Here is a 60,948-nt window from a genome sequence, read left to right on the forward strand (position 1 = left end):
GCAAAATTACTATTTAGGACATGTTTGGATTATGTGTAAATATTTAGGGGAAATAAAGTCAAATTAATGAAATGAAACAAATAAAGATGCATTTGAAGTAGTCGAAATAGTTGTTAAGAAAGTGAAATGAATAAGAAATAAAAATAATGAAGGAAAAAGAAGATTATTTCCCCTATTATGAAGGTAATACATTCCTCCACCCTCCCATAAGATAAATATTTACCTTACAAAATTAAGAGTTCCTTTCATTTTTCATCATTTTGCAATTATTTTTTCTTACTTTGACTAATTTCTCATTTATCAACTTTATTTTCTTACTTTGACTTTGTTTTCACCCCCATAAACATTTACATCTAATCCAAGCATATCTTTATAGTAAATAATATACATACACAATTATTTACTATTTACGGTGTTTTTGTTAGAAGTGTTTAAAACAAATCCGATGATAGATATTTACCCAACTTTGGAACCGAGCACGACTTAATCCGACTTCAAATTTAATTCAAAAAAATGAAAATATCAATGTGGACTCAAGAATCATTTTGAACCGATCCGAAATATCTGGCTCAAAATTGACCCGAATAAACACCGCTAACTTTTGGTTCTGTATTATAACTGACTAAAGTAAAATTAAAAAAAATCAATTAAACTATGTGCACTCCTTATTGATGTAAACTGTAAAGTTGCACATGACATTTGCTACTAAAGATCAATCGAAAACAACCTATTTGTCAGTTTTATTATTAGTAAGGGTGAAATTGCATTTAATCGGTCCTCTTATATCCTATCCTAGGTAGGAGCCATTTAACATATTGAGGTCACTTAGGGGAATATAGAATGCTTTTGAATTTTCCCAACATGAGGAACAAAGAAAAATGTGGTGAGAGGCATACTAGTTGTTTAGTGGAGTAGCAGAGTAGAAACATGTAGCTGGTCACACATGGTAGTTGATAAGCTTCATCAATTTCTGTACTCTTTCAATTATTTCAGTGAACAAATGATTTCTGATCTTTTTCTTTTACCCACTAAATTTTGGGTTTCACTCTTAGCTTCTTCTAAATGTACTCCAAGTAGCTATGAGAATCTTTTAAATTGTGCACCACACTTTGGGACAAAGACTTGGAATGGCTCAAGTTAAAAGGACATTTTCATAAACACTTGAAATATGTAAATGATAATTGAACAAAGTGATATTAGCATTTTTATAAAAGAAATTTATGATAAAAAAAAGACCTAAAAAGAAATTGCGGCATTTTCATGGAACAAAGAGAGTAATATGTAAATTGATTGAGACGAGAGATTATTTTTTAAGTTTTTTGGATTATAAAATATTCAATAGAATACTCTTATATATCAATTATTAGCAATAGAGTACCTTGTATATTGCTCTCATCAGAAGTGTAAGTCGATTACTTGTTTTGTATTATTGTTTTGACATATGATTGCACAACAATCTTTCTTTTTTATGACTTTTTTCCTATGGAATTTTTTTATACAAAACTCTACTTATTTTTTTTTTAAATTATAGTCAATATTTTTAGTTTGAAGTTATCTAGTTAGTGGCTATTGATGAATTTAAATGATGAAAGATCATTTTGTCTTATATTTTGTGTTTGAATGATCATTATAGCTTAGAATGGAGAATACTTAAAATCATGTGCAAAGATTGATTAATGATTTCTTTTGGGATCTAAGTTAAGTCGATTTGAAATATTTTTGATAGAATGTCAATATTATTCAATATTATCTGATCATTGCGAAAAGGTCAATAGATATTAGCTTTTTAATAGAACCAATTTTGATTCTAGTTAAAATTAAATTAAATTGAACATTTAAGAATTTTGTTAGATCTTTGGATCGGACAATTTAGATGTGTTTGTAAAATTAATTTTTCTATTTTTTACTTCCAATCAAAATTATTTTGTTCAACTTTGTCGGTTTTAGTTCTGTTAGTGCTAAAATAAATGTTTGAAAGTAATAAGAACTGAGAAATACAAGAAAAAACAATAAAATTTTTATTAGAGTAAATGATAAAGTAAATAACATATTCAAGGACTTCAACTATCAGTTTTAGTTGAGTTGATCTCTTAACATGGTATCAAAAACCAAAGTGACGTTACTGTCACTGATTTAAATTTCATTCACCGCTCATTTTAAGTGTAATATTTAACACTAAAGTATGTGCATATAACGTATCTTAGTACTTCAACCATAAAGTCAAAAATTGAAAGGTGATGAATTCCAAAAACAATGTGCTCTTGAAGAATAGAACTTGTTAGTTTATTGTATCTCTCTTTTTTCTTTAAGGTTATCTTTCTGTACATGGAAATAGTATGACAAACAAGTATTTATAGTATTAAAATCTCACGAACAACTGATTATACAAGTGCTCGAACGAGGTATAGAGTGAGCGGCCAAAGTGAGCGGCCTTGTACTTGTTCAAGCACCTTGCATCAACTTCACACCACTCTTTCACACCTTTTCTTCCTTTCCATACTCCATCTCAGGTCACACAAAACCATTGACATGTCTATGTTTATAACTTATATGTTACATACACAAGTTCTATTCAATTGGAAATAAGTCCATAACGTATAAAAATATCATATTCAATTTTACATGAAAATTACATTAAATTGAAAGAAAATTTGTTTTACACAACAATGTGAAAGAAAATATACAAAGTGTTCGATATTATCTACAACTCTTTAGTCAATAAATTAATCGTAATTTAAAAAATTACCCCCAAAATACAAGGATAACTACACATGTTTATTGCTATCAAGATTGAAGGATAACTCCTTAGTCTTAATCAATTAGAAAGTGACATGCATGTTCAGAGCAGATAAACTTGTATTTGCTAAAAAACAACTAAAAGAAGCAATACACTGTTATTTCTAGTACAAGCAACATTTGTTATTTTGCTCAATTAGAATAAGATTTAGACAGTCACAAATTATATGATTACATGGATAATACACAATTAAATGAGAAAAATCCCAAACCCTATTAGGATATTGAAAGAGGGTATACCCCAATTTCAACTACAAACAGAAAAATTAATGAACCAACAACCAATAATCAAAACATTGGTATCACAGATGAGAATAAATTTATTAAACCTTTCCCAGCTCCTCACTGACTTTCACTGTCTAATAAAGTTAGCAAACCAACAATTAATGAAAATTGTTATCTCAACCACCTTCTAAGATCACTGGTTGAGGAAGGGGAAATCTCACCCCCGAGACTATCAGTACAGCAAGATGAATAGTTTGATTGTTGTTCCATCATTCCTAATTGAGCATTACTCACACTTTTGAAGCTTGGACTCCTTAGATTGTAACTCCCATATCCCCCCACCCCACTGTATGGATCAGGGTTGGGATACGATAACCTCTTCTTAGCCCCGGCTCCGGACCCGATCCCGGCTCTATCTCGCTCTGGCGTAGAGGGTCTTTGTCTCGGGGCGCTATGGGATCGGAGACGAGCCTTGGCGGACTCTGTAGCAGCCATGTAATTGGGTATGGACCCACCACTGCTAGATGTGGCACTAGGAGCTCTGTTATTTGGGTGGATGTTACCATTGTAGAAGTAATTAGACCTTAAACTTGGTGTTTGGGATACTTGACTATTGTAGCTCCTATCTTCTCTAATACACCGTGGGCTAGCGGACCGGACTTGGATAGGCCGGGCACGTGATGGAGAGGGTGTTGAGGGTGGTGGATGTTGATGTTGGTTGTAATGATGATGTGATTGGGATTGGGATTGGATGTGGTGAGCCCTACTGTGAAGCGGTGAGGATGGACGTTGGTTATGGTACTGAGCATGGTAGTGATTTGCTGATGTTGATGTTACTGATCTTCTGGAGTTAGGAGCTAAGTAAGAGTAAGGCTCAGAAGTGTCAATTTCAACAGTTTTGACAGAGTCTCTGTGATCAGTTGAAGCTCTAGCTCTAATGGCTGGTGAACCCGAAATAGTGGAATCCCATTGTTTAGATGCCATCCATCTATCTAACCACCTGGGTTTCTCCTCAAATTCTTCTTCTCCTACTGAACTCCTATCACTTCTCCACATCTTATATCCCAATCATGTCAATCACAAACACAAATTACACAAATCAGCTAAAAAAATACACCCAGAAAGGGCAAGAATAATAAGGGGGAGATTGGAGGAAGATGAATTACTTGCTGTGAAAATGCTTGAGAGAGGCTCTTTTCTCTCTTGAGAACAGCAATTTTTCTGCTCTGCAACATAGCTTTGACTTCTTCAATGGTGTGTGGCCTTTCATCCCAATCCTCTGCTATGCTGCTTTGTTCTCTTGAATGTGACTATTATATACAAATTTATGATTCAATCATTATTTTTATGTAATAGACCAAATAGTGAGAAGGAAAAAAGAGGAGGGAAATTGTAGCTTACAACTGATCTTCTTTCTGCTATGTCTTGAAGATAGCGGGATTCAACCAGACTATTAGTGTCACTGAAAGTCGATTTTCTGCTACCATCATGTGATAATCTCATTCTCTGATCAAGTACCCGGGATTGAACTCTAACCAGAGCTTGCATGCATTTCAATGTCATCTTGGCTTGTTTTCTCACATTATGTCCTCTTACCAAAGCTTGCAACTTTACCAGCCCTTTTAATGCTCTGAGCGCTCTTCTAGCCTTTTAAAACCAAACCCAGATGTTGATCAATATTCAATACATCATAATCTTTTTTTTTTTTTTGAGTATTTTGATGTAACAGGAAACAAACTCTTACCAAATATCCTCTAAAGGAAGTTTGAATTAGAATAGCTGCATAATGTTCTCTGGGATGGTTGGCATTATTGTTGGGTGTTGATCTGGTAAGTCTAGCCACCTCCATTGCAGCCTGCGCTGTGGCAACAGCAGCTTCTGCGGCAGCAGCCGTGGCAACTGCCACTGCAATTGCATGCCTCTGCTCAGACACATCGCTTCCTGTGGCTGCAGCAACAGGACCACCAATACTACTAGCCTTTACTCGAGGGCCCTGTTGTACAGCTGTAGTAGGTGATGATTCCTGCTGATTTGTGGTCTTCTTGAAAAGCCATCTCCTTTTCTCCTTCTTCTGTAACAGGAAAAAGAAAGCATTAGAATCCAATAATCAATTTGCCATCAAAAGCTGAAACTTCAACATCACATCAACTCTTCCAAAAAAACACCTTTTCATCATCTTGATCCTCTGATGGAAGGTCATGATGTTCTTCTTTCCTTCTGCAATTTCTACCCTTGTCATGATTCTCTTTAGTTGGAGATCTAAAAGCTCTTTTAACAGCAGTTAACCAAGAAGTACTCCCTTTTTTCCCCATGGATCATCACATTCAGATCTTAAAACCAGCCAAAAACTCGATATTTACCCACCAAAATACAGCATTTTCCATCAATATATGCTAGTAAAAGAATGTGGGAAGCTATATACCCCACCTATATCAGATCTTTCCTTTTTTTTTTTTGTAGCTAAGTTTGTTAATGAGATTTAAATATTATATGCAAATGAGAGAGAGGGAGAGGGAGAGGGAGAGGGAGAGGGAGAGGGAGAGAGAGAGAGAGGCTAAAGGAGGAATCCAGGAGCTACTCAAATAATCACAGTGGAGGGGGAGTTGAGAAGAGAAAGAGATTGAATACCAAAAAATAATTCACTGGGAAAGGTGAGAAGATTTTAGTGGGCATAAGCGTGGTGGGTGTCAGAAGATGCGTCATTTACTTGCAACTACTAAAATATTAATACAATTGCTTTAATTTCATAAATAATAAAATCTAGAGTACTACTAAAATCCTCAGCAATAATACATAAAAGTACTACTACAATCCTTTTCTAACTTATTTTGTTTTTCTTTCTTATTCTAGGGAAAAGGATAATGAGAATAAATAAAGGTAGACATGGAAGGTAGTGAATTATGGTGAGCTTGCAAGCTGAACTGACTGCTAAGATCGAGAAGTTGAAACCTTTGAGAGAGATAGAGAGAATAATAATAGACCAGAAAACAACTAGGAAGGGATGACATGCACAAGAATCAAGGGTAGTTGCAGTAATGGGAAAGCTATTTTTATGAATTTTCAACTTTAGATTAAATTTAGGAGTATAGTATAAGTGAAAAAATAATAATGAATGGGAAAAAAAAAGTTATAAAGTGTCTCTCCTAATCTGGTCACCCCTCTCATGGCATCACGTGTAGTGGAGCAGGGGATTTAGTAGGCAACATTTCCACCACAGAAGACTTAATTTTAAAAAAAAATGAAAAATGAAAAACATGGTTTTTCCATAAGGGAGGAGAGAGAATAAATTAGGCCAAGGAAGCACATAGGGTTGCGGGGTCATTGAAGAGCGTTGCATGTTGGTAAGCTGTCCCAAGTTTTGGTGGACTCTTTCTGATGACAGATGACTCTGGCTACAAGTATTCCTGTTCTATTAACTTAGAAGCAACTGTAGGGGGATGTATTGGCCTTTTCTCCACTCAAAAATAACAATATCATAAGTTCAAGAAATAAAACAACATCAAATAAGGAGTACTATTTTCTCCACAAGAATACATAAATGGGTGGCTTTCAATAGCAGAGCAAGAATGACTGGTCAAAAGTAATTAAAGATTCTCCAGGTTGGGTTCTGAGTTGCAGCATTTAACAATACAGAGAAATGACTTGGAGTAAACTCATGGTACATGGCAGATTTAAATTAATATCTTAAAGTATCCCCTCAGCAACCCACCTCAATTCTCACAAAAAATCATAGTTACCAAGATTGAGTTTAGTTAAGCCCAAAAAATTCAATATAATTTAATTAAATCAAGCTTTAAATATTTTTTAAGTTCTAATTCTCAAAATATTTGATTCTTTTTTATGCATTCTTATCACAAATATACATAATGATACATAACTAAAAGTTATACTTTGTATCAAAGCAATAGTTAAGGTCAATTTTATAGAAAATCATATTTTGTATTAATTCAGTATCTCCAAGTAAGGTCCTGCAGTCAATTCCCATTTAGTCCTCCCCTTACCTTAGTGGCACCTTTTAATAACAAAAAGGTAAATCTAATAAGATCCATCATTATCGATATATATAGAGAGAGACATGTATATTAATAATTTATAAGTTTATCCTTAAACTTTGTAGAAAATGTTGAAGGTTAGGAGCATTAAGAATCATAAGTACATCCTTGATTAAAATGACCAAGTTTTTTGGGGCTCCTTTTCAAGTTAAAGTAAACACCATTTTTCAGAAAAACAAACAAAAGTTTTTGATTCCGTTTAATCAAGGGTTTTGTGTACAAGCAATGAAAGAAATATAGCTAAATGCATCATAAACATATTTCAACTCCTCTCCCCTCTCCTTCCATTTTCCATTTTGACATAGTAGTAATAATATGCAAACAGTTGAACACTGATTTTTTGACCGGAAGGTACGGGCTCCCCATCCCACTATCTTCATCACGAATTACAAGAGTAGCAATTAAGAGTACTGACTAGAGAGCAATGACAGATAGTGTGTCATTTCTTGAGAATGGAAATAGGAGTATACAACTGGAAATACTAATTTTAGTTCTTTTGTTGATTAAGAGCATCTTTTATCTACATGCAAAGACCAATCATTTCTGGTCAATTGAAGTAAAACATGCCGTAAAAAATAGTAAATGGGCTAAATAATATTAAGTTTCCACGAAGATAAATATTACCTACAGCTTGTCCGCACATGGCTCTGCCTTCTAGTGCTTCCCCCTATAATTAAGACCCTCAAGGGCAATATCCAATCCATCAATCATGAACAATACAATTTCAAGATAGTATGATGCCACTAACAAAAGCAGTAAGTTTTAAATGCAAATCTTCAGGGGGTCACGTACAATAAATTTGAACAGTAAAATCTTTGGGTTTGAAATATTTATGGTGTACTAGTTCAATATAGTAAAATTCATTCAAAGAGAGGGGTGAAAAACAATTCATGAATTTAACCTTATGTCACTGTGCCATTATAATGCCAAGTTTCCTCAATTCTACTAACTGCAACAAAAAAATATGGACTTGAAAACTTCAATTGAAATCAAAAAGGCAAATGAATATTATTCTATTACTAAAGGGCAGAATGAATCGCTAAGGAAATTGTCCTTGACTCCATGTCCATGTGTCCTTATCTTTGAGCAACCATAATTGTATCTGCATCTTTAAGTTAGATAAATCATAACAGACCTGAGACACTAACCTAAATCAAAAACTCACTAGTCAGTACTCATATCAGAATACACATATACTTCCTCTGTCCCTTCAATTAACACCATGCGTTTTTTGAGTAAAAATTAGTAGAAAGGGAATTGTGTTGGAAAATAAAACAAAAAACAAGTGGATGATATAATTGAGTAGTTAAGATGATAAGAAACCAAAAGTTTGTGAACGAGATTAAAAGAAGGAAAGTGAGATTACCAAAAAAAGAAAGAGGACAAAATCAATGGGGTAAACTAAAATGAAAATAGTGCTAATTGAAAGAGTCAGAAACAGTATTATCATTCCTGATTACAAGGAGCTACGCTAGTATCATATGTCCTCTGCAAATTAATATTTGCACTGTTTACGCTTTTGCATTTACCAATACACAGATTGACATAAGTATGTATGATTATCTAACACTAAGTTTAGATAACATTTTTTTGAAGAGCAGAAAGGGAATAAGAGGGGAGATAGCTGTGTTTTCCTTCCAAATATTTTGAAAGTTGGATGGATATGTCATGTTTAAAAAGTGAAGAAGATTTTCCTACAACTTCCTCCCCTCTAGTTCCTTATAACTATCCAAATAAGGGAAATAAAATCCCTTTACTTCCCTCCTCCCCTTTACCCTTCATTTCCTCATATCATTGTGTAAAGTAAAAATTATACAAAATTGATATTATAGAAGTAAGTATCAGATAAATCTAATAAATCATAGATTAGAATTTAGACAGAGCTTGGATCGAGTCAGGCTAGAGATTGAGTCTAGATCCGAAAAACATTAACCTAGACTCAAACTCGATTACTTTTATCGGACGCAAAATTTGAACGAGATCCACAAAGTCTCAAAAATCATACTTAGACCCTTAAATTAGGAGTTTTGGGTGTGTGACAGAGCTATGAAGATAAACTCATGACTATGTTCAACTATAACTTGTCTATAAATATAACCTTTTGATCTTTATTAACGATAATACAAGCTAAGTTTTAAAAATTGTGCCAGGGCGCTTCTCTAACTTTAGAAAAATGAATTGTCTTAGTTAGGGTTTAGGGAAATACATAAGGTGTTCGCTTTGTGAGCTTTCATCAGCCTTGCACTTTATGTGCCTTGTGTTTTTGGTTTTCTTTGGACATAATCCCTTTTTTTCAATAATATATTATTAACCAGTTACACAAAAAAATAATTACTTCTTTTGAAGAGAAAAAGGAACTGTGAAAGACATTTTCTCTTATTTTCAAAGAGGGAGAAAGAAAAGAAAGGAGAAATAAGAATTTGGTAGGAGTTCTAAATGTAAGCAAACTTCTCAATGCCTCCACAAGTCCAGCACCACCACAAGGTGGCTTTCTTTTCAATTTTTCTTTCTTTTCTTCTTTCTATTGGATATCCTTTTTCTTTTCTTCCTTTGAATCCTTAAATTTTCTGGGTTCTTTTTTCCCTTCTTTTTATTTCCTTATCTTCGATTTTATTGTGTACTCTTTCTATTGGTTTCTTCTTTAAATTTTCCTCTTCTTTGATATTTTGGTATTCTTTTGTCTAGATTCTTCTTTAATAACAATTGGATACAGAACAAATAAACATAATGCTTAGGATGTGGTTTTAGGGATTCTCTTGTGTTATTTGTTAAAGCAAGTGCCAATAATCTTAGTGATGACGTTAACTTTAAACATATAGTCGAACATGCTTTGTCTTGTACCTTAGAGAGGGTCGATAAAGATGTGTCGAATATGGGTGGTTTAAGGTTTGGAACGGTTGATGAGAGTTGTTTGATCGAAGCAACAAGAAGAGGAACAGGCTGTGTGTGGCTCGACCAGCCGCTCGATCGAGTGAGGGCTCGCTCGACCGGTCGAGCGGGGGTGGCTCGGTCGAGCAACTTGTCGAGCAAGATGTGCAGATCAGGTCAGTAGCTTCTCTGGAAGCTCGCTCGACCGAGCGAGGTAGTGGCTCGGGTCGAGCGGAAGTTCAGAAGGCTACATAGGATTCTGATTTCGTCAGAATGTGAAATGGCTATGCAATTATGTGGTGCATTACTTCTATTGTTTATTGTAATGTTTATTGTCATAGTTAATTGGATGTTAATTGTGGTTTATGGTGATTTATGAGGGAATACTAAGGGTGATGAATGCCTTGCCTATAAATAGGATTCATCACCCATAGTAACATACACCAAAAACACACATATTGTTGAGAGGGCTATTGCATTGTTAGAAACTTGAGAGTGTTCTTACTTTGCTTTAGTATTTGTGGTCTTGAGAGATTGTTCTCAAGACAAGGGAGTTTATTATACTTGTAATTGTTGAATTCATTATAATAAACTACATTTGAGGGGGAGGTATTCAAGATACCTCATAAACACTTGTGTTCTCATTTTGCATTATATTTTCATTTGTTTTTCTTTGTTGAACCTCTTTGAGGCTTGCGCTTTCATTATTGATGAATGAGGTCTTTCATCCTTTTTCTCCGCCGTTTTGTGCTTGAATTCTAATTTATAGTGACACTATGGGGGACCATGTTCAACACTTGAACATTGTGACAGAATTAGTGAAACAACATCTGCTATATGCCAATGCTAAGGAGTGTGAGATAGGGCGTACTAAAGTGGCAGTTTTAGGGCAAATTGTTTCGGCGGTAGGAGTGGCGATTGACCCGGATAAAATTTAGGTTACGGTGGAATTGCCAAAGCCACGAAAATTAAAAGATTTGCGGGGGGTTTTAGGGATCACAAGCTATTATCGGAGATTCATCCACCAATTTGCGCACATTGTTGCCCCTCTCGCTAGCAGTTAAAGAAGGATAGCTTTGCTTATCACTTTTAAAGAGCTGAAGCAAAATATGCGAACATCCCCGGTTTTGGCCATGCCCAGCTTCACCATTCCTTTTGCAGTAGAGGCAGATGCATCGGGTAAAGGACTTGGTGTTGTCTAATACAAAGACAAGCACCCCGTTGCATTGGGCATACAAGGACAAGCCAAACCCATTTATGAGAAAGAGCTTATGGCAATTGTGACGGTTGTTCAAAAATGGTAGCATTATCTTGTTAGGAGGAAATTCATTGTTTGGACAGATCAACGAAGCTTAAAGTTCATCTTGGAACAGCACGTAATCGGGGTGAATTTAAAATGGGCAAGCAAATTATTAGGCTATAACTTCGAGATCAAATTTCGCCCAAGTAAAAGCAATGGTGCGGCTGACGCTTTATCTAGGCATCCACTATTATAGACGATGAATTGCACCACCATGGTTACTAGTGTGGGGTGGATTGGAGCTCATTATTAGCTGAAATCGCCTAGGGCACTACTCTCTGTAAACTTCGCGAAGAATTGGTTTTACTAGGAAGCACAACTGTTGGGTTTACATGGACTAATGCGAGACTATGGTACAAAGGACGTATGGTTATTCCTCGCATTTCATCAGTAATGGATAAGCTTTCGTATCACACCTCGGCACTAGGGGGTCACAATGGAGAATATAAAACTTATCTCTGATTAGCTGAGGATTGGTATTGAAAAGGGATGAGAAAGCAAGTCACCCAATGTGTTCATGAATGTTCCATATGTCAGCAACAAAAGGCCTCACACTCCAATATGTTGGCCTTCTCCAGCCTTTAGGCATCACAATCCAGGTTCGAGACGATATTACTTTGGATTTCGTGGAAGCCATGCCCAAATCCGGTGATTTTGACAGTGTTGGATGGTCGTGGACAGGCTGTCCAAATACGCTCATTTCTTGGGGTTAAAACATCCGTTCACAGCACATTCAATAGCAGCCCGATTTGTCAAAGAAGTTGTTCGTTTACATGATTTTCCCGCATCGATTGTGTCGGATCATGATAAAATTATTATGAGTAAGATCTGGATTGAATTGTTCCGTGTGCGAGGTACTTTTCTTCTCCTGTAGCACATCCTATCATCCTCAAACCGAACAGCAAACGGAGTTAGTTAATCAAGCCCTTGAAACATACCTACATTGTTTTATTAATGGACAACCGCAACATTGGGCTAAGTGGTTCCATTGGGCCGAATTTTGTTACAATACATATCCTCACAACTCTATCAATATGTCCTCTTTCAAAGCCCTTTATGGTCTTCGTCCCCTATTGGGCAGCAATAGTTCACCAGTATATATTGTTAACGGTGGTTACGAGAGAGATGCAATTTTGGATGATTTACGGTTCCATTTCATTCAAGCACAACACAAAATGAAAAATGGGCGGATAAAAAACGTCGTGACATGTCTTTTTTGGTGGGAGATTTGGTGTTTCTGAAATTACAGCCTTATAGGCAACAATCATTAGCTCGATGACCTTGTGATAAATTAGCAGCTCGTTACATATGGGCCTTTTGAAGTCATAGAGAAAATTGGCTTGGTTGCTTATAAGTTACTCCTTCCCACCCAAGAGCAAAATACATCCGGTGTTTCATGTCTCAACTTAAATGAGCTCAAGGAGCTGCCGTCAATCCAACCCCATGCCCGCCTAGTTATCACCATCCTTGGAGTTAGTTGTGGAGCTAGAGGAAGTGCTAGGGGTCCGAAGTGACCATCAATAGTCAGTTTCTGAAGTATTAATTAAGTGGCAGGTCCCAATTGCTGAAATAACTTGGGAGCATTATAAGAATATAGCTTTGCGTTTTCCTACCTTCTACATTGATGAAGGTGTTTGACAGGTATTGTCAAGGATACATGACGATACAAGCCCAATATTAAAGTCTATTCCAGAAGGGAGAAGAGAACAGTTACAAGGAAGTGACAAAATTTAGTAACAAATTACATTCAGTGCATTTTAATTTTTTTTTTACTGTAGACTATCTTTTCTGCTATTAAGAATGATGAGTTGTACTTTTCGGCATATTCCAGAGGCTAACATGCCTATATATTCTGTTTAGGGATTTAGTCTAGGGTATGCTTGTAGTACAATTGTGATGTGTATTCACTAGGGAGTAACTGAGTCATTCTAAGAACTCAAGGGAGTACACTGCTCTCTTTACCTAAATACAAGCATTATAATTATTCTATGTACATTCTTCTTGCTTTCTTCTTCTTCTATATATGTCTTCTTTCTTTCTTTCTTGTTGTTACAAACAATATATTTAGGCCTTTTCATAACAATCAAATCCCTTCCCTTCATTTGAGGGAAATGCAATCCCTTCGTTTCCCTCTCCTTCCTTTCCTTCCAATTCCTTCTATCCAAAATAATGTAAATGAAATTTGTCATATGATAATATACAAGATCTATAATAGGTGGACTTGAAGCAAAAACGTCCTAGGAAACTCTACAGGATGCTAATGAAGTGTCAAGATCACATTTATAAGAAAATAGTCCTCCAACATAACACAGGACAGAAAAAGAATTTGAGGTTATGTCAATGAATTTGACCCCTAAACACCATCATAGGTGGGAGCCATTTAATGACATAAGAGTAGTATAATGTTGTTGTCAAAGAAATTCAGGTAATGTTGAGAAAAGAGAGATAGGAAAAGAGCTTCCATAATGCTAAACGAATTAATAAAGAACAAAAGCAAACAACATTGCAATTTACCATTGTATTTCTTATATGACAGTCCATTAAGATACCAAAAACAAGAACATTAAACACACAAAACCTGATATTTTCAATGCAGCACATGATATAATGGTCCATCAGTTATCAATGCATTGGTATGTTATGTGTAAACCTCAAGTGAGATTTGAAGTAGCAAATTTAAGAATATTAAATAATAAGAGCCACTGTAAGCGATTATTAGTATGCATCTACACAAATAGATCATAGTTAAGTATCGTGATAACATGAGATAGGACATGACAGTGTCAACGTAATGACAATGTCAATCATAGTTCAATCAAAAGCAAAATCACATAAACAAATGAAACTGCTCTTGTTGATCAAACCATCATCACTTGGCCCCAACTTCTCCGGTTCATTTTCACGTAATTTCATTGGTTTACCGTTGTATTAAGTTTCACATTTCCCATTGTAAGGTCATTTAGATGAACATTCTAATTGTCATGCAGGTAATATTTATCCAATTTGCTTTACTCTATGATTATATAGTATCCAAAAGACACAGACTAACATTAGGGTTAACATTGAGAAATTACATGTCGAAAATATGAAAATCGAAGCTTTATGCAGAATTAAGACAAACTCTAGACGATTTAAACTTCAAAAAATGGCGGGAAAATTATCAACGAGTTTAATCCAATAGCTAAAAGAAATCTAAATCACAGTTTAAAAAGTTGGATAAAAAATAATAATAATCATTTAATATTAAAGAGGCGACGAATAATCTTGCAATATTATAACATAATAGATTCGAACATCAAGCATTAATTTATAATCAACATCAAAAGGTGAATCCAAAAGGAATTGGAAATGGAAGCAGAAGAAGAATTTTACCGAATTATGAGGGAATCAAAGACTGAAAATATGTCGCCAACACGGTCGGTCTTGTTTCCAATCGTCTGCGATCTGCCATTGAAGTTGAAGATCATCCCTAAGGAAGAACTGATGATGGAGAGTTTGATAGGAAAAAAATAAAATGTTACAATGTTTCCCGAACCTTATTGGACCCGATGTCCAATGGACTATATTCTACGGAAATGGGTTTAGTGTTAACTATCTTTAGCCCAAGCCTAATAAGTATCGTAGAGTGTGATCTAGTTCTTTTTAGCTCATCTTGTACAACATCTCACCATGAAACGGACTTATATAATTAGTTAATGTTGTTTGATTGACCATTTATATTATTGGTCAAAATTGTAAGTAACCGCTTTAAAGTTATGAGCGTATATAAATCTAACTTAATAAAAATGGTCTCTCCGTAGAATCGTCTTATTTGAGAATAATGTCTTTTTATTACAGAATATGCAGAGAGAAAACAAGGTGAAATCGAACTCAGAATTTTATCAGTTTAAATGATATTAACTCTCTAATTGAGCCAAGACCCAATTCTGATGGTTTTTTTAAATATGTACTAATGTGTCATTTAACCATCTAATGTCCAATCTCTCTAATTTGACAATTTAGGGATTAATTTACCTTGTATAAATTGTTGTTTGGGGCGCATAAATGCACTTTTATTGTGAAACACATTTTATATATAGGTTAATAGTACAATTGATACAAATTATGAGAATATAGGCTTCTTATGAGATCGTCTTATTGAGAAACGATCTCTCACTAGCAATAGTAGTTACAAACCATATTCTTGTATATAAAGGATTCTCCCGTCTTACCTCGATCCCTGTAAAAAATAGATAATTTTCAAGTCCTGCTTATTTTGTAAATTAGATTTTTAAAAAGCTATCAATGTCACAAGTTTACTGTCAAGGAACCAAATCTACCAAAAGGTTAAGCTAATTAATGGTTGAGGCTCCAAAATATGTTATATACTCTAACACGTCTCCTTACATGAGAGTTTTTTGTGCTAGAAATGTAGATACAACATAAGCCCTTCTCATATTTGACGCTAAATATTTCACTTTAAATAAAAGGCGATTGAGATTTGAAACTATGACCTCTTACCATGTTGGTTTCCGTACTATATTAAAGAACCAACTCAACCATAAACTTAGGCTTTTATTCTTAAAACTTCTTACTCTTGTTAAATAAGATACTTAAAGATATTTTTCTGTCTCATTAAAATAGTTTGAAAACTGAAGAGCTATATGTATTTATAATAGAAAATTCGTGAAAAAGAGTAACATATTTTCTTTTAAGTTTTCCAATGTGTAAATGAATGAAAAGTTCTTGTTTTAGAAATAATTTGCGAATTACAATTTTAAAATTTTAAATTTTTGTGAATTACAGTTTTAATGTTTAATTTTTTCAAATTTCAGCCATTGAAGTATCAAAGTCTACAACATCAGGCAAAATAACAAAATTCCGACCACCTGATTTAAAATTCCGACCACCAAAATGGTCGGAATTTTGTGATTTGGCTTGAACATTGTAGGCTATGATATTTTGGTGGCTAAAATTCTCAAAATAAACATTAAGGTTGTAATTTGCAAAATTACTAAATTTTTAGACTGTAATTCATAAATTATCCTTTTAAATAACCAATCCTTAAAGTTTGCCACCCTTTTTATTTTGTCGCCACCCCTTTTATTTGAAAGTACTAAAATGCCTTTAAGTCTATTTTTAATTATAAAATCAACCATTAATATTACTATACTAAATCTTTTAATAATAATTAAATTAAAATAAAAAATATTAATTTTAAAAACAAAAACAATTTTTTAACATTGGAAAATAAATCTAATCACACATTTTGTGTTGAAATTTGATACATGATTACTCTTTTGGCCAAAGCTTATGATAGGAAAATCACATTACTGCAATGTTTACTGCATTAGAACCTAGACTTCAAGACTTTCCAATGATATATGTTCAATCTTTTAAAATTGCGTGTGCTGAAATTTGATATATGTTCAATCTTTTAGGCATAGCTTCTTATCTAAAAATTGTATTAATGCAAGGTTTGTGGAATTAGAATCTAGACTTCAAGAGCTTTTCAACGACATATTATATGCTAAATTCTGACGATCGAGCGAGAAATGACAACCATTTAAATCTTGTAGTAATGTCTAACATTCAGTTGCGCGCGACCGTACTGCGGTATGGTCGCGTAAAACGCGCGACCAGACTGCGATGGAGTCACACATTTTGCGCGTCCATACCATGGTTCGGCGTTTTACGCGACCATACATCGGTTCGGTCGCGCGTTTTGCGCGACCATACTGCAGTCCGGTCGACGCGACTAGTTGTTAAAAATCCATGCAAACTTTAAGTGGTTGTCATTTCTTGCTCAGTGGTCGAAATTGGGCATATAATATCTTTTTGGAAAGCTCTCGAAGTCTAGTTTCTAATAAAATAAACCTTGTATTAATACAATTTTTCTATAAAAAGTTATGTCCAAAATATGGAACATGTATCAAATTTCAGGACAAACAAACTTTAAACGATTGTCATTTCTCGCTCGGTTATTGAAATTGGGCATATAATATATCATTGGAAAGATCTTAAAGTCTAGGTTCTAATTCCATAAACATTGCAATTATGTGATTTTCCTATTAAAAGTTATAGCAAAAAAAGTGAACATGTATCAAATTTTAACACACGTTTTTTAAAATTAACAATCGTTATCGATGCTTATCGAATCATTTTGGTGATTATTTTCATCTGCCACAGTAATTCGATTTTTAGTTTTTGCTTGTTTTAGTTCAATGAGTGTTTGGAGAGCACTTTTAGAGAGATATTATAGATTAATGATTTGAAAATTAACAAGGGATAATCTTAAAAGGGGTGGCGACAAAATAAAAAGGGTTGTGAAGTATAATATTGCCCTTTAAATAACTATATCAATTGTTGTAGGACAATATGTAAGGCTAAATGGCGGAAATCAAAACGAATAAAGGGAATGTAATGATTTTGTTTTGTCCAATGAAATAGCTAAAGAAAAAATCTGAATAAAGAAATTATAACTTTCAACACAAAAAGTTGATATATACGTGTTAAGCATTTAGCTTGAGATCCTGTGTTTTTTCATTTCATGTTAATGTTTAATATCATGTTAAGGGATCAATTAAGTCAAAAGCATAATAAAGTAAATTATTAAGTAACCAACTCAACAAACAGACTAAACTAATAATTGCAGCATTGGAATATGTTATATATACACTATTATGCATGCAACCTTCACATGTCACACGTAGGCCCTTCAGTCTATGAATGTCCTTATGTTTGGTGCTAAATACGTAGCCTTTCGTATCACATTAACATCAATATCATATCAAGGAATTTAACTCTAATAAAAATCTAAATTAAAAATTGAAACTCCTTTAATATGTTTATCTATCGAAACATGAATAATTAGATTATTGGAAGTAGGATAAAGGAACTAAATGAAAATGACAAGATGAAATGGGGAATAGCCGACAAGTTAACGAAGTAACAAGTTGGCTAGCATGTCATTGTATATAGGGATTAGGGATTGATCACAGATTTGAAAGGCCATCACGCTACCTAGGCCTTTAACTGGTTGTTGGCATTTGGCAAAGACCTTCACCTCTTGCTTTCTTATGTTTTTTGGGAGTACCTTTATAATTTTTTGGATTTACAATATGTATGTGGATTTTGCTATATTATTTATATTAGATAGTGTCAGTGCGATGTACGGTTTTATTAAATTTTTTGACTTAAATTAAATTAATTTATATAAAGTATTATAACTATTAATAACACATTTTAAAATAAAATTTAACACAAAAATATGTAAAATTATTTTATAAAAGTTTAAACGAAAAAAATAGTTTTTGTCATGAAAAATATAATTAACTGACATAAAAATAGTCTCAACATGTTTCATATTAGAATTAAGCATTGCATTTTAAGTAACCAATCGTATAAATAACAAAAAAATCCTAATAAATTATATTATGTTTTAATCATCTCAAAATATCCAATACACTTAATAATACTCATTTAATAAATAAAATAAAAAATATTTTATAAATAATTGAAAAAAAAGAAATAATATATATGATTTTCTAATACATTAAATGATGTGAATTATAAAAACAATGACATCATTACTGAGTATTGGAGGGAAAAATTTTTATTAAAATTATGACACACAAACAATTTTAAATTATGATGATGTCAACAGTGTTTTATTTTAGTAATAATTATACATTTTAGTCTATTCTATAATATTATGGGTGCGTGTTGGACGCTTTATTTTCATGATATGACAGCAAACACACTAAACAATGTTTGTAGTTGTGGTTCATATTTGATGAATTAGCCATAGAGTATACGTACATAAATTGCTTTTATGTCAATTAAAGTAAGAGTTTGTGTTTAATTAAGATTCAAATATTCATTATAATTGTTAAAGTGTTTAGACTTAATTGTCGATCATCATCGGGGCGGAGCAAAAATACATTATAAATTTTAAGGTCCTATTTATTCTACTTTATTTGAAATTTTTGAGGCCTAAAACAAATAAATATACTAAAGCAAAACCAATGTAAATTATTGTCAACTAACATTTGAGGCTCCTAAATTTAGGGGCTGTGTATGGTCGAATACCTTGCATATGCTCCTAACTTTATTTCAATGTATTACCTTTCTTCAACATTTTCTTTATTTATCTCATTTCCTTTTTAGAATTCATTCCAAGGCTTTTTTTTTTCATTATCTCATTCTCTTCATCAAATTCATTCTAATGCATTATCTTTCACCATGAGAATAATAAGAAAAGTACATTATAAGAAAATTTGTACTATAAATCATTCATGTGACTACCATTTAGTACAAATAACAAAACGTTTCAAAAGAGTATTTGAAGTGTTAGGAAAATACAACCACATTAGATAAGATACCCACAACAAGGAAACACAACGAAGATTTATATTTGAGTGTTGTCCCCTTATATTATTAGCAAGGATAAATAATACAAGACTCCGTTTGAAAACTTTCAAATATTTCTCATAAATCTCACAGGCCTCTCTCTTAAATTTAAAAATACAAAAATAAGCAACCTAACATCCCTATTATAAGAGTTCACAAAAAAACGCTAAACTTAAATTTAGGAAATTATTACTAGCCACTAAGACACTTTTAGGAAACTTGCATCATTATTTAACAAATTATATTTTACTAATTATATTTGACACGAAATTCAGAATTAGTTATTATTTCATAATAATAATAAATCAGTCAAATAATAATAATAATAATAATATTCTTGTTTGGATTTACTTCTTAACAAGGACTAAACTTAGTGTTTGGAATCAATTATGAATCTCAGACACAACATTTCGCAATTACTTGCAACTCCAAAGTGGGTCATTTAAATCAAAATTAAATTGTTTTCTTATGTTTTTTGAATAAAAATTCTACGCTTGGATCTATTTTTCTTTCTACTGAACTTCGAACTTTTCTATGAAAATCTCTCTTAACACTTTGATTATAGGGGATGTTTAGCAAATTATTTTATTGAACAGTTTTAGTTTCTTTTGATATGAACAGAGGGTTGGATGGTCAAATCAGCTAATACTAGTATTTAATGTATTAGCTGGTTGAAATAACTTATTAGCTACCAGCTAGTCAAACCAATTAATAAAATCAGCTGGTCAAATCAGCTATTATAATCAGCTATTAGCTACCAGCTATCAGTCATTTGCAAAACACCCTATATATTAATATTCACAATAACAATAATTTAATAATGTCAGAGCTTTAATTTCAAAAGAATTATTGATCAATAATGTTTTAGTTTTGTATTGAAAATAAATATAAAAAAAAATCAAATACAATTACCATTACAAGTCAAATCACTATTTTAATTGTCTTAATCGGACTTGCACTCTACTTAATCACTAGACTTAAGAAAGTTTAAAAGGGAGGATCTAACATGTTACAACTTTTATAGAAGTATAAATAGAGACCCATCAACAGTAGCTCAACAAATACATCCATACAGGATAACTGGCTGGAATGAATATGACTTAACCTTGTACAAACGTACTAATAAGTTATTGTCATATCTTAATTATTTTTGTGCTTATTATATGTTGATGGACCAATTAATTATAAGCTACTCAAAGCAAAACCTCAATTAATTAGGATAAGCAAATAGACCACGTATTCCCAAATCACAGCCTCACATGAGATTAATCTAGAGTCTGATTACTTTTAGGTTGAATTAGTTTCAGGTCATATTGCGTTTGGATCAATTCAATGGGATAATAACTTTTAAAATTTTAACCTTATCATTCAATTTTTTTTTTCAAAAAAATGTATATAATAGTTTTTTTTTTGTTTTAATAAAAAGTATTTATATAAACGAAAGACCAATGTCTTATCGATTTTTAGGATACAACGATTAAAGTAGAAAAATTTAACAACAAATCTTGTGGGTTGTGCAATTATTTGCTCTTATTCATGACATTACACTTGTTATTATTGACATATTTGGATGTTTTGACACTATTTAATTGAGTTCTAGTTATTTCACCTTCATTAATGATTTTGTGACTTTATTGTTTTTTTATGGAATATATATATATATATATATATATATATATATATATATATATATATATATACTCCTTTCATTTCTTTTTGTTCTTCCCAATTACTTTCTTTCAAAGCAAATTTTAAACTTTAATATCTCTGAATACACATAACAAAAAATTATTAAAAATACATAATAAAAAAGTATACATCGAGACGAATATAATGAGAAGATCTCACATGAATATATTTTATTTTCTAAATATGTGTCAAAAACATTGATCAAATATCTCTCTTCTTAAGGTGGAATATTTCAAATAGGAAGAACACTAGAGCACGGAGTGAGTATTATTTTTATTTTTTTATTCTAATTTTAAATATATTCTTTATATTATGACTTTTCACTACAAAAAACAACTAAATTAGCGATGGAAAAATAGCGAGGGGAAGCGTTCGTCGCCCATGGCGACGGCAAGGCGAGAGAACAGTTGGTCACGAAAGCAGAAAGTATTATGGCGACGGGAAAGGTCGTCGCCAGAAAGTCGCCAACTGCCATTTTTCTTTTTTTTTTTTAATTTTACTACATGGCGACGGACTATCCTGTCGGCATTTCGTCGCCAAGGAAGACGAAATTTTTTTATTTTTAATTTGATGCATGGCGACGGGTGTTGTTTGTCGCTACTTGGTCGCCATGTTTGGTTTTATTTTTGGTTTTATTTTTTTTAAATGTAGGCGACAGTTCTGTTGGTAGCCCTTTGGTCGCCATGTTTTTGAATTTGAATTCAAAAGTGGCGATGGGTTTGTAATCGCTGTGTTGTCGCCATGTGTTCTATAAATAAGCCGCGAATTGTTGTGCATCGTATATTCTGGAAGCTAAAGAATTAGAAGAGGTTAGTGAGTTTTTTGTTTTTTCTCTTTATATGAGTTATTTTTATTTATTTTTATTATTTATATTTAGTTTCTATTGTCATTAATTTGATTTAATTTTATTATTTAATTACTACATATTTTATTTCCTTTGTTATTTACTTGAGTTTTATTATTTAATTTTATTATTTAATTACTACATATTTTATTTACTTGATTTAATTTTATTATTTAATTTCTATTGTTATTTACTTGAGTTTTTTATATTTTTTATTATTTTATATTTTAATTTTATTGACATTAGTTTGCTTTAATAATTTTTATTAGAATAATTATATTATTATTATTATTATTATCATATATTGTTATTGTCATTAACTTACTTTATTGATCAGTTGAATAATTATGTTATTATATTATATTTAGGTGTTAAAAATGAGTTCTAGGCAAGAAAGAAGTTGGATGTACAACCGACGAAAAATTGGAAAGTTTAGTTTAAGATTTATGAGAGGGTTGGAAGAGTTTTTAGAATTTGCTCGTACACAAAGCATGAGTTAGATGTCCTTGTAAAAAGTGTAAAAATCGTTGTTATAAGGAACCAGATAAAATAAGAGAACATCTAATGAGAAGGGGGTTTGTTGAAAATTACTATGAGTGGGAATATCATCAGAACACAGAGATAGGAACAACATCTGATGTTGTAGCGGAAGTCGGAGAGCAATTGTCAAACAATCCAAATCCATACTCACAGATGGTGCATGATGCAGTAGCTAGTGTGTTCCCAGACAATTACCATCACTTTCTTCCCTCACAGTATAATGTAGCGTCAGTAGATAATGAACCACCGGTACACGTTGACGAATATCCAAACCCACAGTGTCAACAGTTCTTTGAAATGTTAAATTCTGTAAATAGTCCTTTATATGAAGGTTGTAAAAATCACACCAAGATGTCTATTATTGGTCAACTTACAAACCTGAAGACAGACCATCGTCTCACTGAGAGGTGTTACGACGATATTTGTGGTATTGTGAACGAAGTGTTACCGGAAGAGAATACAATGGTAAACAACTTCTACGAAACGAAAAAACAAATAACTGCCCTTGGATTACCCGTTGAGAAGATAGATTGTTGTCCTAACGGATGTTTGATATATTGGGGGAATAATGCGAATGCAACTTGCTGTTACATTTGTGAAACTTCTAGATGGAGAAGAAACAGTAAGGGTGATAAGGTTTCGATTTCATTATTTCCCCCTAGGCCCCAGATTACAAAGATTGTATGCTTCAGAGGCAACAGCTAGGCATATGAGGTGGCATGTAGAGCACCGCACTAAGGATGGAGAGAGATACATCTGTCCGATGCTGAAGCGTGGTTGACATTTAACGACATGCATCCAGACTTTGCATTGGAGACTCGAAACGTGCGGCTTGGTCTGTGTACAGATGGTTTTAACCCTTTTGGAAGTTCAGGTCAACAGTATTCATCGTGGCCTGTCATTTTAACACCATACAATCTTCCGCCATGGATGTGCATGAAGAAGCCGTATATTTTCTTGACCGTGATTGTCCCTGGGCCGAGTAATCCAAAGCACAACATTGACTTATATCTTCAACCACTAATACAAGAGCTGAATATGTCGTGGGAGGAGGGTATTTGTACATTTGATGTGTCAAGAAAGGAGAATTTCCAACTACGAGCAGCTTTAATGTGGACGATCAATGACTTTCCGGCTTATTCGATGTTGTCCGGGTGGAGTACTGCGGGCCGATATGCTTGCCCTTACTGCATGGATGATTCCCAAGCCTTCTACCTTACGCATAGCAAGAAGGTGTGTTGGTTTGACTGTCATAGAAGGTTTTTAGATAAAAGTCATCCCTATAGAAGAAATAGAACAAATTTCAGAGCAGGCATTGTTGAGAAAAGAGACCCACCTATTATTCGGACAGGACTTGAATTTCTTGATGAATTAGACCAGTTTGGTTTTTTGAGAGTCAATGAAGAAGATGCACCGGAACATAATAAAGAGGTTAGTAAGTACTTTGCTGGATGGAAGAAGAGGAGTATATTCTGGGATTTGCCATATTGGAAAACTAACATGATTCGACATAATTTGGATGTTATGCACATAGAGAAGAATGTTTTTGATATCATTTTCAACACTTTGTTGTGTGTGCCAAGTAAAACAAAGGATCACATAAGGGTAGACAAGATCTGCATGAACTTGGTATACGTTCAGAATTGCATCCTATAGGTTCGTGTATTCTCAAACCTTTATAGAATTAATAATTAATAATAATTCATGTAACATGTTATTATGATTATATACAGGTAAGTCTATTCCTAAAGCTTCCTATACATTAAATGGACAACAGATATGTGCTTTGCTTCAATGGTTGAAGAGTATTAGATTTCCTGATGGTTATGTGTCCAATATGGCAAGGAATATTGACATGGCCAAGCATCAATTGTTCGGCATGAAAAGTCACGACTGTCATGTTTTCATGCAACGCTTAATTCCAATTGCATTTAGAGAATTGCTACAGGTGAAGGTTTGGGAAGCTCTTACCGAATTGAGCTTATATTTTAGAAGTTTGACAACCACAAAGCTTACGAAATATTTACACGAACACATGGCGTCTTTGACAATGAAACAGGGAATTGTTCCCAATGGACGAATAGCAAGTCACAAAAAGTTAAGGTAATAATCTATTAAACTTGTTTATTTATTTATTTTTAGTATCAATTAATACTTTGTTTATTGGTAATTGATTTCTTTGTTTTATTGAAGGATAAATATCATTCTTTGATGGAGGAGCATCCAACTCGCGACCTAAGTTAAATTTGGTTGGATGCTATAAAAAACGTAGAAAGCAGTTCAAACAAAAAAAACAAAATAAGCAAAGAGGTATTTGGGGTTGGGTCCGCCTCTCAAATTATTTATCCTTTTGAGCCAACAGATATTCCGTCTTCTCAGCCTGCACAACCTGATTATGATGCCATTATACAACAAAGGTTTGCGGATTTAGAAGCCCGGCAAATGGAGTTCAATAATCAATTATGGGAAGCGATACAAAGAGAAAATGCTCAGACTGCCTATGAGACTCATCAAAGGCTGACTGAACAAATAACAAGAGAACGAGAACTCTTTTTGAAATTCATCGAATCGCATTTCAATTTGAATCAACCCCCTCCTCCACCTCTTCCAAATGAATGATAAAATATATGTAATTTTTGTGACTTTGTAAATAAATTTTAGTTTTATATATAATATTTCCAGCTCTTTTATTTTAATTTATTTGTTTTATGTGTATATATTTTTATCTTAATATTATAACTAATACAAAATATATATAAATATAATTTATATATATATATATATATATATAAATATATATATATATATATATATATATATATATATATATATATATATATATATATATATATATATATATATATATATATACACGGCGACCAAAAAGCATAAAAATGTTGTCGCTAGCAGTAGGCGACGAAAAGGCTATCAGAAGGTGGTCGCCATATTGGCGACGAGATACTTGGTCGCTAATTGGTCGCCAGGCCTGGCGAGAACGTTGGCGAGGAGTTTCTTGTCGCCATGTCAGACACGTTCTTGGAGATGGACATCTCGTCGCCTCTTGGTCGCCAACTTTTCTTTAAAAAATGGCGAGGATATGGCGTCCATTTTGGTGTTAGCGACGAACGAAAAGGCGACCACCATGAACCCCGTCGCCCTCTCGTCGCCAAGGCAACTTTTTGACCATTTAGCTATGAAATGGCGACGATAATGTGTGTCGCCAATTTAATAGTTTTTTGTAGTGTTTGTTAACGAACGCGAGTGCTTTTGTTAGCTTTTGACTTTTAATTATTTTAACTTATTTTGATTCAATTTATACAATTCAATCCATTAAATTAATTTTATTTCAATACTCATAAAATTAAAATTCAGTTCATTTCAAATTTATATGAAATAATATTTAAATGGAAAAATCGTCAAAAAGTAACTAATAAAATTTTTTTTCAAAAAGTAACTAATAAAAAAAGTTTTGCCAAAAAATACCTAACAAATTTTTTTTTTCCAAAGAGTACCAAAAACGCTTTCCTTCAGTTGACCGTTAAATACAACGGTTGATTGGTTAAAATTGAAACTATCTTAAGGGGGAAAGAGTTGTAACAGACTCAAAATTCTTAATTTTCATCTTCCGATTAATTATTCTGAATTTTCAATTCAAATCTCTAATCCTTTGATTATCCATTTCAAACCATCTTTAATTCCTAAATCTTTTCCGATTTTGTAATTTCTTTCAAATATTAAATTTTAAAATAGTATTTTGTTTAAAATCTTTTTATAAACACTAAAATATTATTTTATTATTTTATAGTACGAAAAGTAAAATTTTATTATTATATTCACGGTTTTGTAAAACGTTACTTTTTAACTTTCTTCCTTAAACTAACATTACTACTTATTATTTTAACCTTATAATTTTGATATAATTATTTTATACATAAAAATGAATCGTATTTTTATTATTAACATTAATATAGTCTAAGTAAAATTTTAAATAAACTACATATTTTCATGATCAAATTTACCCATTATTTTAAAGTATATTCACTTGTACATACTAGAACAAAATTTTGATGAACCAAAATCCTTTCTATGGTAACCCAAGATGTTTATCACTTACACAAGCTATCACCATTTTCTTACACAAGCTAACCTTCTACACTCCAAACTCTTACACATTCACTTACACACTCTAAATTACTTAAACAAGTTAACCTTCTTCTATACTCCTAACACTCTTTTTCATACAATCTAAAGAACTACAAAGTTGCCCAAACTCATTATAAATACCCCTTAGTCATGAGATCACTTACACCACCACCATCATCAAATCTTTCTAACATTCTTTCTTATATTTTCACTTCCTTAAAATCTTACTACATTAATACCTTTATTAATTGAAGAAATTAAAGAACATGGAGCTTAGAACACTCTTTATTTAGCTTAAATCATCATCATTATTTTGGGAGTTGGGATTAATTATCTTTGGAGCATTATTATCTATCTTGGAGGATCTTATTTCTTATTATTTTCCTAATTAGTACTTAGTACTAAGTCTTAGTATTAGTATGGTATAACTTCTTACCCTACTCTTTTTGTGGAATTTTACATTATATTTACTTTATAATATGCAAAGTATGAAATATGTTGATATATTTTAGTGGAAGTTAGTTTAATGAAATTATGATCAAGATTATATTAAGTATGTGTATGCTAAAAGTACTTTTAGTATGTTAATTTAATAATCTTTGAACAAGTTTAGGAAGTTGAGTGCAAAATTATATTCTAGTGATATTAAGCATTATTTATGTTATAAACTAGTGATAGTATGTTTATGAGTTATGAGTTACATTAGAAATGTTATTATATTTAAGAATTTATTTTATGTTAGAATTTTGTATTAATATGATTATGTTAGCCTTCAATCTAGTTTATAAGGTAGTAAGTTATTTTATGAACGTATTTAACTAAGTATGATTATATTAAGAATATTGTTATTATACTTTATTCTAAGATTTAAGTTTATCCTTAAAGTTATAGTAAATTTCTAAGTTATTTTGTAAAGTTTTTAATTTTTTTAGTGGTTATGTTAATTATTTAAATCTTGAATTTACTATAATAAATTAAATGAAGTTGTTTTGTTAGTGAAAAAGGCCCCAAAATACTCATAGGCCATTCGACCATTATCATATTAAAAAGAAAAGGAGTTTAATTTATTTTTTATATTATTGTAAACTATTTTGTGATAATATTAAAATAAAATCTTAAAAGTTATTTTTGAGAAAGCTTTATAAATTATTAAATATTGAAGTGATTTTCTTGAATATATGAGATTTCATAATTAAAAAAGAAATAACTTTTGTGACATTTAATTACTATTTAGAACAAAATAATATTTTATCTGCTAACTATTTGACCAAAATTTATATAAAAAGATCTAAAAGTATTTTTAGTAAACTTGTTCATAAACTATGTGTGAAATATTGATTTTTGTGAAATTATAAGTTTTATTTGTTTTATAACTAGAATGTTGATTTTTGCGAATCTAATAAGTTTACTTGTTTTTCCGAACTTGAAATAATTATTTTTGGTAAACTTGTTGAATTTTGAAAACTTATTCAAAGGTTGCTATTTAACTTGAATTTTAATTAGAATGTTTGATTTTGTGAGGAGAATAAAGTTTTATTTATTTTAAAGTTGGAAATTTTGATTTTGGGAACTTATTTCAAGAGAAATAGATTTTAGTAGCTACTTGTGAAAGATATTAAGTTATTAGTGTAAATTTAGTGACCTATTAAAATAAAGTTATAAATAAAATTTAATGTGTAAAAATTAAGTAATGAACATATAAAGACATAAAGGTAAATTAAACGTTATGATTAAGAATTATATTAAATAAATAAAGTTACCACTTAGGTCGGTCAAATTCAAATTCAAAGTACTTGGAGTAATAAAAATGTGATGTACTTGTGTGAAATGTATTGATTGAATGACCCTGATAGTAAGGTAATGTCGAACCATGGACCGGCATGTAAAATCCCCGCGTCCGTGTTGGCCGGCACGTAAAATGCGGTGTAAGATAGGTGGTTTGCTACCTATCCTGTAGAGCTTGAGCATAAATATTGTATTGGAGGGGTGACGACTCCCACCACAGTAAGGGTTTAGGACTACGGTTCTCACCTAACCAGACGCTTACATATATCAGATGTCATATTGATGTGCTTGTTGATCAGTGATAAAATTGATTAGTGTTGATGCTATGATGCATGGTACGATTATGAGTATTAACCAAATGAAATTACTCAAGTATTAAGAGTACCGAATTGTATAAGTGGCAGTAACGTACTTCTGTCAGGATCGAGAATGGTATCTTAATGACTTAAAAGTATGTAACAGAAAAAGAACATGGTAAAAGTATACGTTGGTGTCAATTAATAATAAGTTCGTACTTAAATTATTATTTTGTAAATGTAGCATATAATTTCCGTATTTTGAGTTAGATAGGAAGTTATGCTCGACGTTAAGCGCTGACCGATTCAATCGGCTGTCATCCGTATCATGGATGGCAGGATTTAGTTCAGGTTCCAATCCAGGCCGCAACAATTACTATTTATCGAGAAATTAGCTGCTTTTTGTATCTTTATTGATGACTTGATGATGATGTATTTTTTTTTCTTTTTGAGCAAACAATATTTCTTATCAGAGGTAATAATATTTTACTTTTGTTTTAAACAGTTTTAGATTTATGATTTAAAGTTTTTAACAATTCGGCATTTTGAGACTTCAGTAATATTTTTTTGTATTAAACATTATTATTAAATATTAATTATGCATCGAGATTGCCGTTCTTGTTACAGTTCAACCGTTATATGTGACGGTCAACTGAAGGAAAACATTAATTAGTACTCTTGGAAAATAAAAAATTTTATTAGGTATTTTTTGACTAAATTTTTTTTTATTAAATACTTTTTAGAAAAAAAATTTAATTAGATATTTTTTGATATTTTTCCCAATTTAAATACAAAATAAAATCTATCTTCATGGCGTTATTTTACAAACTCCGACTCGTATATGATCATTGATCCAGACAGCGCGGCAGGATGACCTTGTGATATCTTTTCGATGTGTTTAGGTTTGGAGACAACCTCTACACCTATTAATATCTATTTAATTCATTTATTCACATGCACTAAGAATTTGATAGTCCAATACTCCCTTTATTCTAATGCGTTCTTCAGTTCTTCTATTCTCTTTTTTTAAATTTCACAATACTCCGTATTTTTCTTATTTGAAAACATTCTATTTAGCAATAAATAAGATGTCAAGATATTACTCTCTTACAGTATAATCTATAAAAACTAACTTGCATTTTAATTACTAATGCAGTTTACTTTTATTTTATATAATGAACTATTTATCATACACACAATAAAATTTAATAATATTTTTACGCTTATATTTTAATTGATAGGATATTTATTTTTTTATATATTTTTTATGCATTATTAATAGGGATGAGCATGGGTCTTGGACCCTAAGGGTCTACACTCAACCCGACTCTAATTTAAGGGCCTGGATTCATTTATTTTTGGAACCTATAGGTCCGGTCGGATCTGGGTCCATGACCTTAGGGTTTGAGACCCAGATCCAACCCAGATTCTACTCATGAACCCATTACATCTTGTTTTAAAATTGCTATTATGTGTATAATTTAATTGTTTGATTTGGAACTTTATTGGAGTATATTTTGGAACATTACGTGATTTGGAACATTGTCCGTTGATGTAATTTAAAATTTGGTTGTTGTATTTGATTTATACTTAAGAAATCGAAAAACTTGATAAATATTTTGTTTTAAGAACTTGAATGTTGGAAAGTATCATATATTTGGTCGCTCAATTAGGATAAAGCATTTGAAGATCCTTGTTAATTAGTTCAAAATGTTTAAATAATTTTATACAAATAGACGAAAATTGTAGAAGTATAATATAATTTTAAAAAAATTTTAAGAAGAAAAAAAAAAATTTATTTTGGACCTAGATCCAGAACCTTAAGCTGACAAATCCTAAGGGTCTCAGTTTGGGTCTGTGTCCAACTTTTTCAAATTCTATGGATCTAGATTCGGATTTGGGTCCAAAAAAAGGGTCTGGATCTGGGTTTAGCTAGACCCGATCCAGATCTGACTACACATTCCCAATTGAAATCTAATGTGCAATTCCCCATATCCGATCCATCTGGATTTGGGTCCAACTTTTTTAGATTCTATGGATCTAGGTTTGGTCTGGGTCCAAAAAAAGGGTTTGGATCTGGGTTTAGCTAGACCGGATCCAAATCTGACCCATGTACATCCCTAATCATTAATGATATCTAATGTGTAATTATTATTTATTTTGATTTCTCCCTAAATTTAAAACAAAAAGATAAAATAAAAATCAAGAATATATATAAGATACTCACTTTATTTCTTTATTCTAGTTTGCTATAAAATGCATAAAAATAGTTGCACAAGCCTACACTTGTTATCAATCAAACATTGTTTATTTTTTATTCTTTATATATAATATAAGAAAAATTATATAGTCATGTGAGTTCTTATTTGATTTGTTTTTATGCATAATTTAATTCATAATATAAACATTTTATAATATTTAACTACATGCAACCTAAATATATTAAGGATCATAATTAACAATGCATTGGATAACGTAAAAATAAAAAAAAAGTATAATATAAATAAAAAGTAAGCAATGAATTTGAACCTGATGAAGTATTTAATAATAATAATAATAATAATAATAATAATAATAATAATAATAATAATAATAATTATAATAATAATAATAATAATAATAATAATGATAATACTTTCGCTGCTTTGAAATATAATTGATACACTTCTATTTTTAATTTTATCCAATGTATAATTTAATTCATAATATCTTAAAGTACATATGATAATAAAAAATTATAAAAAGTTAATATTATAAAATATACATTTAAACGAATAAACTAAGCCTATTACTAACATAATTAACAAGTAATATATGAGAATCAAGATCAGTTGATAAACAATGATTACTATAGTGTTTGTAGCAACTACTCCCTCCGAACCATTTTAATTGTCCCATTTGCCTGGGCACGGTTATTACGGGTGGTGTGGGGTCCATTAAAAAGGTGTTAGTTGGGTATCTTTAAGTGATTGGATTAATTGTCAATGATTTCCTCCTTTTGCTTAATAAAGTAGATAGAATTGAATTTTGGAGGGAAAATTGGGTTTCACATTTCCAATAGAATTAATTGACATTAATACATTTTCGAGATTGTTATAATTAACAAACCATTAAACTACTTAATTTAAATTACAAAAAATTATATCAAATAAATTACAAAAACCATCAAAATCATAAAATAAACTAAATCTTCAATTCTTCCTTGATTTTTTCAACATTTTTTGAACGGCAACTGAAAACGAGCAACCCTCTCGCCACATGCGCGTGCGGATATTAAATCTTTCGTTGACTTCATATTTTTTAAAAAAAACAAACACGGTATGCATTTAGTGTTCAAAATTAATTAAATAGCTACAAAAATCTAAAGGTTTTGATTTTGAAAAGAAGCCATCGATGAAACTGGAAAAAAAAATAAACCCAGCAATCATCAACAGACAGTAAGATCAAAAGAGTTGACACCCAATTTTTTGGAATGGCGCCAAATTAAAAAAAATTGCGCCTATACAATACCTCAAAACACCAAGATTATTGCATCTATATAATAAAGGCATTAACTAAAGAAGTCAGGAACTCAAATTAATTTACACCAACCCACATTGAAGTACAATCATGGTTAAAAAAAAAGAGCTAGATCATTTTAGTAGGAGTCAAATAATGCATGAGCTTTTACTGTCACTAAACAGTAAAGGGAAGACAGCACACGAGGTCATCAATGAAATTTCCAAGAAGTACGATGTGCATAGGAGGACAGTAGGAAGGATATGGAGATAGATTGGGGATCAAAAAAAGAATAATCAAGTACCAATAACTGTCAACAACAAGAAGAAAGGCAGCAAAGGAAGGCCATCCATCCCCTTTGATGAAAAAAAGTTCAAGTCAATTGAAAAAGCGAAGAAGACAAGTTTAGCAGCACTGTCAAAAGGCCATGGGAGTTAGCCAAACCACAATTTGCAGATGGAAAAGAAAAAGTACTTTCGAAAGATCACCAAAACGCAATCAAACCGTTACTTACAGACAAAATAAACTCGACAGGTTAATTTTTTGTCTTACTAGTTGCATTTTGATGAGCAAACAAGCAACTTCAAATTTAATGACATGTCAAATGTAGTGCACTTAGATGTAAAGTTGTTTTACATTACAAGGACACAATAAACATTTTATCTGACTCCAGATGAAATAGAGCCACATAGAGAAATCCAATCTAAAAGATTTGTGCCCAAGATCATATTTATGTGTGCCGTTGCAAGACCAATCTTTTCTAGTGAAGGTGAGATGATTTTTGATGGAAAGATAGACATATTTGCTTTTACACATGAAGTGGCAGCACTAAGAAGTTCAAAACACAGGAAGAGAGGAGAGCCAGAGACCAAACCAATACAATCAATCACTAAAGTACACACAAGAGATATGATTGTGCACAAGATACTACCAACAATTAGAAGTAAATGGCCACCACATTTAAGCAAAACGATATTCATTCAACAGGACAATGCTAAGCCACACATTTTAGATGATGATGTAGTGTTTAGAGAGGTGGCAACACTTGATGGATTTAGCTTCCACTTAGTGCAACAAACTCTTAACTCACCAGATATGAATGTTCTTGAATTAGAGTTCTTTAGGTCAATACAATCATTACAACATCAAAAATCAGCATACAACTATGCACAGTTAGTAAACGCAGTGAGTGCAGCATTTGACAATCTACATTCAAATGCATTGAAGTATGTATGGGTCACACTACAAGCATGTAAAGTTGAGGTTATTAAGAACCTAGGTGGTATAGATTATGACATTCCACACATGAACAAATCAAAACTTGCAAGGGAAGGGAGACTCCCACATTGTTTGGGGGTACAAAAGGAAATTATTTACGAGGCAATATGTTATCTGGACACAAAGGTGGATGAAACTACATATGAGGTCATTTTATTTTACTCGGGGATCAAAGACGAACCATTTTTCTATCAACATCATTTACCAACAGCATCCACAGAAACAACAACAACACCACACACAACAACAACCACAGAGCCAACAACAACACCACAAACAATATTATCAGCAGAAGCAAGAGATAAAACAAATATTCCAACAACAAATGAAGCAACAGCACCAACAAAAGAAACAACAGCACCAACACCAAATCCATCTACATCAACAGAAGCAGCACCAGCATGAACACCAGAAACATGTAAATAGGACACACATGAGTATACTTTTGTGTTACCTTTTGTACTCACTTTTGGGTTACATTGTTAGGTAAATGTTTAGGTCTAAACACGATGTTAAATTAAATCATGAAGTTGTTTAACCGTAAACATTTAGAAGGAAATGTCAGATTCAATAATTTATTGATGGCTTTAAAAACAAAATGAAAACAAATTCGTCTCAAAGAACAAATCGCACTCATCACAGATAACCCAAATCCCATACTAATTGCCTCCTACATCTAGTAAGAACATAGCCTCCTAAACATAATGTTTGGTGGCTTATGAACAGAAAACCCTAGGTTGGTGGCAAAATAAGTGGATTTAGGGATTTTGTAACTATAATCAACTGTTTACCCTCAAAAAAAATCATAGGGCAACAAAAACAGAACACGAACATAGACATGCATACCATACAAACCAAATAACAAAATCATTATTAATCATAGAGGAAAGATGTATCCATACAAGAAAATAGGCCTCGAACATCAAAATCAGACACCAAATCATCATCATCCAATGATTCTTCATCTGAGGAGGGGAACAAGTTCTCAATGTATAGATCTTGAAGATCCAGTTGTAAATCAAACATACCCTGCATTTCTTCATCTTCAGAAGTTATACTTCTTCCCCAGTTAGGATCCGTTTCAACAGAAGTCGTAAGAGATGGAGGTAGGCGATTGTAGAAGTCGAACCATGGGTTAGGTGGTCCAATCGTAGGATCACTTTCTTGGGACGAAGACAACCAAGAAAGACAAGACCTTGGTGACGCCATGTTCGAAAAACCCAGAAGAGTAAAGAACAAATCCAGATCTTAAAAATCCCTAAAATTTTTAAGGTTTCAAACGAAGACGAAGATGGTGGAAAAAAAAATGCAGATGAAGATGATAAATGTTAAACGGTAAGAATGGAGATGAAGATGAAGAACATTGAAGAAGATGAAGAAAAAATAAAACGTTGAAGATGAAGATGAGAGAGGGAGAGATAGGGTTTCAGTTATAGGTATTAAAAAGAGAGGAAATGATTAGGATTATTAGTGTTGGGTTATTTAGTTAATTAGTTTGGGTAAGTAGGGTATATGGGGGTACATTCGTAATTACGTGTGTGAACTAAGTGTATTTAGGTAAAAAAAAGATTGACAAAAATAGAAATGTGACAATTGATATGGTTTTGCCAAATAAAAAAATATGACAACTAAATTGGTTCGGAGAGAGTATTAATTAGAGAACAAACTAATTAATAATTGAAATTAAATTAGAAAGAAAGCATAAAAGTAAATATCTATTATTAATTATGATTAATACTTTATGTAGAAACCATAGACAAACACCCTCAATAGTGAATAAACGATTAATTCCCTGCAAAAAATTACATATGATCTCCAAATATGAAACTTTTTACACACAAAAGTTTCATGCTAGCTAAGCTAGTTAATTTGGAGCCTAAAAACATCAATCAAATTATATAATGGAAGACATCGTTATTCAATTAACTAAAAAGGTAATGAACTTTTTTATGGATGTAAAAGTATTGAAAATTATATATTAAAAAAAAACTCTAAAAAAACTAGTATTTCCCTAGCTTATTTATCCTCTATAATTCCATCCTCAATCTTATCTTATATTACAAATGCTAGTATGTAACTAATACGTCACTAATATTATTGGTCGTTTAATTATATAATATTGTAAAATTAAAATAAACCACATTATTATTATTATAATAATAATTACCCTTATGATCATAACCCTTTAAGACTTTTACCACTAATGCCATGATATTAATACTACATAATCATTCCTAATTAAGATTGCATGTTTTTTTACTTAGTATTCTGTTATATACCATTATCTGACACGTGGCAAACTGGGTCAATACCCATAGATGATGATGATGATCTAGTAAAACTCCACAAATAATCAATCTCATTGCTGCCGCCATAATTATCCAGTGTTGGATTATTATGGTGGAATATCTTCTCCTCTGATAATAATGATGATGATGATCTGAACGGTTGTAATTCATCTAGATTATGATCATGATGATGATGATGATGATCAGTTGATGATGGTGAAAAGATGGATGCTATTGTTTCTTGATGATCAGTGGTTTGAGTATTTAAGTGAGTTGCAACGAGTCTGTCTAAGGTTGCCCAGTCATCGAGTCCACTCAGTGTTGGATCTGGCGAGTTATACACTGAGCTGGGATCGGTTTCAGTTTTTGCAATCGAAATGATGTCGTTTTCAGGTATGGTGTTGTAGTAGTTTGCTACGAAGAGAGTGGTAGTGTTTGGACTTTCAAGGTTTGGGAGTTTCATGAACTTATCAACTTCTTGTTGGGTATTGTTTTTGTGTTTTTGAGATTTACCCCCCATAAATTGAAATATTTGCTCCAAGGCCCCTTGATCATGATCATCATGATCATCACATGGTGAATCAATCATGGTAGATGGTTGTGTTTCCAATGATGGTATGGTTGAAGGGTTAATGGGACTATCTAGGGTTTTAATGTGGTTTTTCTTCTTAAAAATTCTACAAACCACCCATCCTTCTTCTTGTATAAAATCTCCACTTCTAAGACTTGTAACCTAAATACATAGAAAACATAATATGAATTAGATTAACCTTATTGATTAACAACATTTTAAAAAATAGTAAAAAACCACATACAAATATAAAATGGTACAAGTAGACAATATAGTACAATTATATTTGAGAATTAGGTTTATCACTACTACTGTAGAAAATGTAATTCGAAGCTATAATAGGTATTATTTATTCTTATATATTTAGGTTTTCAAAAATTTTTAAATGATACTGTTTTATGGTGAGATCATCTTTATTATACTGACTCATGTACATTTATAAATTAAAAAGTACAAATGAAGATAAAACAAAACAACACGTTTTGTACGAGACCGTCTCATCATGAGACGAACTCATATAATTAGCCTATTATATTACTCTAATTGATCATTTAAAAATTATAATTGATCACTTTAATACACTTATTAGTATATTAAATTGATCAATTATAATTTTTAAGTGATCAATTAAAGAAATAGGCTAATTAATGGGCTCGTCTCATGATGAGACGTTCTCGTACAAGACAAGATATGATCCATTTTGTAAAATATTACTATGATTCGAGAAAAAATAAGAGTATATACTAGGACACTGCAGTGGAAATATGTTATTTTGTTCTATGTTTATTTGTACTTCTTAATTAAAATAGACAAGTTGTACATTTTAGATATAGCAATAACAAAATTTTTTACTAAAGTACAAGGATACTCAATATGGCATAACAAGAATACTTCATAAACTTTTATTTTTCTGTTTGTTTGTTTTTACAATACATAATTTTATTCATGGTAAATGTGTTGATGGATTATTATGAAATTAAGGCGCTTTTTTTTGTATTTACGATACTAAATTTGAACTTAACTCATCACATTAATATTATTCTCTAATTCGAAAATCAAACACAAATATCTCCTTATTGTTTCGGACTTAAAATCGACAATAAATACATAATCACTTTATTGAATAATATTTTTGTAGGTTTACATGTTAGATTAAATTCAAAATCTATTATAGATCTTAAAGTACATATTTAATCCTAAATGACTTGACATCATAATTATTAATGGACTTAAAAGAAAAAGCTTAATTGGTTTTAATTCAATTGTTGGTACAAATCACATCAAATTAGAAAAAAATCATGCAAATGGAGTTAGACTGTATTTCATTCTCTTATCGTACTACAAATCACTTAACATTGAAAATAAGTACCACTTTAATTAGTTACATTTTGACTTAAGAAACCTCTACATCAAATTCATGACCTCTCATATATATAAATGGGTTTTTCTTTTCTCTTATTATACTCCATTTGTTAATAATTTAAAATAAATTTTTATAATTTTTATAAATTTACAGACTTTGAGACTTGTATCATTCTTTAAAAGCATTATAAAAACAAATATATATAACTAATTTAATGGGATGTATGAGTAATATTTAATTATTTTAATTTAACCTTTTGCAATCAAATTCTATATCAAGTATAAACTATATAATATGGCTTCTTGTTTTTTTCGTTAGAGAGCAAATACCACTTTTCAGATATATTTTAGATTCGATTTTTATTTAGTCTTTTTCCTCTCCAGCCTACCTGGTAATAAAGAGTATAAACTATATACTTAGGTTGCCAGAGTATATAACATATTAAAGCTTAAGTTTTTGGTTGAGTTGATTCCTTAACATGGTATCTGAGCCAACGTGACAAGTGGTCATAGGTTCAAATCTCAATTATCCCTCATTTAAAGTGGAATATTCAGAGCCTATGTGTATCCACACTTCTAGTATAGTGGTTTCTCGTGTGAGGGGGCGTATTAGAGTATATGACATATCTTGGAACCTCAACTATTAGCTTAAGCTTTTGACTGAGTTGGTTTCTTTAACAGAGTTAACAAACTCTAAATCCAATTCTTATTTAGTCTTTTCTCTTTCCTCAGCCTATCCAATGATAAAAAAGGTATTATAAACTATATATAGAGAGTATATTTGTGTAAACAAAAGAATCTTACATGGGTGTCATTGTTGGTATCATCAAGAAGTCGATATTCATGCATGATCCAATCAGACTTTTGACCATGAGGGGCTCTTCCTTTGTAGAAAACGAGTGTCTTCCTCATACCAATCTTCTTACAGTTGCTGTAGATTACCTTATCTCGCCCGGTTGCCTTCCAAAACCCAGCCGCCGTGGCCCGGTTCGTTCTTGTTCCTGTTGGGTACTTCTTGTCTTTGTGACTAAATATGTACCAATCATTTTGTGGTGTGGTTCCTATCTTGCACCTTTCTGCAAAAATAACAAGAAATGAGTCTAAATAATCCAAATAAAAAAAAAATGTAACCCATCTGATCTACAATTAAAATCTATTGGTAATAGTATGAATGTATAAGCATGTACATTTTCTTTATAACATAATATTTAATTTTTTCTGATACAGAACAATTCACAATAAGTAATAATAATAAACACTTTAACATAAATTATAAGGCTTTATAACATATTTTTTGTACGAAAGCAAGGAAAATTGATAAATACTTCATATAACCGGCTTTAGACCTTAAGTAATTAATTCTATTATATATTATATTTGCTTTAGATATATTATTTATTTAGGTGGAAAATTATGAAAAAATATAAAATAATAAATCTAAAAATAAATTTTATTCTAATTTTTTTTAGATATTTACTTTGTCCTTATTGCAACCAAATATGTATGTACGTAAATAAGGAATCTTTCCCATAAAGACCATACAAGGTGGACTCTAAGAGGAGTTGTTCGTATTGTCACCAGTATTTAACGTTACTGAATCTATACAAAGTTGACATCAAATAATTATAATTGTACTATTCTCATTAAACTAGCTGACATCTGTTATAAAATCAATAATCAAAATACACCTATATACTTATATATGCATAAAAGCATATAAAAAATCAAATACACCTATATAGTTGTATATGCATAAAAAAATCAAATTTAAAAATTAATAAAATAATAATAATAATAATAATAATAATAATAATAATAATATCTCATAATATCTCTAAAAATGGTTTTGTTAGTGTATTCCGTTCATATTAAAATATATATGATCAAGATCTAAAAAGAAAAAGAAGACGATAACTCATAATTATAAAGGATAGTCCCTCAACTCGACTTATTAAAATTGCTCTATTAACTAAAAATATGAAGAAATTTTTGTTTGAGTTGAGCAATTTATATGAAACGAAAAGAGGATCGATTCTTGTTTCAATTTGATTCTTGTTTCAATTGAAATAAGTATCACTTTTACAATTAAAGTTCTGAGTTTAACTCTCACAGCCTAACTTTCATCCCTTTTTCTCGGTCTATCATATACGAAAGAGAGAGAGAGAGTGAAGGGAGTATAAGATAGTAAAGTAATTTACCTTGAATATCCCAAGGTTCAAGCTTGTTAAGATCAACTTCAAGAATGACATCCAAGTCAATTTTGTCATTAGCAACTTTCTTCCTTAGATAATATTGCAATAATTCTTCTTCTGTAGGATGAAACCTGAATCCTGGAGGTACCCTTGATTGCCCATTTACTGATATATTCATTTTTCCTCCCATTTAACTATTTTATGTATTTATAATTATTTTTTGAGACAATGACCCAACCACAAAAAAAAGGTACACACAAATAATTATACAAAATTTTTAAAAAATAAAATAAAAATAAAAATAAGCTTAATATAGTAAGATTAATGGAGCTCTAATGGTGATGATAGATTATTATGAGAAAGAAGAAGATTAGTGTGAGATTAATAAGAAGGAAAGAGAGGGGGAAAAAGAGAAGAGGACAAAAATATAAAAAGAGAGATTGAAGGGATGATGAAATGATTAAAATGTCAACCTTGAACTGGGGTATAGAGAAGCTCTATTATTTATATGAAAAAAAGGTGACTAGGGCAATATTATATAGTCCAAAAATACTGCAAGTACTAGCTAACCACCTTACTAGGCAAATCTTTTATAACTTCTCATATAAATAAATATATATGCATATAATGAATAATAGACAAATTACATAATGTTTGAGATCCTAGGTTGCCTTCAATGGTATAAAAAAAATTATTTTATGAAGTGAACTTACATGTGTACACTAATTTAATAAAACTAATATTCAAATGAATAAAATAATATTTTATTGAAATGTGTTTTGATTTATAGATAGATAATAATAAAATAGAAACTAAGAATATATGATGAATAACGTTAAAATTCAAATGGGATAATCAGTAATTTATAGACTAGTGATAGGGGTATTAATTCTTCCTTATTTTTCTAATTTACTTTTTGCACTATATCTAAAGTAATTTTTAAGTTTTAATATCTCAAAGTTATACACATCATAAAATATTATTAAAATTGTAAAATAAAAATTATACATTAAGATGAATCTAACAACATTTCATATGAATATATATTCTATCAACCTAATTAGTATTTCCCTCTTCTTCAATCGGAATATTCTAAATGGAAAAAACACTAGAGAATAGTGGGATCAGCAAAAATAAAATAAATGAAAAGAGTATAAAATTCTATTTCAAACCCTTTTTATATGATTTTTATTAATTTTCTTTGCTCCGTCTCTTTTTTTATGAGACTAAAAAGGTTATTTCTCCAGATTTTTATGTACAGTTATTTTGTCTATTAATATACATTTTTGACCAAATAGTTATGTATTAAAGTCTACACTATTGTGATTGAGAATCAGATTTTGTCTAAAATAGAATAAGTATTAATTTCCTTGTAAATGTCTATTAAATTCATTTTTCACCTAATTTTTCCCATTCGGCCATTCATATAATTGATGAACAAAGTATTATGAGTGATGATTTAAATGTGATAGTATCCTTTACTTTCAAGTGCTTGGAATTAATTGTTTATTTCCAATTGTGAAAGTAATATTAATGATTAAATTTTTGGATCAAGGTGGAGTTATGATACTCAAAATTTTTATGTGGGTCCTAAAGCTCTTTATGATACCTGTATATTAATTTGGAGATCAATATCAACATGAAATGAAAAATATTTTTATAGAAAAGTGATAGAAATTTATGTATAAAATGTAAAAATAAGTAAAATGCAATATTGATGAGAATTTAAAAGTACGGTTGATAATAACCAAAATAAAAATATGTAAAATCACACTATACGGATCAAAATAAAAAAAATGTATAAAATTTATGTGAGTGAAAGAAGAAGAAGGGGATCATCATCTATAAAGCTTTAGTCACTGTGTAGCGTGAGCTTGCATGATTTCAGTGGCACATATTACTAAAATATTGTAAGTGATGGGAATTTTGGTTTCTTGTGTTCTCTGTTTGAGAACATAGGTGTCCACAAATTATAGTTTTGTGAACCTTGTAATTATTGGTATGTAAGATGTATCTCAAATCTTTTAGTCAATGAAAATAAAACGTTCTTTAAATACTAGTCAATATCAAATGTAGAATTAATTAGTTATTAGTACTACTTTCTAAATTTCTTGAATTTAAATTTCTATTTATTTATTTTTAAAGTTTTTATCAGATTTATATAGACTCTACAAATATATTCATATTGCTTCAAAAATCTAGATTTTGATTCTAAATTTATTTAAAAATACTCTTAAAGATACAATGGGAAAAGTTAGTTTTGGTAGTATTCTCATGCAGAAATATCGGGTAAAATTGACATCACTCATCTATGGTGGGACTTGTTCTCGAATCCTTGCTCTACAAAGATGCTTTGTGCACTAAATTACATTTTATAATTTAAAGGATACCATTGATAACAAATCATGTACTCAATAGCCTTATGGCCCTTATAGCTACTTAAGTAGATTACTCTAAGGTAAGTTCCTCTTGCGTTTGTGATTTGCTCGTATTTTAAGTTTTAAGTGCAACTTTCTCCTCTTGTAATCAACTATTCATATTAAGTTAGAAATAATTAATAGTAAAATCAGCCACCTTTTAAGGATATTATGACCAACCTAACAACACTTGTACAAAAATCAAAGTGTTATAAGTAGAGTGTTTCAAAAATAATCAATGATTTGATATTCACCTGACATTGTAATCGAATTCGACCAAAGCCAACTTCAAAATGAATTTAAACTATGTGAAAATCATTATGAACACAAGATTTAATTTACACCGTCTCGAATTAAACAGCTAACCCAAAATTGACCAGATCATGGGTATCCTAATTATAAGTAAAACAAAGTACTATCTGTGTTTAGTTTTGTTTCTACATATATAACACTTTGCACAAGAACTAAGAAATGAGTATCTTTGTGTCATCAATGATCTAGTTATGTTTTGTCAAAAATACTAGTAATATATCAAATAATTGAAAATGCATTAAAAGTGTAGCAAGCATGGTTAGCAAGATCTTAATGTTGTTAGAATCGTGCAATCCTACGTAGCTCAAGAATCTAGATGGTAAAATCATAACACGATTCTATGTTCCTACGATCCATTGATCCGATTCAACAAGGGTAGTTTCAATCATAGAAAGTTTTTATATAATCCAAATTTCTCTATGTATAAATATGTTTATCTAAAATAATTATATCAATAACTAAAATTCAAATTTTTCTTAATTTGTAATTAACAATTAATTATTAAAAGTATACTTTTTCTAAACTTAATAGATGAAATAAAATAATTTTTTATTTACACCTTAAAATTTAAAAAAGAGCATGTATAATTTATAATCAGTTATCAAAAGCATATTAATACATATTTGTAGAATTACACGATCCTACAATCTAATTCTACCGATTTCAGTTCTACCCTTAAACAATCCTACGTAGAATCTAAATCCTAACAATTTTTTAGAAAGTATAATAAAACACCAAAAAAACATACTACGAGATAAATGTATTTAAAGTGTTAAATTAAAAGTATAATGGGATAAAAAATATCAACAAAAAAGATCTTTCAAAATCATTTTTAACATGTGGACTTCCAGAAAGGGCCAACAACACCAAACACTTTCTGAAGAATGTTGAATAGAGCTGAAACTACAGTGTACACTCAATACTTAACTTGTTGCTGCTACTGTTACTTGGACGTTTCTAGTAGGATAATTTTGACCTTTTTATATTTTACTGTGCATGGTCATTCAGCAGTCATTACTCATTAGTCAATTTGTCAACAAAGATAAATGTATTTATTTTATCACATTTTTTTAATTGGGTTAATTGATTTATTTGGTATTATTTTCTTTTATGGTATGTGGTATTTAATATTTAAGCAAATAAAGGTAAAATAGTTGTTAATTTTACAAATAAACCTCTACTGAAATCTCATCCCTTACTTGGTGCCTCCTGGGACTCCGAAACCTGGGTTCGCCACTGTGAGTCGCCATCATTCAAAAATAAAAATAATGCACAATTAGAGGGACAATTACTTTTAAGTCATTAAAAATAAAAAATAATGTAAAATTAGTGGTGAGTCATTAAAGAAAATGGTGAGTCACTTTCTTATAGGTATATAGTGGGAAAACCTAAAAAGAGGATAAATTGGTCTTTTATGGAGAAGTGGGATAAATGTGTATGAGATTAAAAAATAAATTTAAAATGTGGATGAAAATTAAAAAAAAAAGTGCAGTTCACAGCTAAAAAAATTGTAGTAAATTTAGTGAGACAAATTAAAAAAAAAAAAAGTGAGGCAAACATCGTGCGACAGACAGAGTATACTGGTATATCTGTGTTAACACAAATTTATTAGTTTGTTCATTTATCTAATCAAGCTAGATTAGTTGTAATTTTAAAGTGACCAATTATATTTATAGCCTTGAAGTGATAACTATTTTTAGTTTTAAAGTGATTACTTATAACCTGAAAGTATCACTTATAATTTTAAAATGACCAATTATAAACTTAAAGTGACCAATTATAACCTTATAAAGTGATCATCACCTACAATTTTAATACTTACAGTTTCAAAGTGATCACTTATAATCTTTAAATGACCATTTACAATCTAAAAGTGATCAATAAGAGAAATAAAGTGATTTTATAGATATGTTTCATGGTAAAGTAGTCTCATACAAAAAGGTAAAGGCAAAAAGGTAAAGGACACTCCTAGTATCTCGCACAAGGCAGGGTCTGGGTGGGGTTTTTTTCCTGAAAGATGCGGACAAACCATACCCGTTCCCCTCAAAAAGGGAATAAAGAGGATGTGTGCAGTCAAAAAACCAAAGGACACTCCCAGTATTCCGCACAAGGCAAGGTCCGAATGGTTTTGTTTATTTCCTAAAGATGTGAACAAACCATACTTGTTCTCCTCTAGAAGGAAGTAAAGAGGATGCGCGCAGTTAAAAGCCTCCTAGGTAGCTGATACCTACGCCTAGTAGGGGTCGAACCCCTCAACTTTTGCTCAACATGCAAATGATCTAGCCATTGAGCCACAAAGTGCTTTTGGTAAGACGATCTAATACAAGACTTGTTGAAAATCATTGGTATATAAAAGTTTTTCAAAATAGGGAAAATTACTGTGAATAATAAAATTTTTTGTTAATTTTTCTAAAATAATATCAACTTTTATTATCCAAGTTGGTATTATTCTAGGCAAACATCATATTCATTAAGTTGCTATTAAACATTGTTAACAAAAAATTGATAAAATTATAAAATCAGTATAATTTTGTATTATTCACAATAATTTTTTCTCATGTTTATGTAGAATGCCAAATATTATTTATTTAAATGAGTTAGCAAACATGCAAGATTAATTGATTGACAAAATGTCCTTTGACATTGTCTTCACAACTAATATATTTTTTACTAAGCTAATTTATTCAAGTGTCATTTGACATTGACAAAAATTTAACAAGATCTCTTCTATGTTAAGAAGTTAATCTCAATGACATGTGTAACAACCATAATTATATAATTTTTTACGAAAGATAAATTATTAAAAACCAGCAAATGGTTTGTTCCCATTAAGATTGTGTAAGATATTCTTCATGATAAATATAAAACATTTTCTATGTATATTGAACTATAATATTCATAGACGATCATTGAGGTCTGCGGGGTGCTCAAAGTACAGACCCTCAAATCTAAAAGGGTTATATAAAAAATCATATTAGAATAATATTGTAATAAGGTAAAAGAGGTGGTTAAATTTTATCCAACTTATCAATAATCATGGGATTAATTTCTATAAAAATGATCAACATTTTATTACTTAAATTTTTATTCCTTCAAATTTTTACACTTTTTTATTATTAGACATCAATTGTAAAAGTCTTGTATAAACTTAGGATTTTGACTATTTTAATATGCATCAACCTAACAATAGCAAGTAAATCTCAATGATCGTATTTGATTACACTTGTAGAGTAAAAAAATATTTATTATTTTAATATTTTTAAAATTGGTGCATATTAAAATAGTGTGGACCAAGTTCATACAAGACTTTCTCCAATCAATCAATTACTTTTGTTCTTTCCTCCTAATTAATATTCACTAATGCTTAAATGATACGGTCTCACGGTGAAACCATCTTTATTTAGCTGGCCCAATACACACTTTTCTAACTTAAAGTGATTACTCATAACGTTAAAGTGATCACTTATATTTAACAAAAAAAATATTTTTTATAGTTTTAGAGTGATTACTTATAGCCTTAAAATGATCATTTACGATCTTAAAGTAATCAATTAAAAAAATGGCCTAATATATGGGCCCGTCTCATGGTGAGACGGTCTCATACAAGACGAGCTGATTAATATTAGAGATAGAAATTTAATTTTTAATAATTTAAGTTATTTTTAGAAAACCAATTTTAATGTAGTTAGAATTTGAGGGTTTTATTTAATCATAGTACTTGAAATTAAAATTATGTTGAGTTTTAATTTAGTTAAAGAAAATCTTTTTTTTTTAATTATAAAGGCCACCCAATTTCAAAATCTCATGAAAAATAAACAAGGTCCTAGGATTGTTTGCTCCATCCATAATAATATCAATTTAATTTATTTATAAAACGCTAATGTTAATGACTAAAAATTAAAATATTTTGTGCATTTGCACGGAAAGTTAAATTATTATAATTATATTTTCGTTAAAGATGATTCAAAAACGTCAAAGCAATATTTATGAACAATGTAAATTAAAATTTAATTGGTGTAAATAAAATGCAAATATTACAAACGCTTCAACTGAATCAATGCCTGGTTGATCTTAGTTTATAGATGGTTGAGATTGTAGTAAGAGTGAAAAAGGAGTTTTTGATAGCTTAAAGAGTGGGGGAAAGTTAGAAGTGATTGGCATGATAGATTATTTATGTTTCTAAAAGACAATCCACAAAACGAACATGCACTTCAATGATTCAATCAAATACTATATGCTGAATGCCATTAATTTGTCAAATTTTGGAAATTCACAAATCATAATTGTATCAAATATTCATTCATAAAAATTCTTCACCATTTTAATGCATGGTTAGATTAATTTAAATATACGAGTGTTTTTAGAAATTATTTACAAATAAAAATAACGGAAAGTTACTATTAATATTGAAAACCATAAGATTATCGTAATAGAACCTTAAAAAACTGAACAATTGGTGTTCATTGTAGTTAGTATTGTGAGTTGTGATCTAACTGTGAAGTTGTAAATGACGTTTTTGGAAAATAATTCATATGAGATCTCACATCGAAAAATTAGAGGGAGGTTGAATAATATATGAGCTTCGTGGGCTACTCATCGATTTACTACTTCCTTCGTTTTCTGAAGTTCCCAGAAGGAATGTCCACGAGAATTAAGAAAAATAGAATCTTTTAGATAATGGATATATTATTATATTGAATAATAAATTTGATGAAAAAAAAGCGTAAACCATAAACATAAAAAATATGAAAATAAAGTTAGTGGAAAAAATATCGGGACCACAACTAATAAAAAAGTCTTAAAAAATTAGTGGGAAGCATGTGAGATATATAAGGAATATAAAAATGTTAAAATGAAGTTAGTGGAAGATATTTGGGCACCATAAGAATTATCAATATATTAACATTTTTATATTAATAGAAAGGTTATTTTTGTCCAAAATTTGCAATATAAATAGAAAGATTCTTTATGGGAACAACAATTTGAACACCCCAAAATGGAAAATGAAAACTTCTTTAAGGAACAGAGGGAGAAATTAATTTTAGGATGGAATCTCTTCGGTTTTGTGTGCAACCAATTCTCCTCTTGTGCGGAATTTGTTTTATACAAGGGACAAATTTATTAGAAATTTGCTACTAAAGGTCATTCGAAACAACTTCTTTGTTAGTTTTATCATTAATAAGGATAAAATTATGTATATCTGATCCTTTCAAACTTTATCATTAATAGAAACTATTTTGTTGTATGTGTAAGGAAATAAGTAAATGTTAATGAAACACTTTCTAAGAAGACAATCATAATTTCAATCTTTTTATTTCAATTTTTAGGCATTTAGCATGTTTTATTCTTTTGGCTGAACTTTCTTTTTGAGACATGTTAACAAGAGAAAATTTTTCACTTATTAAGAGACAAATATTAAATGTGCTTATACGTATGGTTTTCTCTTGAGGTATCATGAAAGAGATAACTCACAAGATCTTGAGATTAACTCGAGTAAGGTTGACTAGACTTCAATCAAAAACTCAATTTATACTCTATCAAAGCTTAACTAATGTACTTTGGTTGGAAATAATACAAAAATTAAAATGCTAACGACTCTATTGGTCAATTTATTCAAAACTCAAACTTAAATATGGAGTTTCGATTAATTATATGTATTTTGGATATCTCTAGTAATTGTATCTGTCTAGAAAATTACCGTTGTTCTCCCTATGTTCTATATTGATTGCACCCAATTTTAAATTGGAGTACTTTATATTTCCTATTTTGACAATGGTCCTCATTGTGAAAATATTAGTTACATCTCCATGTACTCACTTTGCAGATGTTCGAAGGCGGATATGTTGATTATTTTCATACGTGTTTGATTATTTCAGTTATTGGACCTAAAACCAGTTTTAACCTAATTAAGGAGAAATAGTCCAAACCTAATCATATTTAGGCATTCAAGAGTCCTTTTCAAATTAGGTTTCTAGAAGTCCTATATAAATCCCTCTTAACCTTCTGATTTGTATTACATGTCTTTCATCGTCTACTTATTTATATAATGCGTTCTTTCTCTATCTATGGATATAGCTAATATATTTTTAGTTAACCACATTAAATCTGTGTGTGGTCTTTATTGTTTTTGTTTATATTTCTTGCGTTTGTATAACACTCACAAATCTATTTTAATCACATCAACAAATTCATTCTCTCTTTTATTATGATGCACTTATTTTTTTATACACTTATTATTTGTTTTATTCACCAACTATCTTTAGTTCTTGCGTTTGTATAACACTCACAAATTTATTTTAATCACATCAAAGAATTCATTCTCTCTTTTACTATGATGCACTTATTTTTTTATACACTTTTTATTTCTTTTATTCACCAACTATTCTTTAGTACTCTTTCAGTCTCATTTAAATTGCATTCTTGAAAGATGTATAAAATATTTAATTGCTGTTGATTAATACTTTGACGAATAACAAGTGAATTGGAGCAATAAATGTATAAGGTTAAATAAGAGAATGAATTTATAAAGAAAACTAAAAGAAAATTATTAAGATTATCATTGGCAAATTAAATTAGTAAATATAGTGCAAAGTGCCTTTGAAAAAACAATTACTCTGAGACGGTATTAGCCGTGCATCTGGCCTAGGCCTAATAATTTTTTAATGATATTTTGACATATTAATTTTAAGACTTAAAAGGACAATTTCAAGACTTAAAAGGACAATTTCAAGACTTAAAAATCCAATTTTAAAACTTAAAAGGTAAATTTCAAAGTTTTTAATAACATCTTTAATGTTTGAGTCATCCTATTTTAAAGTTGAAATGAGAACTTAATGTCCTGCAATTGGTCTTTTAAGTCTTAAAATTGATTTTTTAAATATTAAAATTGACCATTCAAGTCTTAAAATTGTCAAATTTCATGACTTAAAGTCAATTTCAAATATATAAAATTGGTTTTTTAAGTTTTTAAATTGGTCTTTTAAGTCTTTAAATTGACATTTTAATTTGTAAAATTGGTAAAAATATATACAATTGGGTCGGCCAATAAGACGTGTCCCACAAGTAAGACGGTCTCACCCAAATTTTTATATTAAAAAAATATAGTGCAAAGTAAATGAAAACTAAATAAATATTGAGTTCAAATTAAATAAGACAGATGAAGTATTTAAACATTTATGATCACAAGGTTTACGTCATAGAGTAGAGTAGTTGATAGAATTAATAGCAAAACACGAAGATTATAAGTTGACATACTGGTTGAAAAGTATTTTTTTTTGATATAGTGTTGATTTTTACCATGGAGAATATGATTAATTTTCTCTCGCACTTTTACATGTAGTTGTCTGTTGAAGGTATAGGAGTTCAAAAAAGATCCAATTACTCGACATTATAATAAAATTCAATTTAACCAACTTTACAAATAAATTTACAATTATATAATAATAAATATAAACAAAGACTATATTTTAAAGCGACTTAAAACACATAACACAAACTCGATGTGATAATTCAAATGCACACCTATAATCGAAGATAGGCATGGCCATGGTTCGGGTTGGTCCGGTTCCGTTCCGGTTCCATTTGGAACCTGTCGCGAACGGTTCCGGTTCCGGGCGGTTCCAAACGGTTCCTTGGCGGTTCATGAGGCGGTTCCGGCGGTTCCAACTCACGGGACGGGCGGGTCGGACCATCGGTTTCATTTTTATTTTTTCTTTAAATATTTATATAATAAAAAAATACTATAATATTGCGGACGTACCTTTGATGATTACTTGATTATTAGCGAAATTCATTGCATGTCAAGTTGTCATCGTTATTGAAATATTTACTAAAAAGAATGAAAAAAATAAATTAATAACAAACGAATCAATGATAATGTCGATAAAGATGATTAATAAAAAAAAGGGAGAAAATGGACTTGAACCTAGTACCCAAAGGAATACTAAGCTGCCTACGTATCCCGAAGGAATCAAAGACCACGTAGTTCTTTGTCATACTTTTTATTTATAGTTGTTGAATGTTGATTTATCGTTGTCGGATTGATCGTATTCTTCTTCGTCATCATCATATGGTTGGTTAGATGCTTCCGCTGACTCTCCTCCTGACGATGATGCAGATGTATCCATCATCATCCATGGATCATCATCGTCGTCTTGATCATCATCATTCCTTAGTCCTTGTGTTCGAATCTCCGCTTGATCCCAATCTTTCTTGCAAACACATATTTGAATACTCTGTGGAGCAAGACGAGATCTCTTTTCGTCCAAAACTCTTCTACCTGCACTAAAAGCAGACTCCGACGCAATTTTTGACGCGGGAATTGCAAGGATATCCTTTGCAATTCTCGATAAAATGGGAAATTTTACAGATTTTTCTTTCCACCACTCTAAAATATTATAGCTACCTTGGTCTATTTCAAAGTGGTGTTTAAGATAACTAGCTAGTTCTAAATATGAGGTCGAGGAAGAAGATGATCCTACAAAACTATCATCTTGACTCATTATATTAGCTATTACTGAATTATAGTAAGAGGGACGTGCCGAAACGCTAGCACGCCTAGACGTATCGCGTTTTGGGTTATACACACTAGCGTAATAATCATAGAGTTCTGCTAAATATTTTTTACATGTTCCTACATAATTATGTACATCAGTAGGCGGGCGATCTAACGATTGGTAGTAAAATCCTATTACTTTAGTAAGGACCTCAGTTTTAAAACATGGGTCCAAAATGGTTGCGATTCCATAAATATAAGGAAATTTGGTAAAATATGCCTTCCATTTTTCCATCATATCTGCAAGAATCGGCTTCAAATATGGGTTAGTATCATCATGCGTATATTTAAGGAGATGATAAAAAATAGTAACACACTCACTTATTACTAAGTGAACGTTCGGTTCATAAACATATGAAAAAATCTTAGTCGCGTGGTCATACACTTCTAATATGTTATGTACACCTATAGCTAATTCCCAAGTGTCATCAGCTATGTAACTATCTGTACACTCACTATATAGTTGTGTTATAACTGGACGATAAGCAATCGTCTTTCTTAATAAATCGTTGGTTGAGCCCCAACGTGTAGGAGTATCTAATGACCAATACACTTTTTTAAGTTGATATTGTTCACATAATTGTTTGTATCGTCTCTTTATCTTTCCAATCCTAAGCCACTTTACTATATCCCTAATTGGTTCTAATAAATCGCTTAATTGTTTTATGCCAGCTTGGCAAGATAAGTTAACTATATGCGCACAACAACGTATGTGTAATAAGCTACCCCCAAGGATAAAACTAAATGCAGGTTCGTTATACAAAAGTTCTAGACATTTAATGTTCACGGTTGCATTATCAGTTGAACAACAAAATATCTTATCTAATAAGTTTCATTCTCTACATATCTCTACTAATCTATATTTTATGTTTTCACCGGTATGTCTTTCTGGCATTGTCTCAAAAGCAATTATTCTTTTTTGAATAATCCAATTTTGATCTATCCAATGTGCTATTACACACATATAAGATTCTAAATGTGGGGGAGCAGACCAAATGTCAGTTGTTATGCTAACCCTACCATTAAAAGATTTAAACATTTCAACTAATTCATAGCGCATTGATTCATATAATTTAATTGTGCGTCTTTTAAGAGTGCTCCTAGGGATTGCTCTATATTGTGGTTGCATAGTTTTTCTAGCGTAACGCTCGTATGCCCTACTTTCACCGTGGTTAAAAGGCAATTCATCACAAATTACATACCTAGAAAATTCATCAATCATATCATTACGATTATATCTAAAAGGCATACCTGTGCTGGGAATGTCCCACTATGTCTGTCGGCTTCCAGTTCCATTTGTGGTCCCGCTGCCGCTTGCTACATGAGTTTCTTTTGTGATTCCATGCTTCTTTGCCAAATGTTTGTTAAAAGATCCCGTACCACCACCTAATACGTATTCACAAAACACAATAAATAAATTTTTATAAAATCGTACCACCATCATTACGATTATGTATGAATAAAAAACTTAAAAAGTATTTACCTCTGGCGAAACTGTATGAAACTAAGGGCTTTACTCCTTGACTTTCACAAATTTGACAAGTGCATAAGAAAATATCTGGATTCTCGGTTGGTTCTTTTGTGAAATACGACCACACATGTGAAACAGCTCTACCACTAGGAGGTGGCATTGCCGGAAAAGGTTGTCTTACTGGTTCATCTTCATCTAAATAAATAATTTAAAATTATAAAACTATAATTAAATAAATAAATAATTTAAAATTTAATTAATTTGAAGAATAAAATTATAAAACTAACCGATAGTTTGAAAATTGACTCGTTTACCACGAGCTTGTCTTTGTTGTTGTTGTTCTTCATGTGATCTTGTTGATGACTGTCGAGATATATGTATTCCAATAGGGGTCGTTGGTTCCTCTTCTTGTTGTTCTTCTTCATCAATTTGTATTTCTCTTTCCACTTCTTCTGCATAATTATGTAATTCTGGGTCGTACCCTTCTGGATAATTTGGTTCATAATTATAATTACTAATGGAAGGTGTTGTTGATACCGACGGAGTAGAAGTTGCCTTTCTTTTGGAGGAGCTGGAACCTCCCAATGATTTTGCCACTTTAGTAACTTTTTTTGAGGCTTTTTTAAAAAATGAAGACATGATTGATAATATTGAAATAATAATAGAATTAAGAAATAAATAAATAATTAATAGACTAATTATGTAATTAACTAAATTAAGAAATAATTAAAAAACTAATCATGTAATTAAGAGAATAATTGCGTAATTAAAGAATTAAGTAGAGAGAGTACGAGAAGAGATGAGTTGTGAATGAAAATGATTAAAACTGATGAGTATTTATAGGGGAAAATGCAACGGCTACATAACGGCTAGTTTTTGCGGTTCCGGTTCCATGGAACCGTTGAGCCGGTTCACCCGGACCGGTCCCGGTTCCGGTTCCATGGAACCGTTGGACCGGTTCCGGTTCCAAACCGCGGTTTTTTAGCTCCGGTTCATGAAGTATTTTTCCGGCGGTTTCACGGTTCCGGTTCCGGTTCCGGTTCCAAGCGGTTCGGGACCGGTTCGGTTCCGGGTAACCCGCCCCGTGGCCATGCCTAATCGAAGATAAGTAATTGCAACGTGGTAAATATTCGTGCGTATAGTAGAAGGGGTTAAGAGAGGAAAAAGTGGGGTCCATATGTTTAAAAAATAAAAAGGATAGACGTTGTGGAAAACAAGAATGTAGGACGAAGGGAGCTATCGTAACGGTGACAAGCAACCTTATGATATCTTGGGAAAGGAAAGGGGCTTCCATTTTTTCTTCCTTTTAAGTGTGTTGTTGTGTGGGTCTCCTTTATATGTAAAAAGCTCCAATCCAATTACCTTTTCTCTCTTACCGCAACAACCGCAACAACCGCAACAACAAGGAGATGATGGGTTGGGAGCCATTTTGCTTTCATGGGTATATTGTGGGTCCACACTTCTTATTCATAACACCCCAATTAATTTAAAATTATACTTCTAAATTGTTTATAAAATCAACTATTACAACATCCTTGTTGTTTGATGTGTGTGCTTGTGGTTACAATTGTCAAATCATGTCAACTTCAGAGTCAAAATCAGTCATCAATCTATTATATCGCACAAGTCAAGGTTTTAGAAAAAAGAATAACGGACATATCATATCCATACCCCTCCAAGAAAAGGATAAGGAGAAATGCAAACATGTCAAATTATTTTTGTTGAAGGCCCCCCTAGCCAAGGGCACGAACAAGGCGGGGCACAGGACAACACGAGCATCGTCGTAATAAATTGCATGGATATTACATTTATTAATTTATGAGATTGACACGATACGATACTTTATGCAGTCATATACATAGCCTGACAAACCCATGTAACTAATACAAGCATAATAGAAAAATAGTAAAAATTATAGTCTAGCATGTGTTCTCGTGTCGTATCATGGGCTGTTGTTAGAGCTTAATTATTAATTCTTTTTGCATTGAAGATAATTCTATAGTAGTATATTTAATGGGAATACCATATCCGGAAAATGATAAATCTTATTGAAAAAGAAACATTATATAGTTCAAACTAATAAATGTATGGTATTGTAAACTTAGAATACCATGTCAAAAGGTTATAATTAATAATATATCTTGTTTCATTTGAGTAAATGTAAGGCCTAAGTCGATTAATACTTGTTTTTTTTTATTTTAGTCAATTAATACTTGTTGGTTGTTATTTGTTAATTGTTAATCGTTGATTATTGATTATTGATGTCAGTTGTTCCACTCAATTAAATGATAACTATTGAAATCTGACTCAAATAATTTTAAACTAAATTTATATTTTACATATTTAATTAAGTTTAAGTTAATTGTTGGAATCTCATAACTCACACTCTCTGTTTTTTTTTTATCCATCTTACTTTTTACATATTTTTTAAAATAAATTTTAAAACTTAATATCTTTAAGTACATATTATATAATATTATTAAAATTCTATGATAAAAAATATTTTAACATGAATCTAATTAGTTTTCACACAAATATATTTTATCATCAATCTATCCCTCAAAAAGTATATGTAAAATTCTTCTTCTAAATTGAAAAATTTTAAAGTGGACAAAAAAAAAATAACAAAGCGATTAATACATTTTTTGATTTGGGGGTAGGCTATGAAAAACCTACAAGAAAAGAAAAAAGGAATTTAAGTCGTATTGAGAATCAAACATCTGTCATAAAGATGAAACACGAAGCCCTCAACCACTAAACTAACTCATAGTTAATAGTAATACATGATTATATATACCTTATTAGGTGTATTCTATTTTTTTGTGTAGCTAGCCTATCTACAATTAATCTTAGTTGTATAAAAATTTATTTGAGGTAGCCTAGAAGATCCCAACAGATAAAAAAAAAAGAAATTAATATTTTACGTAGTTAAACTCCTATCATAAAGATGATATAACCAAAATTAAATCACAATATTACATTGTTTAACAAGTAAAATTTATTATTATTATTATTATTATTATTATTATTATTATTATTATTATTATTATTATTATTATTATTTAACATCGACACATGTTACATTAATGATGTTGAGAATGAGGTCCACCAGGAGTAACTCTTTAGACATATATGCATTCTACTTTTGAACATTTCTTTGACTTGTATCATGTGCATTCTCGGCCGATTAATTTGGATGATGTTATAAAGATTGGAAATGAAATCAGAAGAACCAGAAAAAGGTAAAACCAAAAATTGATTTTAAAAAATGTCATTATTGACATGAAATGTCTAATATGTTCATAAATTTAAGTAGGAAGAGTTAATTGCAATTTTAATAGTAATTTCTTTGAGTCTAATTGTAGAAATAACATCTGATATGTATAGATAACTAACTATACATGCAATAAATATTCAATGCACGGTTTTTATAAATTTCTTTAATTTCTTAAAAAAAAAGTACTAAAAATTTAATTTAAAATCATCGTCATCAATATATATATTCAGTATGTGTTATTCATAAAAAATAGTTAAAAAGATCGAGATTTAAAGAGGGATGAAAGACATTATATTATACCCCTATTGAAAGAAATTACGATTTATGAGTCCCTCAAATTGAGTGTTACGTATATTTCATGTTTATAAATACTATTGATGATTATTCTTTGTTATAAGAAACTATACGCATTAAATAAAACTAGTTAATATGGTTTGACTAATGGTAGAGATTGTGATGATAATACATTGATATTATAGCTGATATTTATATAGAGTGATGGAATGATGGATATTAAGTATTATAAAGGTAATTTTGTAAATTAAAAAACAATCCCCTTTAATTACTTGAAGATCTCAATAAATGTATGTTTGTTTTTTTTCTTATAGTCACATCAATTTATTTAACTATACATATGTTCATACATTTATTCATTTTTAAAAAAAAAATTTAAGAGTGTCTTTTAGTGCATAACTTTTCCTTCTAGATGCCTATGTGCATTATATATTAATTTTACTATATAACCCATAAAATGTAGTTAGCAATAATAATATTATAAGAGTATGTTATATGATTATATCATTATCATAATACATAATTATATAATTATTTAAATATTAAATATACAGCGTGTATTAAAAATGTTAATGTTATTTTTGGAGGGAAACATGTGAATCAAATAAGAATGTCATATAAAAGATGGTTGCTCCTTTAGATATATTATTATATTATTATATGATAATATAATTATTATATCAAAAAGTTACTTTCGGAGGGAAAACTACAATAAGAAGAAAAATTAAGAACAATAAGCATCATACAATAAAAAAAATTCAAAATAAATAAATTAAGTTTACTAAAAATAATTTTAAAAATATGTATTGCAAAAGTTGCTTTTAAAGGAAAAATAAATGAACCAAAGAATATCCTGAGACAGTCGGTTGTTCTTTTCGATATATTATATGATTATATGATGACACGATTATATAATTATACGATTATATGATTATTATATTATATACTTATATGATTATTAAATATAAAAACAAAGTGTATTGAAAATTATTTTTGAAGGGAAATAAATGAATAAAAGAATTTCATATAACAGTCAGGTTGTTCCTTTAGATATACATATATTTTTCTTTTATGTTGTATGATTATTTAGATATATTATATGATTCAATTAACTTTCAACAAGTCTTGTATGAGATCGTCTTATTATGAGATAAGCCTACTATAATTAGTCTATTTCTTCTATTGATCATTTTAAGATTATAAGTAATCACTTTATAGTTATAATTGATCACTCTAAGACTATACAAAGTAAATTATTTACGATTATAAGTTATCACTTTAAGATCATAAGTATATATTGCATCAACCTAGTAAAAATGATTTCGCCATGAGACTATTTCGTTGTAGAATTTGTGAATGAATGTTTAATTATAATATCAACATATATACGAGCTCAAAACAATCAAAATTGTTTTTCTAAAATTCGTGAGAAGAATGATAATGGAGTTGGTTTTGGAAGAGGGAAAACAGAACGAGGAAGAAGCAGATGAAGGAAAGAGAGAGAGCAGAATTCCTTTTCTTATTATTGTGATATATTCTTATATAATACAAATGAAAGAAAGGGGAGTATTTATATGAAGATACAAAAATACAATTAGCTCCTTATCCATACAAAATTACCAATAACTCCCTAGCCATCTTCATCTAATATATCATCATCCCCCCTCAAGCTAGGGAGTGTGTCTGGATACATGCCTAGCTTGGACTTTAATTTGTTATGCTGTGAGGACCCCAGGGCTTTGGTCATTATATCTGCAAGTTGATTTGCTGAAGGAGTGTATGTCAACTGAATTAGTCCTTCAAGAACTTTGTCACGAGTAAAGTGACAATCAATTTCTATGTGTTTAGTATGTTCGTGGAACACAGGATTTTTACCAATGTGAATAGCGCTTTGATTATCACAATACAATGTTACAGGCTGTAGATTTGTCACACCCAGTTCTGTAAGAAGTCTAACTAACCAAGTTGTTTCTGAGGATGCTGCAGCCATTGTCCTATATTCAGCTTCACTTGAGCTTCTGGAAAGGGTTGATTGCTTCTTAGATTTCCAAGATACTAGAGATTTGCCCAATAACAAAACATATCCTGTTACTGATCTTCTAGTATTGGGGCATGTTGCCCAATCAGAGTCAGAGTATGCTTTTAAACTCAAGTGATCAGTGGCACATAGGAGGATTCCTTGACCTAAGGTATGTGAAACATATCTCAGCACATGATGTAAGGCCTGGACATGAGGTACTCTAGGCTGATGCATGAATTGGCTTAGAGTTTGTATTGAAAAAAATAGGTCTGGTCTTGTGTGACCTAAGAAGTTCAGCTTACCTACTATCTTCCTATAATGTTCTGGATCTTCATATAAGTCTCCAGTATCAATCAGAAGCTTCATATTTGCAGGGAGTGGAGTTTTAGCTACCTTTGATACATCCATGTTACAATCAAGAAGTAATTCTTTGGTGAATTTCTTTTGTGTCATCACAATACCATTTTACAAATGACAGATTTCCATTCCCAAGAAGTAATTTAGTGTTCCTAAATCTTTGATACTGAACACTGAGTGCAAATGTTCTTTGAACAATGAAATTTCTGCTTCATTTGATCCAGTTACTATTATATCATCAACATATATAACTGCTACTGTGATACCATTAGCATTATCTTTGATGAACAAGGAATAGTCATTTTTGGATTGCTTGTAACCCATTTGCTGTATTGCAGAATTTAACTTTGCATACCATTGTCGTGAAGCTTGTTTAAGTCCATACAAAGACTTGGTAAGTTTGCAGACATAGTTGTGTGGATTGTTAACTCCTGGAGGAACTTTCATATAAACTTCTTCTGTAAGTTCTCCATGTAGAAAAGCGTTATTAATATCTAATTGATACAAATTCCATTTCTTGCTTGCTGCCAAAGCTAATAAACATCTTACAGTGGCCATTTTAACCACTGGTGAACACGTTTCAAGGTAATCAATTCCTTATTTTTGTGTAAAACCCTGTGCAACCAGCCTTGCTTTTAGCCTTTCAATACTTCCATTTGCATTAAGCTTCACCTTATAAACCCATTTACATCCAATTGGTTTCTTGCCTTTTGGCAAAGGTACTAACTCCCATGTATCATTAGCAGCCAGAGCATCTAATTCTTTGTTCATGGCTGCTATCCACCTTGTATCTTGAGAAGCTTCCAAGTAGCTTAATGGTTCTGAGATTTCTGATGCTTTGTTTATCAGTATTTTCATTGAGGAAGGAAGAGCATCAAATTGTACAATGTTGCACCAATGGTTATGCAAAGAATCTGCAGCACACACATACTTATCTAAGTATGCAGGTCTTTTCTTTATTCTATCTGATTGTCTGAGAGAAGGAACAATGTTAGGTATATTTTGTGGAGCTGAAGTGGTTGAGGGTTTAGGTGTTGCTGAATCAACAATGTTATCATGTTCTGCAATCAGGTTATCAGGAGGAATTTGAAATGGTTCAGGTATAGGATAGTTCATGTCTAGATCTAAATGTGTGTTTATGGGAAGAAAGATGGGATTTTTGGTGTTGTTGTTCTGTGTTTCATAGTGAAAAGGCAAATGCTTTTCATAAAAAATAACATCTCTGGAAATAACCATGCTTTTTGTTTCTAAATCATATACCTTAAAGGCCTTTTGATTTGGTGGGTATCCTAATAGAACACAGGGTGAAGCCCTTTTATCAAATTTTGCTCTACCAGTCTTCAAGGTTGATATATAACACAAGCAACCAAACACTTTCAAGTGAGCTAGATCTGGTTTCTTTCCATTTAACAACTCATATGGAGAAGTAAAATTCACTGACCTCAATGGCATTCTGTTGATTATATGAGTAGCAGTTAACAAACATTCACCCCAAAATTTTATAGGAACCCTGGACTGAAAGTATAATGCCCTTGCAGTCTCCAATAAATGCCTGTGTTTTCTTTCCACAATTCCATTTTGTTGTGGAGTATTAGGACAAGATCTCTGATGCTTGATCCCATATTTTCTGTAAACAAGAAGAATATCCCCTTCACATAATTCTTTGGCGTTATCACTCCTTATACATAGCACTAAACTGCTGTATTGTGTCTTAATGAAAACAAGGAAATCAGAAATGATATTCACAACATCAGTTTTGTTCCTCATAAGAAATGTCCATGTATTTCTTGAGAAATCATCTACAATGGTAAGGAAATAGCTAAAAGCGTCATAGTCTTATTCTTATATGGACCCCATGTATCTAGATGAAGTAATTCAAAACATTTCTCAGTTTTAGACAAGCTTACAGGAAATGGTTTTCTTGTCTGTCTAGCCTTATGACAAAATTGACAAATTACTTGACTTCCTACTTTATTATCAAAAACAGAATTAATCAGATGCAGCTTATTGAAAGGCATATGTCCCATTCTAAAGTGCCAAAGCTTTGCTTCTTCAGTACTTTTACCAACCTTAGCTGCATCAGCAACTGCAGCCTCTTGAGTCTCTATCTTCCCTGGCTTTACCATAG

The 60,948-nt window shown here is 30.9% G+C and overlaps 2 protein-coding genes across 2 annotated transcripts; both read right to left on the reverse strand.

Annotated features, from left to right (window-relative positions):
• Positions 1-2,840: 2,840 nt before the first annotated feature.
• LOC130810738 (protein IQ-DOMAIN 17-like) lies at positions 2,841-6,929 on the reverse strand. The gene is made up of 5 exons (XM_057676871.1): positions 5,187-6,929; positions 4,766-5,092; positions 4,423-4,668; positions 4,188-4,331; positions 2,841-4,077 (listed from the first exon to the last, which is right to left on the reverse strand). The coding sequence occupies exons 1-5, from the start codon at positions 5,331-5,333 to the stop codon at positions 3,193-3,195; spliced, it is 1,749 nt and encodes a 582-aa protein (XP_057532854.1). The 5' UTR covers positions 5,334-6,929; the 3' UTR covers positions 2,841-3,192.
• Positions 6,930-35,822: 28,893 nt separating this feature from the next.
• LOC130810584 (NAC domain-containing protein 43) lies at positions 35,823-40,455 on the reverse strand. Its single transcript, XM_057676697.1, has 3 exons — positions 40,125-40,455; positions 38,731-39,002; positions 35,823-36,726 (listed from the first exon to the last, which is right to left on the reverse strand). The coding sequence occupies exons 1-3, from the start codon at positions 40,306-40,308 to the stop codon at positions 35,977-35,979; spliced, it is 1,206 nt and encodes a 401-aa protein (XP_057532680.1). The 5' UTR covers positions 40,309-40,455; the 3' UTR covers positions 35,823-35,976.
• Positions 40,456-60,948: the final 20,493 nt, after the last annotated feature.

The sequence above is a fragment of the Amaranthus tricolor genome, chromosome 4 (genome assembly GCF_026212465.1).
Source record: "Amaranthus tricolor cultivar Red isolate AtriRed21 chromosome 4, ASM2621246v1, whole genome shotgun sequence".
Classification (NCBI taxonomy): domain Eukaryota; kingdom Viridiplantae; phylum Streptophyta; class Magnoliopsida; order Caryophyllales; family Amaranthaceae; genus Amaranthus; species Amaranthus tricolor.

What these genes read in the sequence shown, in the direction of transcription:
- LOC130810738 (XM_057676871.1), bottom strand. Translation starts at nt 5,333, where the DNA reads ATGGGGAAAAAAGGGAGTACTTCTTGGTTAACTGCTGTTAAAAGAGCT. An exon ending in CTTCCTTTAGAGGATATTTG is followed by an intron (nt 4,669 to 4,765) that starts GTAAGAGTTTGT and finishes TGGTTTTAAAAG; the next exon opens with GCTAGAAGAGCGCTCAGAGC. An exon ending in TAGCAGAAAGAAGATCAGTT is followed by an intron (nt 4,332 to 4,422) that starts GTAAGCTACAAT and finishes TGTATATAATAG; the next exon opens with TCACATTCAAGAGAACAAAG.
- LOC130810584 (XM_057676697.1), bottom strand. Translation starts at nt 40,308, where the DNA reads ATGGGAGGAAAAATGAATATATCAGTAAATGGGCAATCAAGGGTACCT. An exon ending in TGAACCTTGGGATATTCAAG is followed by an intron (nt 39,003 to 40,124) that starts GTAAATTACTTT and finishes TTATTTTTGCAG; the next exon opens with AAAGGTGCAAGATAGGAACC. An exon ending in ATACCAACAATGACACCCAT is followed by an intron (nt 36,727 to 38,730) that starts GTAAGATTCTTT and finishes CTATGTATTTAG; the next exon opens with GTTACAAGTCTTAGAAGTGG.